Source organism: Diceros bicornis, chromosome 13 (assembly GCF_020826845.1).
Source record: "Diceros bicornis minor isolate mBicDic1 chromosome 13, mDicBic1.mat.cur, whole genome shotgun sequence".
Taxonomy (NCBI): Eukaryota; Metazoa; Chordata; class Mammalia; order Perissodactyla; family Rhinocerotidae; genus Diceros; species Diceros bicornis.
The window spans coordinates 51,961,365-52,032,984 of record NC_080752.1 but is presented as its reverse complement, the minus strand read 5'-3'; the positions used below and the strand labels follow the sequence as shown (position 1 = coordinate 52,032,984).

General features: G+C 53.1%; 1 protein-coding gene across 1 annotated transcript; it reads left to right on the top strand.

The window, feature by feature from the left end:
- Positions 1-55,814: 55,814 nt before the first annotated feature.
- On the top strand, positions 55,815-58,648 carry POU3F1 (POU class 3 homeobox 1). The gene has a single exon (XM_058553740.1). The coding sequence runs from the start codon at positions 55,815-55,817 to the stop codon at positions 57,168-57,170; it is 1,356 nt and encodes a 451-aa protein (XP_058409723.1). The 3' UTR covers positions 57,171-58,648.
- Positions 58,649-71,620: the final 12,972 nt, after the last annotated feature.

The window sequence follows — 71,620 nt, the reverse complement described above, 5'->3', positions numbered from 1 at the left end:
TAGAGGAGTAAGGTACCAGCTTTATCTCAACACCATTTATAAAATAGCCCATGTTTTCCTAACTCCATAGAAATGCCATTTTATCATATATGAAATTTCCTTAAATACTTGGATCCATTTCTGGACTCTATTTGATCCCAATGATCTTCTATTCTTACATAAAAATTTTAATTATTATCCCTTTATAGAACATTTTAATATCTGCTAGAGTAAATGTTCATCATTTTTCTTTTTCAGAATTTTCCTGACTACTCTTATTTTTTATTCTTCCAGATTAGCTTTATAATTATTTTGTTAAATTCAAAAGAAAAAAAAAAGAATCCTGTTGGAGTCTTGATTGGATTATCTTAATTTTGTACATTCCCTTAAGGAGAATTGACATCCTTATAGTATTAAATCTTTCCACCCAAGAACTAGGTATGTGTCATATTTATTCAAATCCTTTCATATCCCTCAGAAGAGTTTTCTGTTTTCTTCATGTAAACTCTACATATTTCTTATGAAATTTATTTCCAGTCATTTTGTGTTATTGTTTTTGTCTTGACAATGTGAATGAGGCCTTTTATTTTACCTTCTAGATAGTCATTTTATATATAGAAAAGTTATTCCTTTTTTTAATTGTTTTGTTACTGGTCGTGTTACTAAACTCTTTATTTCTTCCAATTGTTTTCAGGAAATTGTCCTGAATTTTCCAGATAAATAATCATCTTATCTGCAAACTACAATAATTTGCTCTCCTCCCCCAATCTTTACACTTTCTATTTCCTCTTCTTGTCTAATTGCAATGTCTAGCACTTTAGGAAAAGTATTTTTTAAAATATTGATAACAACAGCTACCCTGGTCTAGTCTCTGACTCTAATAAGAATATATTTAGGGTTTCACCAGCCTAATGTCTCTTGTTCCATCCTTTCCAGCCCTGTGACCACTATCCCAGTCTGGCCCGTATTAATTTGTCACCTGTGTTGTCACAAACATGAGGAATAAGGGTACAGGGTTTGAAGTCAGATGAGCTGTGTTCAAGTCATGACTGCCATTTACTAACTATATAATCTGGTTAAGATCTTTGAAATGCAATTTTAAAAAAAGGGAGGGGGGGAGAAAAGGAGTTGTTGTAAGGATTAAGTGAGATAATACATACACTATGTGCATTATCAGTAAATGATAATATATTTTTAAGTCTCAGCCCCCAACTTCTCCTTCCAATTCAACCTGTACCCCACTCTCAGGTTGATCTTCCCCAAATACCACTGTGTTCACATCGCTCTAACACTCCTCTCCACTGCTCACAAATCTTCAATTATTCCCCATTCCCAACAGAATCAAGTCCAAATTCTTAAACTTGCATCTGAGTCCTTCCACTATTCAACCCCAAACTTCCTTCCAGCCTTATTTCCTATAGCACCCTGCCACCCCCACTCATCACACACCATCACCAACCCTTTACTCCAGCCTAGATGTTCTCCTCATTAATGGCTGCCTAATACCAAGCAGGTTCTCACTCCCCACTCAGATCCCTCCATCAGCCCCTGTATCAGCTTATAGTGAAAAGGAATACAAAAATAAAATCCAAACTGGTTTAATAAAGTGGATTTATTAGCTCACTTAACTGAATAGTCCAGATGCAACAGCCTTCAAGTACAGTTCGATCAAGGCTGGATGCCATTTTTCTGAGATTTTCCAGGCTCTTCCCCGCTCTATATATTGACCATAGTCTCAGGTTGTATTCCCAGTCACCAGATGACTGCCAGGAATTAGGGGCACAAGCTTCTTCGTTCAAATTCAGATAGAGAGAGATTGGACATATTTCCCCAAGTATCTAACAAAACTTCTGAGATTCTTTCTGATTGGGCCAACCTAAACCAATCCGTGTGACCGGGAATGTGTGTACTGATTAGTTTAGAACCAACCAATGTGCCAAGGTATGTATATGAGGGGATTATCTTGATTGGCTACACCAATCAGGACTCATCTCTAGAGCTAAGTGCACTGTTGGAGATGGATGGGGTGCTGACAACCTCAACTGCACTACAATCTCTTCCACTTCACTTTTCTGGGACTCAGGCTTCCTTTAAGGCCCAGACCTTTGATAATGGGCCCCCTCCCGTTTAGCTCCCAGAACTCTTACTCTCAGCTCAGCACATGGTAAGCACAGCCATATATAATTTATTTATATAGCCATTTGTCCATTCTTCCCAATTAGTAATCACAAAACTGATTAAAACCTACAAAACACTTTATACAAGCTAGCCCTTTTGACCTTCACAACAATCCTCTGAGGCTCAGAGAGATTAAGTGACTTGCACTATGTCATACAGCCAGAGATGACATTGCCCAGAGGCCTCTGCAGCAAGTTCTCTCTCTCTCTTCTCCCTCTGTCTCTTTCTCATACACACACACTCACACACACACACATACATACACACCACACTCCCTCCTTCAACTCAGACCTGACCTGAAGGTGCAGAAACCCCCCTGGCACCACCTCCTTTTTCTCACTTCACCTCGATTTCTAGAGCTCTTAGACTTCTTCCAAAAAGTACAGAGAAAGTTTCTTGCCAGACAGCAGTTTCTAAGATTTGTGTGACAAGGCTGGGTAAAATTCAAATGACTCTGGGTGATTTAATCTGCTTGGGGCTGGGTGGTAAATCAGTGCAGCCCGGGCTGCCACAGCCGCCCCAGAAACCCACGAGCGGAGCTGATGGAGGAGTTTATCTGCAGATCCGCAGGTGAGGGCCTGGAAGCGTGAACCGCGGCCCGGGGAGTTCCCCTCCGCTGCACTCAGAATGCATTGGGAGGGTCCTACAGCCCACAGCCTCTCCCGGCCTACATGTTCCACCAGAACATCGTTCCCGAGGATGCAGCCCCAGTTCCTCCTTCCCCGGCTCCCCCACCGACGGAGCTGTCTCCCAAGTTCACACGGGACTCTTCAGGGCAAGGAGACCATCATCGGTCAAGCTTTCACTGAAACTGCAGCCTCCACACCAGGCCCTTGCACACCCACACACCCATTACCTCACTTCATCTTCACAACAACTTAATGAGGGAGGCATGTCCACCCTCGGTTTACAGGTGACTTAATTGAGGCTCGGAGCGATTAAATAACTTGCCCAGGGTTATTACATAGCTAGCACGAGGCAGAGCCAAGATTCAAACCTAGATTCACAAGACTCCAAAATCCTCATCCTTTTGACTCCACCCCTCTGTGGAGGCCCAGGGAAGAAAGAAGATGGCAGCTTTCATTGGAACCACGTTGTCTGAGAAAAGAGAGGGAACAGTCCCCGGCAGAAGGGGAGTCGTTATTCTGAGCAAATGAAACAACAGTTTTTTCCCATCCAAGGGAAATGTCGAAGGAGAAGGCGGTCACACTTATTATACACCTACCGTGTGCCACACACGTGTGCACCTGTGGGTGCCATGTGCCCGGGCTCCACATCCATCATCCTAACCATAACTCTGTAAGCAGCGGTATGCTGGTAAATGTTTACCAACCAGAAATCTGGAAGAAAAAAAAGAGCCCTTTTTGTAGCATTTGCCAATGTCTGTGGTGTCAATACTCCCACCATGGTCAACTTCAAGCTACCCATGGGATGTCACTGAACACGGGGTTGGGAAGAGATGCCCACAGTCAGTTCTATGAGCCAGGAGGAACCCACTCCAACACACCAGTGCCAGTCAGAGAGGTTTATTAAACCCACTTCACAGATGAGACAGTACAAAAAGGTGCACAGGTTGAAATCCATTGTTTTTACAATTTTCTGAAGTCCACGTTCTCTTCACAGCTCCTTATTCCCTAAGCCAGAGGTGATGCAGGAAGCCATATCACTGCTCTCTAATCTCTGAAAGCAAGTGGACTCCTGTGAGGCCCTGGAGGGCAGAGGACCAGAGGGTAGACATTCAGCAGCTCGAGGTTCAGCATAAGGAAAAACTTTCTGAAGGCCCTTCTAGACTGACGCTCCAGGAAGGCAGCATCCTGCTGTGCCTAGCACACGGTGAGTGGTCAATAATGAATGAATGCATGAATTAATGAATGAATGAATGCGTGAATGAATGAATGAAAGAAAAAGCCAATACATACATGTTCCATTGATACCTCAAACTCACCAAATCCAAAACTGAATTCACCACCTTTCCCCAAAAACCTATCACTCCCCTTGTGCTTCTTGTCTCAGTGAAAGTCACCAAGCCAGGAACCTGGGAGTCCTTGACGCTCCCTCTTCCTCAGTCCCCACATCCAGTCAATCACCCAGTCCAATCCATTCCACTCCCTAGATGCTCTGGAATGGACGTGTCCTCAGAATACCCACTCTGCCCGCCTGGCTCCCCCATTGCCGTCTCCCCCTGAGCTGACACCAGGCTTCCTAACCCATCTTTTGGCGCTTGCCCCTGGCCTGTGCCCATTCCCAGCCCCTGCCAAATCCATCATCGACAAAGCTGCCAAGTGATCTTTCAAAATCACCCCTCTGAGCGTGTCCCTCCCATCCCTTCAAAGGCTCCTCATCACCCAAAGGATGAACTCGAAGCCCCTTGATCCTCCAAGGTCTGGCCCAGTCTCCCTCTCCTGTTTGATCCTTTCCTCTTCCTCCATCCCATGTTAGTCTTTATTCGTCACTCACACCAAATGTCTCCGTGTCCCCTACACACCTACCTCTTGCCTCCATCCATGCCTTTGTTCACACTACACCCGCTGCCTGGAATGCCCTTTTCCCTCCTCCATCTCCCTTCCCTTTACCTCAAAAACTCCTACTCATCCTTTAAGACGTGAAGTAAGATTGTTTAGTAGATGATTCTTGGGGGCCCTTTTAGCACTAACATTTCATGACTTCAATGCCAAGTCTTGATATTCAAAGCCCTCTGGATTCTGTAGTCACCTTCTCTCTCCATGAGGGTCCTTAGGGATCCTCTAGTCCAATTCCACTGTTTATGGACAGAAAATCTAAGGCCCAGAGAGTGAAAGAGATTTGCCCACGATCACACAGCAAGTCAATGGCAGAGCCAGGACAAGAACCAGGCACCTGCCTCCCAGCCCAGGGCTCCTACTTTGCATTATACTCTCCAACCTGACCCCCTACTCCAACACAACCATCACTGCCCCACCCTGACTCCCTGACTCACCTCCTCACACCCACACCAGACTCGCACCTCTCCTGTCTTTGCTCACACGGCGGCAAGGCCATTCCCTCACCTCCATTCAACTTCCAGGGCCCTCCACCTCCAGGAAGCCCATCCTGATTATCAAGCCAAACCCATCCACACCCCACACCCTTCCCCAAACCTCCCATAGTTGTCAGAACCCAGCAACTAGGTCTTGGTTCACTCACAGTCATCAGTGTCATGTTTCGGCTCCCCAGGTAGGACGCCCACTCCTCAGAGCTGACCAAGGTCTCCTCATCTTCTTTCTTCTTGTCCTTCTCCTCCTCCTTCTACACCCCCAGCTCGAGATGTAACAGCTCAGGGTAACAAAGTATAGTGAAAAGAGCGTGGCATCTAAGGTCAGACAGACGGAGGTTCAAATCCCAGCTCTGTGTATCCCTAACTGGTTGGCCTTCGTCCATCTGAGCCTCAACTTTCCTCATCTATAAAATGGGTCCTGCCCCCCAACATTGTTATGAGGACTGAATGAGCTCACCCATGTTACAGGCCCGGCACTCAGCAGGGTCTTGATAAATAACAGCCCCTTTCCCCATGGCCTTTCTCAGTGAATCCCCAAGAGACTTGGAGAGAAAAGCTCCCCTGGGCTGGGAGGGGGGCAGACTCTGAACACTTGCTCTCACTCCATCCTCACCAGGCTATGAGCAGCCTGTGCGCAGAAACGGGGGGCGTATCCAACCCCCTCCCCACCCCCAACAATCTGCTTTAACCTTCCTATCACAAATGCCTTGTTTATTTCAATATCATCCGTTTTACTTTTCCGTTCATGCACAAAAAAAAAATTGTAAAAACAGATTTAAGAGGAAAAGAAGTATTTAATGAGTAAAACTGTCTGCAGCCCTGTTTCTTTCTCAGGAAAAAGTGGCTGTGAATCTGGCATGAGAGAGGGAAGTTCAACAGCTTCACTCACCGCGCTGCCAGAAGCAGTGCATTTCAGAGTGGAACAGAACCTCCAAGTTCAACAGTGTGGCTCCCAGCCAGGCGCTGCCTGTGCCCAATTCAGCCTGGCAGGTGACGCCCGGCTCTAGCAGTGACCCAGCCCCGATGTGAGCAACTGCAGGGCTCTCTGGTCTTGCCCGCCTCCAGCATGGAGAACCAGCCCGCCAGACCCTGCAAACCACTGACCGCCGTCTGGGATAAGGGCTCTGAGCGGGGAGGGAGACAGCTGGGAACAGGGTGGACACACCAGACCAGTGGCCAAGGGACCAGGACCGCTCCCTGTTCCAGAGCATTCGGGGACCAGCACTTTCCTCTCCCTCAAGTGATGGCAGTGTGGCATAAAGATCAGATCCAGGACTTGCTGCTCAACCAAAAGTTCAGAAAATTTGCGGCTTCTTTCCAGCCTTCAAAGGCGTCATTTTGGAGGCCTCTCTGGATGGCACCCAAGGGGCAATCTTCAGAAGGGCTCTGCCCCCTGAAGAGCCCCCCGAAAAAGGAAGAAGAGCTGAAAAAGCAGAAAACAGCACATGACCTTCAAATATGTACAATAGAGACTGCTCCAGGGGAGAGAGCAGGCTGGGCTGGTCCCCCTCCCTTGACTCAAACCCCATACCTCTACTAATGTAGCCCACTGGCTCATATTGAACTTACTGGCCCTTGGACTCCTAAATCCCTTTCTCATGAGCTGCTGCTCCTCTCTACAATTTTCCTGGAGTCAAGATGGGACCCAGCATTTATCCTTCTGACATTTCTTCATGCCACCTTGTCACTCCAGCCTGTTGAGATCCTTCTGGATTCTTTTTTTTTTTTTTTTTTTTTAAAGATTTTTTTTATTTATTTATTTTTTCCCCCAAAGCCCCAGTAGATAGTTGTATGTCATAGCTGCACATCCTTCTAGTTGCTGTATGTGGGACGCGGCCCCAGCACGGCCCGAGGAGCGATGCATCGGTGCACACCCAGGATCCGAACCCGGGCCGCCAGCAGCGGAGTGCGTGCACTTAACCGCTAAGCCACGGGGCCGGCCCTCCTTCTGGATCCTGATTCTGCTATCTGAGCTTTTCTCTGTCCTTTTTCTCTGTTCTATCATCTCCTACTGTTATAGGCCTGCACCCTCTGTGTCTTCTTCTGAGTCCTTGACATACATTGGCCAAAACAAGGTGGAGGGCAGAGCTCCAGCGCAGCCTCTGAAGACCTTCGCAGACTGCCCTGGTTCCACGTACATGAACATTTCATGGAATGTGTGGCTGTCGTTCATCCAGATGGGAGCCCCCTCTGTGCCCTCACAGCCACCTATCGCGTCCTCAAGAGTCATGAGGGACCCTCTCCAGCATCTTGGAAGGCAGCGTGATGTGGCAGAAAGGCTCAGACAGAACGAGGCTTGAATCTCAGCTCCATGGATCTTGGGCAAGTCACTTAACTTCCTGGAGACTCAGTTTCTGGTCTGCAGAATCAAGACTGTCACATCTGGTGCCCAAGCTTGTGAAGATTAAGACCTTGTAGATGAAGTATCCAGCATCCAGTGGGTGCTCCACAAATAGATCCTGTTCCACTCCACATTAGCTCATCTTCTTCACCCACCAGTCATTAAGTTACCAAGAATCTACGAGATTTGCCTGGTCTCGGTGAATCCACACTTGCTCCAGGAATCACTGCCTTCTTTTCTAATTGTGGCAGATTTCACCATCCATACTAGGCCCTCCTACTAATTGGAGATGGGCCAAAGCTCTGGATCTTTTTTATGGGAATTCCTGTCAAGGCAGCCTTCCTGGATCTGTGCAGTTTTTTTAATAACATAATAACAGTAGTAATAACAGCTTAATCCTTCCAATCCCGCTATGAAATAAAAAGTAACTCCATTTTGCCTATGAGGAAACTGAGGTTCAGAGAGGTTAAATAACCTTTCCAAGGTCACACAGCTGGAAAGTGTGAAAGCTAAGCCAAGCTCTGTCTGACCCTGAACACCCCACTCCCAACATTAGGCAATAATCCCTAAATGCTGGCCTAACGGGGGGACTTTGGCCCTGCTGCACTTGTCTTTTGGGCCTCGACCCAACGTTCACTTGGTTGAGCGCCTTTTGGGTCCTGATACTGCCATCCACAGGGGCAGCCACTCCTCACCACACCTCCCAGGCGCTCTGTGCCCACCACCTTCCCATACAAAGGGACTGGACTGAGGCATAGACCCCGCTGCTCCCTGAAGACTGGGATCAGGGGGTTCCTTGTCTTGGCCTCAGAGGCTGATCTTCACATGCATACCCTGAGCTCCTCGAGGCTTGGGGCCCTGACTCAGCGTAAGCACAAGACCAGCCTGGACCCCAGCCCTTCCCCAGCCCTTCATGAGGGCCCAGCCACCTGCTGCCAAACCCTGATGCCTCTGAATTGATCGCTGCCTCCCAAACCCCCAATGGCCAGGATCCCCACCTGCTCAAGGGGCATCCCAAGGCCCCTCCTCCCAGCCACATGCCCAAACTCTCTGGATGTTGAGTCCAGCCACCCAGCAAGGCTGTCCTCCAGCACTAACCACCAGTCTTCACCCTTCTCCTGACTCCTCTCAGCCCGGAGGTCAGCCTGGGCTACAGGTTGAGGGAATTCCCTAAGCCTGGGGCCCAGGTCTACACACGGGAAACGGAGAGAGGGGGCCTGGGAAGCTGCCAGGGCTGGGGCTCAGGCCCGTGGCCACCAAAGGGGCGGCCGGTCAAGGGGATTCCTGAGATTCCGGGGGAAGCCATCTGTGGGTCTGTTCACAGACCCTTGACAATGTCCAGGCAGGATGCCCAGAACTTGAAGCCTGTATCAGAGAACAGGACCCCGGGGCCTCAGAGGACAGACCTGTGGAGCAAGCCCACCCTCCTCCCAAACACAGTCACCCCCACAATCAAAAACAGTCGCTTGACAATAACAGCCCCATAAGCCCTGGCCCTACAAGCACACTCACACGAAAGTCTACCCTCCCCTCACTGCACAGACAGAAGCCTGTCCCTTCCCTCAATAAATATTGACTACACACCTGCCACACACCAGGCACTCTTCCAGGCACGTGGGATACGTCAGTGGCCAAACCAGACAAAGGCCCCACCCCCTGTGAGGGCTTTCATTCTAACAGGGACGCCAACAGCGAAAAATAAACTTAAATTAGTAAATCATTTAGTGTATTGGAAGGCAAGAAGCGGAAAAGAAAAATGAGAACAAGACAAGGAGAACCGGAGTGCTTGGGAGGGGCAATCTTAAGTAGGGTGGTCGGGGCCTCAATTAGAAAATGACACTGAAGTGCTCAGTGGCCACAGGTATACGGCCAGCGGCTCCTGTGTCGGACAGCACAGTTCAGACATGTTTCCATTAACACTAATTCCCATGTGAAATTAGATACTCCCTGTCAGCAACAGCTGAAGACCTGCTTCAGCTACCCCATACCACAAACCTGGAACACTCCTCAGGGGAGGCTGATAAATGTCACCAGGTCGGTGGGGTTGATCCTGGGGCCCCACTGCCTCTTCCAGCTAATATGTCTTTTCCTTCTTCCTCCAAATACTGTCTAAACCTACCATCTTTCCCTCGCCTTGCCCACCTCCCTTCCTGAGACCCTGCAATCTGTTCTCCCATCCTCAGGACCCCATCAGCACTGCTCCTGGGGAGATAAGCAACACTCCCTTTCTTAAAAAGGAACTTTCCCCTTCACCTTGCTTTGCAGACTTTGTCTGCACATTGGTGACATCAACTTCTAAGGGGCCACAGAGGGTACTTTATGACTAACAGCGTTTTCAGGGGGAAAAAAAAAAAAAAAGAGGGCCGGCCCCGTGGCTTAGCGGTTAAGTGTGCGTGCTCCGCTGCTGGCGGCTGGGGTTCGGATCCCGGGCGTGCACCCACACACCGCTTCTCCGGCCATGCTGAGGCCGCGTCCCACATACAGCAGCTAGAAGGATGTGCAACTATGACATACAACTATCTACTGGGGCTTTGGGGGAAATAAAAAAAAAAAAGGAGGAGGATTGGCAATAGATGTTAGCTCAGGGCCGGTCTTCCTCAGCAAAAAGAGGAGGATTAGCATGGATGTTAGCTCAGGGCTGATCTTCCTCAAAAAAAAAAAAAAAAGAAAGTGACACTTCAGGGAACTCTTGAAGGAGGTGATAAAGTTCTTCATTCACTCATTCGTTCATTCAATAAATGTTTATTGAACATCCACAATGCCACCATGTGCCAGAGATGGTTCTAATAGTGGGGATACAGACGGGAACAAAACAGCTAAAATTCCTGCCCTCGTGGAGTCTACGTTCTGCCAGGGGAGAGAGGAACCACAAACTACGGAAGGAAGGAAACATACAGTGTGTTCCACGCTGATCAATGTCATGGAGAAGAAGAAAGCAGAAGAGGAGTGAGGAGAAGGAGGGGCGCATTTGAAGCAAGGATGGCTCAGGCCCTCACTCTCACGAATTCTTCCACTAAGCTAAACACACCCACAGATCATTTCCCAAACTCACTGTCACACACACGCACTCACACTAGACTAAAACGGACTCACAATACAAACCTAGGCACACGGGCATCCTCTCTGCTGTGAAAAGTACACTCACACCAATATGCCCACACATGTACACACAAACACACATACAACACGCCTATGCACAAACATGCACACAAACATACTCAGTGCAAACACACTCACACACCCACAAGCCCAGCTTACTCAAGCCTCAGAGAAACACACCCTCAAGGTCACACAGAGAGACCAGGAAGTCAGAACTGGCAGGACCCTCTGCGGTCAGAAGGAATTCAAGACCAGAGGGGGCGCCAGCTCGCCAGAGGCCGGCAGTGGGCCAGTGGCTCGGGGGTATGACCCCAGTCATAACCATGCTCTTCCCTGTCCGCAGACCATCAACCTCAGCACTCAACAAAGGCACCCACACCTGCAGACACCCACAGAAAAACACACAGACTTGAGTACAGGGACACACATGTGGACACACACGCTCACACAAAACACAACCCTCATTCCCCTCTTCCTGGCAACAAGGTGGGGTGAGATTGGGAGAGCTTCTTGCAAGTTCAGTGTTGCTTGTCTACTTCATCCTCGCTGACCCACCCCACACGTCTCAGCTGTTCCAGCCACCACCATACCTTCCTCCTGCCCTAACCTGTGGCCGTGAGTTCCCTGGATGGCCTGTGTGTGCACACAGATGCATCACATGTGAATGAATGTGCACACATGTGGCTTGCAAATGGGGTGGGCACATTCGTGTGTAAGTGTTCACGCATGGGGAGTTTGCAATGTGTGAGCACCTTTGTGTGTGTGTGCAGGTGCGTGTCTGTGTATGTGTGTGCACACTCCCAGGAAGACAGAGGAATTTATAATCTAAATCTTGCTTCTCCAGGGGATGAAAGCAGAGTCGAGTTCAGGTTTAAATCACACCAACACAGGCAGGAGGGGTTCCCTTGCCTTACAGGGTTATCTGCAGAACGGGCTGGCAGGCAGGAGGTAGCGAGCAACCCGTCAGCAGGGAGTCATTTGTTGTCTCCAGGCCCCTGGGACCTGCTGTGGCTGCTCCAGGAGCGGCAGACCCAGAGTGCAGCAGCGACAAGCACATGCCCATCCCGGGTGCTGGGGGGTGGGGGAGGCGGGGGCTGGCAGCTGGCTCAGGCTTCCTTGTCTATAGAAAGACAGAGGGAGAGGAGGCAGGAACCTGCAGGCCAGAGAGAAGTCCAGGCACTTCTTGGTCTGGATGGAGAGAGAGGGTCCAGGCAAGAGGTAGCAATGGCCCCAGAACAGACCCTGCCCTGCCAACCTCTTCACTGGCCAGGAAAACATCCTCAGGGCACCAGAAGTCAGAGCCTTAGGCAGCCTGAGTTTGCCTGACTCTTCTCTCCCAGCGACAGTCACCTCGTCCCTTCTCTCCATCCCTATCCCTCTCTCTTTGTCTCTCCCAGTCTCTCTGTCTCTGGGATTCTTTTATCTCTTTGTGTCTGACTCTCTGTCCTTCTCTCTCTATCTGTCTGTCTCCTGCACTCTTCTTTTCAAGTCCCTCTGTCAGCCTTAACCTCAAGGCTTCCCTCTGCTGACGCTGTCACCTGCGGCCTTGCTTGTAACAGATCACACGCCTCCCAGAGCATGTTACCACATTTGAGCCTCCTGTCATTTGGGGGGACAGGCTGGGAGAGTCAGGATTAGAAATCCCATTTTACAGATAAGGAAATTGAGCCCCCAGAGGCTAAGAGGCTTGCCCAAGGTCACGCAGCTGGCATGGAATTAAAAATTCAGGTGTGTTTCCACTGCCCGACCAGCCTCCCATAAGTCTACCTCACCTGGAAGCATAAGGAGTTCTCCCTGGTACCCCAAACCCTAAAGCGAAGAGAATTTAAGAACCCAGTGCCACAAAACAGCTCACCCCCAGCCCAACCACTAAAACTGCCTTCAATTCATTAAAAGTCCTAGAAAACATAAGGACTGAGATGCAAGGCATGGGGACTCTATCCTCCCAAGGATGCCCCATCCTAGCCCCACTCTCCCTCCAAGTCTGAAGTGTTTGTACGGCCCACATTCCCCAGGCCCACCTGGGATGAATGGGCTTCCTGCTTCTTGAGTAGGTACCTCTTGAGGTCTCAGTCTTCCCATCTGTACAATAGGGACGATGAGTCTTGCTCACACTGCTGAGTGAGGCCCCTCCTCCAACAAACACAGGAGCTCCTCTCCCTCTCCAGGACCCTGATCCTGAAAAGACCTCTGACTTCAGCCACCAAGAGCCCTTGGATCCCTCTGGAGGATTGCTGTGGTTCTGTGGGCCCAAACTGGCTTTGACCGAACAGGCAGCTGGGCAGCAACCACGAAGCCATGGGCCCAGAGATGAAGCCCCATCTGCAGCAAGGTCCGACAGCCTCCTGAAGCCTCCACCGCTGCCTCCAGCCCCCACCCGAGAGGCGTCAGCACCAACGACCCGCCAGGGCCTGCCCATTTTCCTTTCTTTTCATTGCTGGCTCCGCACGCAGTTACAGAACCAGGTCTCCACAGAGTAATTTACTGGCAGAATCTCTCCCAGAATCCAGCTTGAAACCAAGCTGTAAAAACAGCTTCGAGTGTAAATAATTCATGCAGACAATATGACTTTTTTATGTAAATTCAGTGCATTAACCCTCTATTATAATGATGGACGACAGATAGGGGCGACGTTGCCTTGGTAAGAGCTAATGGATGGCCGCCATAAATTCACTGCACATTTTATTGTGTTGCTGGAAATTGTGCCTTCAGGCAATGCTGTTTACTTTTATGTAAAACTCTAGGTTCCCTAAATATTACAAATATTTTACATCCAGCTCCTCAGCATTTGGGCTCTGCCCACAAATCAAGCTTTCTCCATGTGAGTTGTAATTAAAGGTTTGTTGTTTTTTTTTTCCTGGGACAATTATCTCCAACTATAAAGAGAAATATTTTTCCCCTTTAGATGTTCCGTCATTGACTTATTAACAAATCCTTTGAAGAAGGAGGTTGTAAGCGACTCGCTGTGGTACTTGGCACGAGTGGGTCTGTGGAGAAGAGGCGCTGTGGGAGCAGGCACTTGGTGGCTGGCTGGCTTTTATGTCTGGCCGCCACTCCGGTTTATTTACACATATGATATTCTGGGCCTTCCTCCTCCCTCTTCCTTTCTATAATTCATGACCACTTTAGCAAGGTAATCCCTCCAGCCACCTTTGCAAGAGATTGGCCCCTTGCAAGCCCCCTGCCCACGCTCCTCTGGGGATGTAGACGGCTGGGCCTAAAGCCTGAGAGGGTCAGAAGCAGAGTCTTTGCAGCTGGCTGCTCATACACAGGCCAATTCGTCCCTTCCTTGCCCCCCACCCACTCACATGGCCCAGAGAACCTGGGATGGAAACTCAGAGTTTCCTGCATTGAGTCTCGTTCAATCCAGTGTTGCAAATGTCCTTTTGGCTCAGTCCCTGCCCAGGCAGAGGTCACGAGGATGCCACCACGTCTTGCATGAGGTCTGGGGAGAGGAAGGCCGAGAACCTCAGAAGCGTCTTAATGAAGGGAGGCAACAGCTGAAGCAGCAGCCCTCTTTAAAAATAATCCTCACACTTGTTTACTATTGTCATTAATATTAATGGCCACACTGTTAATGTTCATATAGCTGCATTAATATCCAGGAGCACCTGGGATCTCTAAGCACCCCTAATGGCACGTGGATTCTGCCTCCAGGGCCCCACCTCTCCGCCCGTCCCTCCCCACGGCATAACCCCCATGCTACACAGGTTCCAAACCACGCTTCTCTCTGATTGGCACCTGTCTTTGGAAACCCAGAGCCACACGGCATTTGGAGTCGTCTCTAAGTCCCGAGGGCTTTGCTGGGAGGATGGAACCTCAGGCTAGGGACCCTGGGCATTTCCTGCCTCTCCAAGGGCCACAGGAAGGTTCTGACAAAGGTGGCTTAAAAAAGAAAGATAGTTCATTTCCCCCCAAGGGCTCAATTTCCTGCAAAGTCGAAAAAGGACACGTTGGTTAAAAACAAAGATGAGATATCATTTTTCACCAATCAGATTGGCAAAGATAATTAGGATACTAATGGCAACAGCGACAACCAGCTCACTTCCTGTACGCGAGCGCTGTGCTTAACCTTCCATGCCTGTTGTTCCTGAATCTTCACGACAACCACACCACGTACCCTTTATGGGATTGTAAATTCGTAACACCTTCATGGGGAGCAATTTACAATATGTGGCGAAACGCAAACTCTGCTTACCCTCCGACCCAGCAATTCCACTTTGAGGAATTTTCTGTATGTTAATAATTGAAAATTCAGCTCACTCTAAGTGAAATCCTCCTGCTGTTCCCCTCCATGCCCACACCCTTTCCCTTTCCATCCCCTGATGCTGTCTCTTGCCCATTCATCTTTCAACCTGAATGTCACCTCCTCAGAGAAGCCCTCCCCAATTCCCAAGTCTAGGTTACCATCTCTCGTCTTACTCTCTCACAGCTTGTACTTTTCCTTCATACTCTGCATACTTTTCCTTTGTACTCCGTATCACCTGCTAATTGGACAGTTATTTGTGTACGGCTTAAGACACAAGCTCATTGCAAAAAAGTGCTGTCTTATCTGCTGTCAGAGGCTGGGTGTCCTGTCTCCCCACATTTTATCCACCATTTTATCCACCATTTCTACCCCCAGCCTGGCACTGGGCTGGTGTGCAGAATGCACTTGATAAACATCTGTGGCATGAATGAATGAATGAATGAAAGGCACAAAGATATATGCACATATATGTTCATTGCAGGGATGGTTATAAGGACAAAACAATTGGAAAAATATATATTGCCGTCAGCTGAGGACTAGGTATGTCAAGCAAGGGGCATCCATACCCATAATACAGACATTAAAGCTATGAGGTGGCTCTGTAGGTATTGACGCAGAGGATGTCCATGACATATTGCTGAATGGGGAGAAAAAAACAGGTGACAGAACAGCATGTGTCGTCTGATCTCACTCAGGGTAGAACTGCATACGTGAAATCTATTTGGGTACATTTATGCACGGAGAGAAGTCTGGAAGGACGTTCACCAAAATGCTATGTGGTTATCTCTGGGTGGTGAAATCTGAGGTGATTTTTACATTTTTCTTTGAACTTTTCCATATTGTCTGAGTTTTTTGCAACGAGCATATGTGTCCTTTTCTGCAAAATGATAAAGCTGCTTTCAAAAGAAAAAAATAGTATAGGTACACTGGGAAAGGATGGGGGGGGGCCTTGTGAGGGGCACAGTCCGAGGCCAGGCGAACCGGACAGAGGCTGGGGCCAAAGGGGCTTCGGGGCTGTCTCCCCTCTGAGTGGCACCCCCCCACCGAGGCTACAGGAGAGGGACATTTAGGACGGAGCCCCTGCCCCATCGTCTCCCCAGGCACATCATGCCTATCCAGAGTGGAGTTTCTAAATAGGGATTTCCGCATTTGATTCTTCTGACATGCTTTACCGCCTCAGAGCTGTTTTGCAAAATTCATAGCGGTTTTCACAGGCTCCAGGCTTCCTGGGACCAATTCCATTTTGAACAATAGTGGAGTGTCTGCTTGCAGGCGGTGTTGGCCCACCCAGAGCAGCCTCCCAGCCTCTGTGAGTTGGGACTGTGGGGCTGAGTGTAGAGGCCACGGCATGAAAATACATGAGCCTGTCCTTGTCCTCGTCCTCACCCTCCTCCTGTCAAGGAGAAGGAAACAGGAAGGCAGCTGCCCCACTCCCAGCCCTCCTGTGCCCGAGGGGACTCTCTCCCCAGGAGGTGAGTGAAAAAAAGCCCTTCCCAACATCACTCCCTTTCCTTCTGGATCACCTCCTGCGGGTCTCCTTACACAAGAACCACCTACAGCCCTGAAAAGCTAACTGGCCTGGCCGAGCTAAGGTCACAGGGCAAGATAACGGTGGGGTGCAGGGTAGAAACCAGGGCTCCTGCCGCTTGCCCTGTGCATGCCTTAATTTAGAAAAGGCTTGGTGCCCCATTCCTTAAGATAAAGTTATGGCAGCACAGTCATTACCCCAAACTAAGCCACAGAAGACCCCATCACTGGGCCCCCTGACCTCAGCCCTGCCCACCCCCCGTCAGGATCCAGTACCCAGTACCCAGGGCGATTTTTCTAAAATTTACAAAACTCACCAGCCATGCCTCTGCTTAAAAGCCTGCTACGGCTCCACATTGCTTATTCGGGGAAAAAAGTTTAAGCTCCTTAGCCTGACACTGAAGGTCTTTTGTGATATGGCCTCTGTCTGGCTCCAACCACACCCATCTCCACTCCCCACCCTGCACACTTGTGCTCCAGCCACAATGAACTACTTAAAATCCCCCCAGCCCTCCGTGCTGTCACACCTCCGCACCTTTGTCCCTGCTGCTCCCTCCCCTCTTCACCTGGCTAATCCCCACTCATCTTCTAGGTCACCTCACCTGGGAAGACTTTCTTAATCCCCCCTCCTCGCAGGTAAGTCAGATGCCTCTTTCAGCTCCCACAGACCCCTGTGCTACTATTCATTTAATTGACACTTTATTGGACAAAGATTTATCGAGTACCTACTGTGTGCTTGCCCCCATCATGGCGTCTACTACCCAGTAGTGTCTGTTTCTGGACGTTCCTTGAGGGCAGGGATATATTACCAGGGCCCAGCATTAATCTACTTCACAACTGCGTGGCAACAGCACAGATCATCAGCCCCATTTTACAGATTGGAAAACCGGGGATCCCGTGGCAGGCTACAGCCATGGGCAAGCTGAGGGAAGAAAAGGTTTCCTGAAATACAAACCCCACAGGGCAATCCCCCACTGTCAGTGCCTCCCCCCACTGCCTTCCCCACAGGTGCCCCACCTCCAGGCCCCTGCACTGTCAGGCCTCAGCTCTCCCCCTTCTCCCACACTCTCCCACCTTCCGTAGCCCTTTATCATTCTTCCCAGGCTCCATCTCTCTTGCCACTGGCCCTTTGCACCTGACTTTACCTCTGCCTACAACAATCTTCTGTCTTGCTCATCCTGGTCTCTCAAATGCCTGATACATGGTGAACGTATGAGCAAATGAATTAAAGAATGACATCTCACAGGTATTGCAACCTCGAGACATCTAAAATTCATCACCCTCCCTCCAGAGAGAACCCTTTCCTTCCTCCTCCTGAGTCTGCTGTCTCAGTGAACATCCTCATCAACCACCCAATCACTGGAGGCACAGGTTGGGTGTCACTGGCTCTTCCCTCTCCCTTCCCTCACTTCATTCTCTAGTTGATTTCCACATAGTATTGATTTTGACTCAGCAACGCCCTCTGACCCCATCCCCTCCCCTTCTTCCTCATTGCCTGGGCTCAGGCTTCGCTGTCTGTGGGTTATCCCTGGGTAGCCAGACACCCATGTCTCCCCTCCGGTCATCGCCTCCCTCTCCAGTCCTTCCTCGCTGCAGAAGCTAGACGGATGTTTCTATGCTGACCCTGACCCCCTCTTCGTAAATGCCCTCACTGGCTCCCCGTCGCCCTCAGCATACGCGGCCCCAGGTGAGCTGCTCCAGCCACCCCCGACTCCTGCCACCTGGCTCCTGGTCTCCAGCCGCTCTGGACGGGCCAGACAGCTCCACGGCCGTGATCCCTCAGGCTGGCTCACTCTTCCCGGCTTTTTCATGTGGCTAACTCCTACGCATCCTCCAAGATTCTGCTCAACCATGGCCTCCTCAGAGAAACTTTCCCTCACCCACCCCACCCCTATCTCCCACTCGGGGCTAAGTGATGGTCCTCACAGCACCCCGTGCCATCACCCTAATAGCCTCCGACCACCGCCTCTTTCTGGGTTCATCTCCCCAACTGCACTATGAGCTCCTCGACAGCAGGGCGTCCAGTGCCTGGTAAATATCTATTATGGTTGTTACAGGCAAGGTAGGTTCCATCAGTCCCAGTTTACTGATGAGGAAACTGAGGCAGAGAGGGGCGGAGTGACCCTCTCAAGGTCGCAGAGCTAGCAAGCGGTGGAGCCAGGGCTTGAACCCAGACGTCACTGTTTCCAGTGGGCTGTTCTTCCCACTGCATTACCACTTCATTTCAGAACCACTCTAGCAAGCATCTCACACACACACACTTGAGCATTATAGGAATGCACATGGGTATATCCACAACATACAGACACACACATAGCCCTGCTAACACAGACATGCACACACACAAAGAGCAGACGCCATAGGCATGCCTAAGGACCCACACATGGGCACTTACACATGAGCGCCCACCGACAAGACACACATAAACATGAACATACATATTTGTGCACATATGTACATGCATGCATAATCCACACAGACACACACAGACACGTACCAGGGCACACACACATAAGCGCATACAGACATGCACAGACACATACATTCGTGCACACATACTCAGTCACAAATACACAGTCCCGCAGACATGTGCATAGGCACACACAGATGTACACACACACAGGTTCAGAGATGCGCACATATAAAACCACATTCGTATGCACTCATGCCCAGACCAACACACAGGCACACACTGACACAGGCATGCCCTCATGTACCACACATGCATACTCATATGAGCACGGGCAGCACATGTGCACACACACAAGGACACATATGCACACCCACAGACCCCCACGAGAAGCAGCATATACACTGGCGGGCGCACACAGAAACGCACACGCAGACACGCTCCCTGAGACATGGGAGTGAACGGCGCGGGTCAAACGGAGCTGTCTGCCAGGGGCGGGGGCCTGTCGAGGTACCTCGGGGCGCTCACATTTTTGCAGCTCAGGAAGGCAGCTGACATACCAGCCCGGCTGTGATGGTATTTTGCATAAATGCTAATGTATTAATTACCATGTACAGTACACAGAGCTGCCATTTAAAAGAAAAAGTTAAGACTTTTTAATTCAAAAGCCCCATGCAGGGTGGGGATGGGGGGCCTGCCCTGCGCGGTGGGTGGAAGCAGGCAGGGCAGCCGTGCCCATGCCCACTGCCCCTGCACTTGGGTCCCGCCTGCGGGCGTCCAGCCCAGCCTGCCCGGGTCAGCCAGCCAGCTCTCTGCCTCAGGGCTCTTGGTGCTCTCCGGGGGCCATGGTGGTCTGGGAGAGGGGGAGGGAGAGTGTGGAGGGCAGGTGATGCCTAAGCTGTCAGCGGGGTGGTCCTCTTGGTGGGAGGGCTGGGGCAGGAGTTGGAGCCGGAGATGGACAGCCCTCACAATTCTTCCCTCATTCAACGCATTCTCTGCACGGCAACCGGAGTAACATTTTAAACCAGTGCATCAGATTATGTCATGCCCCAGCTTTAATCCTTTCAAAGGCTTCCCATCACTCTCAGAGTAAAGTTCACACTCCTTAAAGGGCCTGCCAAGCCCCACGTGAGCCAGCTTCTCTCCTGCCTCTCTATGACTCTGCTACCATACGCCTCCTTCCTCGCTGGCCACCTAAGCTGGCCAGAGTCCCCTCAGCCTCTCCAGGCTGGCTTCTTCTCATCCGCCAGGCCTCAGCTCTCCTGTCGCCATCTTAGGGCATCTCCCCTGACCACCCATCTAAAGCAGCCCCTCTGCCTATCACTCTCTTTTCTGTCACTGGGGGTTTTTGTCTTCGTAGCACATCTTGCTGTTGCAATTCCCTCCATTGGTTTTTCTTACTTCTAAGCATCTGCCGCCCCCGCTGTAAAGTGAGCTTTGGAAAGCCGGGACTTTGCTGCCCTCATGTCATCACTGTATTGCAGCCCCTCCAACAAGGTCTCGTACCTAGTAGATGTTCAGTTAAACGTCTGTTAAATGAGCAAATGAACCAGAATGAATGAGTGATGCCCTTTCTGGCCAGCTCCACAACAGGTGCTAAACTCAGGCAGTAATGCTCCCTCCACCTGCCTCGCAGGACGACCCTGGCTCTTCTACCTCCCACGGGGGGCTCACGTCCCAGAGCAGGAGACCAGGGCCCAGAGGAGAAGGCATGTCCAGCATCACGCGATATCTTAGAGACTAGTGTCTTGAGTCCTCCTCCTGTCACGCGGAAGGGAGCCTCCAGCGATGCTTTTAAACAGCAGCAATGAAGAGCAACTCAGCCCTCTCCCTCTGCAGTCCACGTTCACGTCCGTTGTCTTACACGCGCCCTGCGAGGGAGGCATCATTTCCCCAATTTCAGAAGAAATTAAGGTTCCGAGACATAGGCAATTCACCCACAGTCTCACAACTTGTCAGAGGAGGAGTCAGGATTTAAATCCTTCTTTGATGCCAGTGCAGGCCTTCCTCCACTGTACCACTGACCTTCTGTCCCCCTGAGCCCTCCGGGATGCTCCTGGCAGCTGGAGCATGACAACGACAGGAGGCCCCAAATGTGCCCCACAGGCCACTCCTCCTCCCGGAGGCCAGAGAGCCAAGGTGGTCCTGCCAGGCAGGTGAAGACGGTTCCTGGGACCAAGCTGTCCCCAAACACAGGGTGGAGTCCTCCACGCCACCCTCACCCTCACAACCACTCAGCTGCCAGGAACCGCCCGTCTAGACGCTACATCTCTCCCAAACCCGCCCTCTTCTCCCCATGCCCACTGTCCCACCCTAATCCAGGCTGCATCACCATCATCCCTCACCTATACTCCTGGGACAGCCTCCAGTCTAGACCCTCCACTCAGCAGCCAAAGGGATCTTCCCTAAGCTCAAATCCTATTTCCCTCCCCAATGACCTCCCCACCCCCCACCCCAGCTCCCCCTGTGACTGCCCTTAGAGTAGTTTGTAAATGTGCATCATTGCTACAAATGCACACTACCTGAGTTTAAATCCTGGCTTTGTCACTGACTCGCTGTGTGTGGTCTTGGGGAAGTCACCTAACCTCTCTGTCTCAATCGCCTAGTCTGTAAAATGGGAATAATAATAGTATCCCCCTCATAGTGTTGTTGTAAGGATGAAATGAGTTAAAATATTGTAAAGCACCAAAAACAGTGCCTGGAATCTGACACACCCTATGTAAGAGTTTGTGGTTATCTACAATTGTTTTTTGTGATAATTTGATTTGTGTCTTTCTCCTCCACGAAATTACAAGCCCCATGAGTTGTAGACTGAGTTGGCTGCTCCGAGGCTTCTTTGCCCACCACTCGAGTCCCTTTCTGCCTGCAGCCTTTGCTCTGTTTCCCCTGTCAGGCTGGGTGTTGGCCCGCGAGGGAGGAGAAGGGCATGCCCTCAGCAGGAAATGCTGTCAGCGTCAGAGTTCCAGTCCTGATGAAAATGACAGGCGGCAGCCAGAGAAGACTGCTCCCCGCAGAGGGCTGGGTAGGGGCTGTACCCTCCAGAGCCCCAAGTTCCCTGGGAGCCCCCACAGGGCCAAAGCTCCCTTTGTCCAGAAGGTCAGGAGCAGCTGGCCAGCGGTGGGGGAGTTCCGCTGCCCCGCTCCAGCCAGCATCCCAGATGTGCGTGTTTGCACAGCCGAGTCTGGGCTCTGAAGGAGCCTTGTTGAGCATCATGAAAGGGGGCTTGTGATGAGGCCGACAGCCTCCGCACTCCGGCCTGCCCGCCTCCAAGACAGCAACCAGGAATGCAGCTCACAGGAAGCCCTTCCTACCAGGCCTGCCAAGTGCCCTTGTCCTGCCTGAGAAGTCAAGGCCACTGGCATGAGCAGGTTTAACTTGCCAGCTGCAGACTAGACATGCAGGTTCTGATCCCCCCTCAGTCTCCTCTCTTGTAAGATGGGGAGAGGCCCCAAGCTCTCCTCCACGCAGGGAGGCGAGGTGGAGTGTTGAAGCCCACAGACTCTGGGCAGAACAGCAGCAGGCTTAAGAGCTCTGGAGTCAGAAAGACCAGAAAAGGATTTCCACCTCCAGGAGCCTCGGTTTTTCCATCTGTAAATGGCGATAGTAGCTACTGCCTCCTGGGCTGGCCTGGGGATGAAATGACCTAGTGGGAAGGAAGGACCAGCATGCGCTGACACATCACTGGTGCTCGGTAGTCTGGGTTCTCCTTCTCCTTCTCTTCTATTCACCAGGCTCCACATGGGGAATCTGAGGTTGCCTGCACTGAGGGTGGGGGCTCCCTCCTCCCATGTCCCAGGAGAAAAGCTGTGCCAGCGGCCCTCACACCAGGCATGGGGCCGTGCAGCTGGGCAGCCTGTATGCCAGGCACATGATGCTATTTCCAGGTGGAAGAGTCTCTGCCCCTCAACATAGCCCCCAGCACAGCTGGTCTCCTGGCTCAGCTGGTACCTGGGCACAGCAGGTCTTAGATGTCCAGACACAGCCCATCCTTGGGCCTAGTCCAGCCTGGGCAGGGCCAGTCCCTGGGCTCAGCTGGTCTGCCAGGTATAGGTATCCTTGAACACAGTTGGTGGCTGGGCAGTGCTAGCCTCTGGACACAGCTGGTCCCTGGAAACAGTCTCTGAGCACAGTCAGGTACACACAGTCAGCCCTGGGCATAGACATTCTCCAGCATGAACCATCCCTGGGCACAGTCAGCTCCTGGACATAGATGAGCCCCAGACACAGGGAGTCCTCAAAGGGTCTCTGAGGACAGTCATTCCTGGGCTCAGTCAGTCCTTGGGCACTGCGGGTCCTGGGCGTAGTCATTCCCTAGGCACGGTCAGCACCCAGACATACCTGGTTCCCGGGCACGGTCCATCCACCTGGTCACGGTCAATCTCCAGGCACAGTCACAAGTCAGTCGCTGGCACAGTTGTTTCTGGGCCCAGTTGGTCCCCTGGGCACAGTCAGTCTTTGACCTTAGGACAAAGTGGACCCCTGACACAGTCCTCTGAGGCCCACCCCCCCTTGATTAACACGCATAGACCCATCACCCCCCTCCTTTGTGGCCCCAGTCCCTCCTCAGAGGACCTGGAAAACTGGGACCTACAGAGGGGACAGGAAGTATCCTCTGGGGTCTCAAGAGCCCTGGCAGGGTCTGCTTCATGGCAGGTAGAGGTAGTAGGGTAGGAGAACTGCAGGGAGAGAACTAGGCCTGGCCTGGAGGCAGGAGACCTTCTCTCTTTACCCTGCTCCCTCTCCACATACAGAATGGTCCCACAGGTCTGTGGAAGGAGCAGGGGTTGGCCTGCCACTGAATCTCTGTATGACCATGGGCAAGTGTGTTGGACAAGTTTCTTCTAGTTCTAAGGGCATAAGTTCCCAAGCAGGTGGCCGTCCCTCTTCTCTAACCAACATACTCATAGCCTCAGGCCTGGCACTAACGGGGAAGGGGGAGGTGGCCAGTCCTGGGGATTGTCAGCTCCAGGAGACAGCCGTGCTGGATTTCTGACCCTTCCTGGGTCTGATTGGTCCCGCAGCTCCATCACCACCCAGTCCAGCTAGGAATAGAGCAGCTAGCCCCTGGGTGGGGGCCAGCCTGCCTGGGAGTCCAGCCTGCTTGGGAGCCCTGCTCCCCAGGCCTGTTTGGTACTCATTCCCTTCGGCCCACACTATTCTCTGAAGGGGGCATGCTTTCTGCAGAATGATAATGCAATGTGGCATCCCATTAGCCAGCACCTGCCCTTTCTGCCCACCTTCCTCTCCCAGCCCCCACGCACATCAATGTTTAATTGAATTGCCAGCGTAGTGGTACAAGTCACATCTGTTTCAGGGTCTGGGTATGAAGTGAGCAACACCCACCAGTCACCCATTACAGGGGACACTACCCACACATGAGCCCTGCCATCCCAGACAAGCCCCACTGCTCAGGGATGGCTCTAGATCTGCACATTCGGATGCCCTGGGTTCGCATCATCAAAAAGAAATTGAAGGAAAAGTCTACTCCTAGGACAGGTGAGGGTAAGGGAAGAGCATGCAGCAAGGGGATTCCATGGGGGCAGAGTGGGAAGGGAAATTGAGGGGGGAGGGGCTCTAGCAGAGTTGGCCAAGCCAGGGCTCACCAGCTGAGGGCTTCCAGCTGCAGACCCCCAAGGGCCCAAGGGCTGGCCCCTGTGAGGTTAATAATTTATTTACACTTTCTCTCTCACCAGTGTCCCAACCAAAGCCATCCAACCAGAGAGCCCAAGAGAAGACAGTCCACAGGGAGTCAAAACTCTAAGGCTAGAAGGGAAGTCAACCTGAAGAGACAGACAGACTTAAACCAGGTCAATCCAGTTCAGGCTGGTCCCAACAGGCCACAACTAGATCTAACTGATTCGAGCTGGCTCGAATCAAACCAGACCTGTTGGGGCCAGCTCAAAATGTGTGGAGCTGGCCAAGACTGGATGAAGCTGAATCAAACTGGTTGTGACCTGCTCAAACCACCTGGAGCCATTGGAAGGCCAGCAATTCAACAAGCACTTCTCGTGCGTCAGCTTTTGCCTGGTATAGCCTTATTTATTCCTTCCTCTTAAAACTTCTGGAATCCTCTTGTTTTCAGTATGAATTTTGTAAACAATTTTTTAATCCAAGCATCACATCACCGTCAAAAGATATACAACATATATATCTTCCCTGCTCTTACAGTGATTACCTGGTTAAGTGTAAGGGCTGTCAACAACCCAGGTTCAGCATGCGGTTTCCTGGCTGTGAGATCTTGAGGAAGTTACCTGCTCTCACTCACTCTCAGTCTCATGTGTTAAAAAAACTCAGCTCATTACAGGACTTGCCTCATAGAGGATAGTTTTGAAAATTGAGATTTTACATATTTTTATATATATTAGCACTGTGCCTGGCATGTAATAACCACACAATACATGTAAGTTATTCCTATATTATTTTTTTTTTTTTGGCCCTCCTCTCATACAGCACAGCCTAGATGCCCAGGATTCAGGCTCCTATACTGCCGCTTCCTCAGCGTCTGAATTTGGATAACTCACTTCACTTCTCTTAAGCCTCAATTTCCCCAGCTGAAAATGAGGGTACTAACACCTACCCCAAGGGTCATTTTGAGGGTTAAATAAAATGACCCACATAAAGCACTGAGCACCATGCCTAGGACATAATAAACAGCGCTCCATACATGTTAGCTATTGTCATATTAATCACTAACACTTAAATAATGCTAACTCTGTGCTAAGTGTTCTAGGTGTACTAACTCAGTTCATCCTGACAGCAACCCTAAGAGGTAGGTGCCATTATTACCCCCATTTTCAGGCAAGGAAACTGAGGCTCAGAGCATATCACAGTGCCTGGTGATTCTGAAGTATTTTAGGGAGGACAGGAAATTGCACACCTGTCAAGGTGGAAGGCAGTGAAGGATTGAGCAGAGGACAAGTCTTGGGAGGCAGGTGGTGATTAAAAAGGGGGCAGGCTTTGAAGTGAAGCAAATCTGGACTCAAGTTCCCAGCTCAAACACTTTCCAGACATCAGTTTCCTCATCTCTCAAAAATAATAACCCTTTCCTCATGGAATCGTGAGGATTAAATTAGATATTACTTATAGCTTGCACACAGTAGGGACTCAAAAAATGTAAGCTCCCTCTCTTCTCTTCTTCCCCAGGGACATTAGGTATTCAAAATGGTGTGCATTTGTGCAGTGACATTTATCTGGGATGACCCGTGTATGGCGCACCAACATCATCTTTAGATGACGCCTGCCCATGTGTTCTGTCCATCTCTAATGTGGCATCTGTCCCGAGGCCACCCTCCCTCCCCTGCGCACTCAACACCTGCCAACAGAGTGACATGGCTCCTCGCTATCCTGTCACCTCGCCCGGGTTTCCGCTGGAACCAAGCAGAATTGTACCGGAGGAACCACCCAGGTAGATGTCACAAGCTGCACCTCAGACCAAATCTCTGTTGGGTTAAAGTCCAGGGAGGAAGGGGAGGGAGGCCTGGGGGTGTGAGCATCCTCGGAGGGACACTGCTGCAGTGGCTCGGCCCAGGATGTTCAGCTCTGAACCCACGAGGGTCTCCTTGAACTTGCATCTGCTAAATCCTCCACCTGTGACCACCTTGGGGCCGAGACCGTTCCTGGATAACCCTCCTCTGTGTTTCCCACCTGCCTGGATGGGGCAACAATGTTCTGTGATCCTGCTGCTGCTGCTGCTGCTGGTGGCGGTGGTAAAGGCATTTATTTACATTTTTTACTACATTTATTTACCTGGCATTTATTTACAACACGATGTGCCAGGCACTTTTTATAAAATACATTATTACATTCTCAAATTCCGAGAGATTGGGACTACTGTCTCTATTTGATAGAACTCACAGAGAATAAGTAACTAGCCACGGGGTACACAGTTGGTCAGTGATGGGGCTAGAGATTTGAGTCCCCTTTGCCTTATTCCAAAGGAGACATTTTCTGCTTCCATCCTGATGGACCCAGAAGTTCCTTTTCTTACTCCCTTCCTTCTGCAAAGATTAACACCCTCTATGTGGCCAGATTAGGCCCTAGGGAAAATACAAAGAATAAAACATGCTCACTAACCTTAAGGAGCTCAAAGTCGATAAGTAAGAATCACTGCAAGGTCTAGTTGAGGAGGGACGGGCTTCACATGAGGTGTCACATGGGTGACGAGACAGACTTAAAGTCCAATGTGTGTGAGTAGCTCGATGGGCCTGTTAGTCAGGTCTGGCCAGGCTGTGCTACAGCAACAGCAACCACTACAGCAAAAATGTCAGCGACCTAACACGTGCAAGTTCATTTCTGCTCATACAAAGTCCACTGTGGGTCCAGCAACTCTTCACGTCAGCTCCCTTTCCAGTGGTGAGTCAGAGATCCAGGCTACTTGTGTCTTATAGCAGTACCACCCAGAATACATGGCTTCCAGGTCACCATGGCAAGGGGAAAGAGCTGGAACGTCACTCACTGGTTCTTAAATGTTTCATTCCAGAGTATCCCACATAACTTCAGCTCACAGACCACTGGCCAGTTTGGTCACATGGCCCCACATAGTCACAAGGAAGCCGGGAAATTTGGGAAGCATGTGAATTCAATGTCTCTGCTATAGAATGAAGCTATTCATCCCAGTCAGACTGCATCATTAAAGGTCTAATATCCAACCTGAAGGAGGTGATGGTTCTATTCAGCAATACCACTCTCAAGCTATATCTAGATAGCTATATCCAGTTCTAGGTGTTGTATTTTCAGAGACTCCCAGACACTTTGGATTCCCAACAAAAGAGGAGACCACGTTGACAAGGGGACCTGAAATCTAGTCTTGTGAGGAAGAGCTGAAAGGATGTCTGGCCTGGAAGAGAAGAGGTCTCAGATATCCAATTTCAGATTCTTGAAGGGCTGCCACGGGACAAAAAGAATAAAACCACTCTGTGGGGCTCCATGGGGCAGAGCCCAGACCAGTGGAAGTTACATGGACAATTCCAAAGAGAACAGTCAGAGCTGAGCACTTTTGAAAAGATTGCCTCAGGAAAGAGTGAATTCCCTGCCCCAAGAATATGCACACAGAGTCCAGAAAGCCATTTGGTTTGGATGTGGTGGAAGGATCAGGTATCTGAAGGAGCTGAAATAGACATCCAGTAAGTGTCCTTACAGACACAGTTCAGATGGCAGGGGTAGGGAATACAGCTCATTAGACTTGCAAGCTTGGTATCATGAGGCATCAGGAAGGACCTAGACCCTCAGAGCCCCTGTTAGTCAGGTTAGGCTTGGCTTTGGTACAGTAACAGCAGCAAAAACAAAAAAACAAAGCTCCATGGCTTAACAAATACAGGTTTACTTCTCAGGGGCAGGATGGACTGGCCAGATCTGTCCTGTCTGGACTCAGCCTTCCCCCCTCTGCTCCTCTGGCAAGAAGCTCTGCCGTCTGGGTGCCTCCTACTCTCAGGGACACTTATGAAGGACACCCAACGTGAAAACAAATAAAAGGAAATCACCCCATCAGAGCTATAAGTAATAATCAATAATTCAAAGCCTTGATAAAGTCTTGCTGGAGAGTGCTTCAGAGAGAAGGCACGGGCTGAGTTTCATGGTTAATTCAATGTCAATTAGCTGATTGCTAACTTCCCTCCAGCGAAATCGCATGCAGTGCAGGGGAGAGAAATCAAACGTGCTCTCGCTTTAACAAGCCTGGTGTTTCAATCATTCATCTCTGGCCGCAGGCTCAGAACCAATGCCAGCAGACGTTCCTCCACAGTTTTATCAACAATTTCTGCATGTCGCTGTTTTCTCAGCTGCCCTTAATTGTCCCAGGACCATCTCTGGGAACCAGGACTATCTGAAATCCAAAGTCAGGAGAGCAGCTTTCTGCTTGCTGCAAAATGTAGGACCCACAGCTCCTGAAACTCAGTTTCCCCATGATGATCTCTTCCTTCAAAGGACAAGGTCATCAGCCAACGTGACAATGTATGTGAAGTGAAGAGCAGAGAGACTGGTACATAGTAGGTGCTCAATTAGGGTAGTTTTCCTATGCCCTCACAAATCCTGAGATGGATACATTGCTCATCTCCAAACCTCCAAGCTGCTGGAGAGGCCATGGCCACCTTCAGCACCATGGCCAGAGTCTCTGTCCAGAGGTTGGAGACGGTAGGGGAGGAGTGGGATGAGGAGACGCTGTAGAGAGCCAGCGGGAAAATCAGTGTGAAGGAATCCCAGGGATCACTGAGGCCCACTGCTTCCCTTTGCATAGGAAGAAACAGGCCTAAAGAGGGCAAGGGACCTGCCCAGAATCACAACAATGCCAGGTCTCCGGGCTCAGCGTCTCCACATCTCATGCTGTCCTACAGATGGAAAGGTCAGGATTCTGAGTCCCCTTCTCCTTCCTGGGAACCCCTAGGGCATGGGACACAAGAGGAGAGTTATTGATGTACAGGGAGACCCAGAAAGGGGCTGCCTGGGGGAAGACATCGCTGTAGGAGACCTGGGCTCTCCCTGGGCGCTCAGATTTCCTGGAAAGTGACCTTTGCCCATCTCTTCTCCCCAACATTCTGTGCTGGGGCTTTAATCCATCCTCCACATGCCCAGCACTGTGCACAGCACTGGGAGGGAGGGCGAGGCTCCCTGCACACATCCAGCATCTTCTCTTGGCAGGCAGACATATATCTCTCACAAGTATGTAGCATGCTATGATGGTTAATTTGTGGTTAATGTGTGTCAACTTGACTAGACTAAGGGATGCCCAGATAGCTGGCAAAATATTATTTCTGGGTGTGTCTCTGAGGGCGTTTCCAGAAGAGATTAACATTTGAAACAGTAGACAGAGTAAAGAAGATCACCCTCACCAATATGGGTGGGCATCACGCAACCTGTTGAGGGCCTGAATAGAACAAAAAGGTGGAGGAAGGGTGGATTTGCTCTCTCTGCTTAAGGTGAGACATCCATCTTCTTCTGCCCTCGGACAGCGGTGCTCCTGGTTCTCGGACCTTCAGACTTACACTGGGACTTACACCATCAGCTCCCCTGGTTCTCAGCCCTTTGAGTTTGGACTGGAACTACACCACTGGCCTTCCTGGGCTGCCAACTTGCCGTCGACAGATTGTAGAAATTCTCAGCCTCCATAATCACACGAGCCAATTCCTCATAATAAATCTCTATTTATCTACCTATATATATATATCCTACTGTTCTGTTTCTCTGGAGAACCCTGACTAATACACATGCCCATATCTTGTGGACTGTGCCCATGTGTGCAAGGGGTACAGATATTTTGTCCTGTGCAAGACTGAGAATGTTCCTTCCATGGCCTACCAGGTCCTCCAGATCCCCTGTCCTTCCCCTGGGGGTTGAGGAAGACCACTCTCTCCAGTCTTCTCTATGACAGGCCACTCCTCGGGCTAGGACTTGCCAGGTTTGGCCCAGGCCACGACTGAAGACCTGGGAGGTGTGCCCACTAAGCTGACCTGTGGCCCCTCCTAGTGAGAGATACATAGGGCGTTTGTTTTCAAGAGAAGAGGGAAGAACTACAATTTCTGGTCTCTGTTATACAGTGTAGCATAATAGTGAAAACCTACAGAGTCAGAGCCCTGGGTTTGAATCCTAGGTCCGCCACGTCCTAGCTGTGGGATAGTGAAAAAGCTATTTACCCTCTCAGAGCCCAGTATCTTCACTTAAAAAAATCAGGATCATGATAGTACCAAACTCACAAATTGTTGAGGGGATTAAATGAGGTAACTCATGCAAAGTGCCTAGCATGGCGCCCAGCACAGAATAAGTATTTCATAAATAGTAGTGATCTCCCTTTAGTAAAAGTTTCTTTTGGAAAAATTCCAAGCCTCAAGGGTATCCCAAGAGTCTGTCCACAACAGAAATCATATGATAGTACTCATGGGAATCCCGGGCCCCTCCCACCTCCTGGCCCAGACAGGGTGAGGCTCAGTCTGAAGCCCTGTTCAGGGCCAGTCTGTGCCTGGGTTGGGGTTCAGTGTGAGCGGTCAGAGTTTAGGCTCAGTCTGGGTCTCATCAAAGCTCTACCACTGACTCATAACACGGCCTTGGGAAAATGCCTTCCCTATGAGCCTCAGTCTCCTCACCTGTAAAATGGATCAGCAATCTCCACCCAGCTTGCCTCACAGAGGTGTTGGGAGGGCGCCATCGAATCATGCACCTGAAGGCCTGTGTAAACCTCAGGGATCAGCCTCCCTCTTCTGTGCGACCTGCTCTCCCCCGGACCTCAGACCTTCTGGGGGAGAGACCTCTCTCCTGGTTTCCATATGCCCATGGTGGTTAGGCCAAACCCAGGATCAGAGCAGTCAGGCAGAGGACCAGAGCGGACTGGGGGCGGGGGGCGGGGCGGGGGGAGGGGAGCCACCCAAGGCTCTGCTGCTCTTCCCAGGAGCTGGGAACAGAAGGCTTGGAATTCACCACGCACATATTTGCCGACTTCTCTGCACTCTGCCAGCTTCGGGCATTCACCTCCCAAGAGCTGATCTGAGGAGACGCATGTGGGCCGGGTTTGGGCTCCGCAGAGCCGCCCCGATGAACAGGCTGAGCCCCTTCTCACTCCCTCTGCCACACTCTCCCCCTCACTCGGCTCCTCTTTGTCTGTCTCTCCTTGACCACCTGCTCCTCAGTCTCTCTCCTTGTGCTATTTATTCTCCATTTGATCCCCTGCCCCAGATTCAGTCCCTGCCCTTCTCAGCCATGCTCTGTGCCCCGGGAGGCCGACCCCAGAGGGCTGCACGGCCCGGGTGCGCCTGCTTGGGTTCAGCTGGCGGGAGGCACCAGCAGAGATCACGGGGTGGGAGGAGAGGGAGGCCAGGGACCCCTTCCCCACTTGCTCTCTCCTGGGCAACATTTCGAGCAGTGGCTGTGCTTCTCCATGACTACAGCTTGCACCAGGCATCCTCCTCCGCAGCACCAGGCCTCACTGGGCTGCAGCAGCACCATCTCCTCCCCTGGCCCAATCAGCCCTGAGGAGTAAGGGCTTCTGACTACTGCCAGCCTCCGGGGCCTCCCCATCCCTTGTTGCTTCCTAAACTCCACCCGTGCCTTGTAAGTAGTCCATCCATTACAGTCTCGAGGTGTAAACCATTTGAGGTGAATTCTGTTTCCTGCCAGGACCCTAACCGAACACCCCTCAACCCCACACACGCTCTCTCTGGCATCCTCAATATCTCTCGCCTTCTCTCCCTTACAAGTTCTCCTGAACTCGGGCGGGAAACATGAGATTGCTCCTGTCACATCCCTTAGTGGAGACTACCCCAGGGTGCTGGGGAGGGGAGAGGGGGTACCTGCTGTTACACACATGTACACGCACACACACACACACACACACACACACACACACACAGAACCAAGAGCCCCTCTTGTCTTCCTCACAGGTCGGAGAGAACTAGGAACAGCTTGGAACTCAGACTCAGAAGAGCTAGGTTATAGCACCCCCTTTGCCACAAACCAGCTAAAGCATTTAATAACCTCCATTTCCTTCTGTATAACATAAAAATGCACACTTCTTCCCAAGCTGTTAGAGGATCTGGTGGGCTGATGGATGTGGATGTGGTTTGGAAACTGCAACCACGACAGAGGTATGAGAAATTATTACTGAGTCCCCACAAGGAGTCAAAGGGCTCCTGCCCTCTCCAAGCTGGAAGACAGGTGGGGAAAGGATGGCAGGCCTACAGGACAGCCAGCACTGGTGACCGTGGCTGCTCCCTGCCCCACGGGTGAGGAGGAGCCACTGCTTTCCCAAAGACCAGCTAGTGATATCGAGGTTGAGGTTGCAGCTGGAGCTGGGCTGAAATTGGAAATGAGGTTGTGGTTGAATTTGGGCTGGGATTAGATTTAGGATGGGGCTGAGGCTGGGGTTGGTGGTAAGGTTGGGATTGAGGTCTGGTACTGAGGCTGAGGTTGGGGTTGGATCTGTGCTCACCTTGGGGCTGAGATTGAAGCTGATTCTGAGAGGGAAGTAGGGCTGGGGCTAAGATTGAGGTTGAGGCTACGATGGGTTGGAGCTGAGGTTGGGTCGGGGCGGAGTTTGGAGTTGAGGCTGATGTTAGAGCTGGGGAAGGGTTTGAGGTCGGTGCTGAGATCAGAGTTGGAGATGGGTTAGGAGTTGAGGCTAGGGTTGGAGTTTGAGTTGGGTCTGGGGCTAAAGGCTGAAGTTGGGGTGGACGCTGAGATTGGCCTGAGTTGCGGTCTGGGCATGAGGCTCCAGAATCCTCCCTGCACACGCAGACCTCCACTGGACTTTGGTAATCTAACTGATCTGCACAGTGGGGGTATTGACATATTGACATCTCCTCCTTCCTCCCTCTGGGATGACTACTTCATTCTTTCATTTGTTATTTCATTCATTCATTCAACAAACAATTTATTGATCACCTATTATGTGCTGAACACTGTAGCAGATGCTGGAGATGCGCTGGTAAGCCAAGCAGATGTGGCTGCTACCTCCATGGAGCTTACGTTTTAAAAGGGAAGAACGACAATAATCCAAAAGTCACAGAACTGGATACGTAATTACAAGTGTGCAAAGGGCTATGAATGAAAGACCCAGGGAGCCAGGTGCTGGAGAGCACAGCAGATGAAGAGTCATGGAAGGCTACCGGATGTGATGAAAGTTCCCAAAATGGTTCAAAGTTCACACGGGGGAACAGATGACAGAGGGAGTGACTCCAGCTAGTAACCAAGGAATGCTTCATGGAAGGGGTGGCATCGTGCAAGGTTCTCCATGGTCTCCTCCATGTATGAAGCTGGGAGGAATGGATGCAGTGGACTTGGAGTCAGATAAATGTGGGCTCAAAGCTGGACTATCCGGGTACAAACCAGCTGAGCTGAGTAGCCTTGGGCAAGTAACTTCCCCTCTCTGAGCTCAGTCCCATTCTTTAAGATGGAGATAGTAATTCCTACTCTGTGGGGCTTGTGTGAGGATTCAAGATGCTGTGTGTAAAGTTCCTGGCACACGTGAGGTGCTCCTTAGTGTTAGGTCCTTTCCCTTTTCCAGGGCAAGAGGAACAGCAGGAGCCCCGCGCAAGCAGCCACCCCCTCAGGCAACCACTCGGGGTCTAGAGCTTCAGGCTCGAGCTGTCACCCCCGCGGGCCCAGGCATGATTTCTCCCTGGAGTTCATGCTCCCCAGAGCGCAGGCATGATTTACACAGCCATCGGGACAACTCCAGATTGGACTCAAACCTAATGACTGGAAACGAGACGAGTAATGCAATTCCACGCAGAAAATTTACGGGGGAGATTTATTAGGTGAGTTTTATTTACAATGCGGAGCACTTAGGGCTCTGGGGTGGGGTGTGGCATCGGACAAATAAATCCAGGCCATACACTCCCAGCCCAGACGTCACCTGTCCTGGCACCACCTCCACTCGGCCGTCCTACACTCCTGATAGGGAGGAGACCCCCGCAGCGTCCCCTGTGCCCACTGCCTCCACCAGGCTCTTCCCTCCTTTGTCACCTCGTCCCTGCACTGCCAGCCTCTCCAGACCCTGGATCTCTCACTGTCTTTAGGAAGACAGCTGTATCACCCTTGGGCAGGCTGTGCCTGGAAGCGGGACCTCAGGAACACAGAGGGGAGCGGCTGGAAAGCAGGAGCTTCTGGAGCGGCCAGCCCAGTGGTTAACACCTAATGAACCTGACCAGGGAATCAGAGAGGGCAGAGAGAGCAGCAGAAACCCAAGGAGAAGGATGGTGCCATCCCAGAACAGCAGTGCCTTAGGGCAACACCTTCTCATGGTCGGGACAGGGGAGCAGCTGATAGGAGTCTAGAGGGGAAACTGAGGCAATTCTGTGCTGCACCAGCATCTACAAGGGGCCAAGGACCCAGGCATGGCTGCAAGACTGCTTTTAGCTACAGAAAGCAGAGCCCTCTCCTGCTTTCTTCCCTCACAGCTGTCCCTCTCCTAGACAGGGTAAAAGTGCGGCCCCCATAACCCTCTCCGCCCTCCTTCCCCACCACCACATAGTCCCTCTCCCCTCCCCCTGCTTCTCTTGGCCCCAATAACTCTTTGACCTATTTTCCCCTCCCTTTGCCTCATTCCAAGCACACTGGTCTCCTTGTTGTTGCTCAAACATGCCCAGCAAGTTCCTGCCTCAGGACCTTGGCACTGCCTAGAATGCTCTTGCTGCCATGAACAGCATAGCTTGCTCCCTCCCTTCCTTAAATGTCACCTTCTCAGAGAAGTCTGACAGGTTCCTGACCCATCAAGATTTCCACCTCCCCCTGCACACTTCCTATCCCCTTTCCCTACTTTATTTTTTTCTCCTTAGCATGTATCACCAAATGCTTTCTATTTTATTTATCTTATTTATTGTATGTCTCCTGCACTAGAACATAAGTTCCAAGAGGACAAAGACTTTTGTCTGTTTCGCTTGCACCATAATCTGCGGCTCCTAGCACAGAGCCTGGCGAATAGAAGGCACTAGTATGAACTTTGCTGGGTGAGTGAGACAAGTCTCTGATCACCACACTGCCCCTTACGGAGCAGTGTACATATGAGTATGCACGATGTGCCAGGCCCTGTACCACAGGCTGCCCGTGATGACCTCCGTGAGTGGCTCATTCAGCAATTGCCCTCAGAGTTTGCTCTTATGCCAGGCACTGGGGGCACTGGATGAATCTGACCCAGGCAGTGCACTCAAGGAGCTCCCAGGCTGGGGGGCAGGAGAGACCCAGACTCAGGAAGGGCAGTTTCATGTGCTCAATGCACAGCTCCTGGGACACGAGAGAGGAAGTCAGCCAGGAAGGCTTGGATGCCAGGACAGCCAGCAAGACTGCAGGAGGCACTCCGCAGCCAGGCAGGGGCAATATAGGACCTGGCAGCACAGGTCACGGAGCCAGGTGTGAGTCCCAGCTTTGCCATTTACCAGCTGTGTGACCTTAGATGCTCCTCAACATCTTCGTGCCTCAGTTACCTCATCTGTAAAATGAAAATAATATAGTGTCTAATCATCAGATGGTGGCTATGAAGATGAAATGAATTGAATTTGTAAAGCTCTCCAAAAGGACCCAGAACATAATTAATAAGCATACAGTAAATGTTAGCCAATATTATTACTGCTTTTATTATTGTTATTGAAAATTAACAGGCAAAGGAGAAGAGAAAAGAATTCCAGGGAGCAGCCTGGGCAGAGGTTAAAGGCAGAAGAAGTACAGGCATGTTCAAGGTTAGAGCAGAGCCTTCCATACTAGTAAAAGTCTATCAATGGGCTCCGGGGGTGGGGGGACCCTGATTTGTAGCATTTGCCAATTTCTGGAGGGTAAACACTCCCACCAAGGTCAATTTCAAATTCACAATGTGACATCACTGAACAAGAAGTTGGGAAGACATGCACAACTAGCCCTTGCAGGCCCATACAAGTGACCTTCAGCCTACAGCTTGGCTCAAAGGGAATGGCCTCTACCCACTCCCTCCCCTCCAATCCTTGACAGGGCGGGCTCCATCTGCACCCTGCCCTGGGCCCTCAGGTGGGGCTCTAGAAGAGAAAAAGATGAGGCATAGGGTGGGGGACAGGGAGAAACCAGCTCCGATGTGGCCTGAGGTCCATGTGTGGCCGGATCCCTACCCCAGGGAATCTTGGGAGCTGGTGTCACTCACTCACACACACACACACACACACACACACACACACACTCCTGAATCCTCAGCCCTGAGCCCTGTGGCCACCTGGATATGGGCACATCTGCCTCAGGGGAAGCCAAAGTGACCTGAGCCCTTGGTATCCTAGATGGAGTAAGGGATGAGCTCTTCCTTGAGTCACGCATTCCAACCTCCCACATGAATCCCCCTCGGAGGGCCCCGGTCCCCTCCTGTGGGTTCAGATGGGGAAGCTCTAGAAACCAACTTCAGAGACTTGGGGCTGGGCCAGCCCCGCAGAGCTGCTCTGCTGAGGGGGGAGGGCCCTTCAGAGCTCCAGGGTTTTGCCCCCTTGCGCCCTCCCTCCCACCCGCCCTCCCCAGCAGGTTATCAGCGTGAAAACAGGAAGGCTGGCAGTGCTATTAATAATACATGAAGCCAGCTCAGCCCGGAGCAGGCGGGCAGGCAGAGGCGGAGAGGCAGCTCCAGCCCCGAGGGAGGGAGAGGGCCAGGCTGCTGGGGGCCTGCCCCGCTGGGCGGTGGGGCACGGGTGGGGGCAGCCTCTCCCTTCCTTCTCCCATTTGCTTTGTCCACGTCCAGCACTCAAGGCCATGTGCTGGTGCTCCCTCCACTTTGCTGTCATTTCCCTCCTCAGAAGAACTGCCTGGGTCCTACAGAAGCTGCAGCCAGGATAGAAAACCTTCTGGCCTGGGACACAGGAGACCTGGGTTCCAGGATTTGGGAGGCCGCGGAGGGCAGAGGAACAAACCAAGCTTTGGTGTCAAACAGATCTGGGTCTGAATCCTAGCCCAGGCTCATCTACCGCGTGACTTCAGACAAATGACTTTACCTTTCTGAACCTCAGATTCTTCATCTGCAAAATCAGAGACAACTAAGGAGATGGTGGGAATAAATAAAAGAATACGTGTGAAAGCCCTGGCATACGGTAGGTGTTCAATAAATGGTAGCTGGGAATTAGTATTCCTATGACTATGAACTTGGGCAAGTGCCTTCCTTCCCTGGACCTCAATCTTCCCATCTATAAAATGCAGAGGTTGAACCAGGTGATCTCTAAGAGCCCCCCAAGTGCCAGGGGGATTTCCATGACTGTGGAGTGAGAAACTCCAGGCCAGAGATGGGGTCTCAGAAGCCCCCTTGATACCCCATCCCGCTGGTAGCCCCTCTCTGGAAATGTTGTCCCTGCCCCGAACGCACCTGCACTAAGACCCAGGGTGCCTGTGTGGCTCTGGTCCTCTCTGGCCTCAGTTCCCCTAGTTATGATGTAGGGACAGTAATCCGGTCTTAGCTCCCTGAGGGTGGGGTGAGCAGAAAGCAGGTCCAGGAGAGAGGAAAGAGCCAGAGCGTCCTGGAGAGACAGAAGGAGCCTTGACTCTGAGTCATCCGTGGAGAATCATGTTGGGCCCAGAAGTGAGGGGATCACCAATCCTTTCCACCTCATTCATTCATTCATTCCACAAAGACTCATGGAGCTCCCTCGAGGTTTTGGTAGCAGCCCTCTGTCTGGTTCTCCTTCTGTCTTCTGTTCATCCCTCTGAGGGTCCTTCACCAGCTCCTTTTCATCAACTAGCCCTTTAAATAAGGGATCCCAAGAGTTCTGTTCTTGACACTTTCCTCTTCTCACACCACACACTCCCCTGGGCCTTCCCCCACTCCCACAGATTGATCTGTTTCTATGCCAACAATGCCAAATCTCCTTCCCCAGAGCGGATTCCCCTCAGACTCCAGACTCATGGATCCAACTGGCCACAGGGCACCTCCACGCTGATCCTCGCAGGTGCCTCAAACTCAACGAGGCGCAAGCCACACTCGCTGTCTGCCCCAGGCCCTCCCTGATCCGCTCCCTCTGGCTGGTCCACCTCCACCTCTTCTGAGCCCTATACAGACCCTGCACTTCAGCCACAGGAACCATTGGGCTCCCTCCTCCGCCACCCAGCTCCCCCGGGCTGCCTGCAGACTCACCTGAAGAATTGCCCACAGAGAAGAAGGTCCCACACCCCTTGGTCAAATAAAGCAAAAGAAACATGGGCCTTAGAGTCGGAAGCTAAGGATGCAAGCCCTGGCTCTACACTTACTGACAGTGCCTCCCTGAGAACCTCACCAAGCCTCTGTTTCCTCCAAGGGGGACAATAAAACACCTGCCTTGTTGTGTAGGGTCATTGTGAGGATTAAATGATCCGCTTCACGGGAAGCATTTTACACATGCCGGGAACACATCAGTAAATGTCAAGTCCGATGATGATGATGATGATGGTGATGATGGTGATGATGGTGGTGGTGGTGATGATGGTGATGATGATGGTGGTGGTGATGATGGTGGCGATGGTGGTGGTGACGATGATGGTGGTGGTGGTGATGGTGATTGTGGTGGTGATGATGATGGTGGTGGTGACAATGATGGTGGTGGTGATGGTAGTGGTGGTGAGGATGATGGCGGTGGTGGTGATGGTGATGGTGGTGGTGGTAAAAGTCTATTCACTACCAAGCCTCAGGCTAGAAACACAGAAATGAACAAGACAGACCCTCCCTCAAGGGGCTCGCAGTCTATAGGAGAAGCTGTTATACAGAAAAGAACTACAAAGCAAGCACTGAATGCTTACACACTTGTTGGAACAGTGAGCCATGTGGGTGCTCCGAGGAGGGTGGGATGACCTCCACCTGAGAGTCAGGGGACTCTGGACAAGGGAGAGGACACTTGAGCTGGGACTTGAAAGATGTGTAGGAGTTCACCAAGCAGAGAAAAGACAGACCAGCATCCCAGGCTCCAAAGTCCTGCTCATTCTGAACAGGGTGCCCCTTCTAAGGAATACAGCTGGTAGGGAACCTGGTCAGAGCCCAGAGAGCACTCTTGCCCCATAGTGGTGGGTGGCCAGCTGGGGCAAAGGCAAACTCCACAAGGTCTGAGCTGCCCCAAGTGCCCAAGCAGCAGAGACCCTCAGAGGGTAGCTTGCTGGGCAGAGGGCTCTGCAATTTGCTCCAGCCCCCATGTCGGGTTTCCAGGGCTCCTCTCTCCCTTGTGCTGTCTTCTCAAACCTAAGTTCTGTGAGGTTTTGTCTCCTCACTCATGGCCGTGACCTCCTCCCTGTGCCCCACACTCGGTATCACGCACAATGCTGAGCAGTGTCACAGCCTAATAGCATAGTGTCTTTGCCTGAGCCCTGGGCAGACCACACCCCTAGACCCTCGAGTTACCCTGTGCCCCGCACCCCTACCCCAGGGTCTTCCTTGCACCAGTGAGTCTGAGTGCACAGAGGAGGGAAGGGCCAAGTGGCGGCTGGGTCCCTATGCACAGAAGTCTCCAGCAGAAATCAGAGATGCCAGAAAGACAGAGTCTGCTGCCTCTCAGAGCCAGGTCCCCTCTCTTCAAGGTGACACCTGTGTTTCCTGTGTGATGGCACCAAGAGAAAGGAAAGAGGCTGCAGACAGTACCTGTAGTGGGCCTGTAGGCTCTGGCCTCAGACAGTCCTGAGCTATTCCCAACTCTGTCCCTGCCTGGCTGTGTGACCCTGGGCACAATTTCATCTTTCTAGATCTCAGTTTTGTCATCTATAAATAGTCACTTGACCAATATTTATTTACCATCTGTTCTATTCCAGGCCTAGCTCTAGGTACAGGGACTATTTTGGCAAATAAGACAGACCAAGTCCTGGCTTCACGAAGCTTAGATTCTACTTGGGGAAACAATCAAAATGTAAACAATTGAATAGGTAATGTCATGTTACATGAGGATAAATGCTCTGCCCAAGAGGTTAGAGAGGAACTTGGAGGCGTCTGTTTCAGCCAGGGTAGACAAAAAAGGCCACCCTGAGGAGGGGACATTTGAGAAGAAAACTGAATCAAATGAGGGAGTAAGCATGTAAAGAGGTGAGGAAATCACTCCTGGCAGAGGGAACAACAGGTGCAAAGGCCCTGGGGTAGGAATGAGCTTAGCAATTTTAAGGAGTTTCAGGGTGGCCAGTGTGGCTGGAACAAGGGAACAAGGGACAGGATAGTAGGAGGAAAAATCTGCAAGGAAGCAAGAGGGTGAATCACACAGGGCCTTGAAAGCCAAGTAAGGACTTGGCTTTTAGCCTACGTAAGATGGGAGCATCGAAAGTGTTGTGAGCAGAGGAGGGACATGATCCAACAAGATTTTAAAGGACCCTTCTGGCTGCTGTGGAATAACAGACTCTGGAGCAGCACTGTCTGATAGAAATATGAGGCAAGCCACATATATAATTTAAAATTTTCTAATGGCCACATCAAGAAAAGTAAAGAAATGGGTGACACTAATTTTAATAATATATTTTATTTCATCCAACATATTATCATCTCAATGTGTCATCTATATAAAAAAATTATTAGAGATATTTTACATTCTTCTTTTCATAGCAAGTCTTCGCAATCCAGTGTGTATTTTATCCTTACAGCACATCACAATTTGGACTAATCACATCTCAAGCACCCACAGGCTACATGTGGTGACTGTATTGGACAGCTCAGCTCTAGAGGGGCAGGAGTGAAAACAGGAAGATCCATAAGAGGCAATTGCCAGGTACAGAAAGGCGGGTCTTAGAGTTGGGTGGGGATGAGGATTAGGATGAAAACAAGGATGCAGGGGAAAAGAGCCAAGCTGAGCCCAGGCTGGGACCCCATGGTTGGAGTCAGTGTCATAGGTCAGACTCCCTGGAAAGCTCTGCGACTAGGAGATGTGCATGAAGGAGGTTTATTGGCAAGTACTTGCAGGAACAACAGCAAGCGAGGGGAGCAGCATTGGGCAAAGGGAGAAACTGACGTGCAGTCAGTCACAGCAAAGGTCCTCACCAGTCTCACAGTCTCACAAGGAGCTCTGGAGCTGGCACGGCCCTTCAGAAGTGTCCCAAGTTACAGCAAGGGGACCTGGCCTTTGCACACCCTCCATCAACAGACCAGCCACCGGATGCAGGCTGCCCCCAGGGAGGGGGCATAACTTTGGGCAAGATGCCCCCCTTTCCACCAAAGGCAATTCCAGGAGATAGATTCAGCTGTGAGCTGTCAACAGAAGATGGGGAGTGAGCGCCTCGGACCTGAAGGGGAATCTGGACAGAACCTGCTACAGTCAGGCAGCTGGGGACAGCAGAAAGGGGACAAGAGAGAAGCCTCCTGACTCCGACAACTTCTTCCTCCCAGAAAGAGGAGCAATGATGTCCTGGCAGCAAGCGTCAAGCACAGGCCAGCCACATCCACCAATCGCCTCTGAGCGCGGCTGGGGAAGTCTGTCACTGGGGGGCCTCGGGCCCAGGTGGGGGCTCTGTCTCTAACCCACTCACCGCCCCCACCCTGTGGGACCCCCCGGCCAGTCCTCAGGTTCCAGTTCCAGCTTTGCAGCTCCCCCTGCCCCTGCTGCTCCCCCCACGGGGCCATCCCTGCCCCCATCCTCCAGAGGACTCCAGGCCCATCTCAGCCGGGCTATTGTGAGGTTTGAATGAGCTTAAGCAAGTGGAAAAGTTTTATTCCCTGTGGGGTGCTATCCACTTAGGAGGGGGCTGTTATTAAGCCCCACAATTCCTGCCTTTGGAAGAGCTGCTCCCCTGGGCCCACTGTCTTCTTCCCTGCCCTGGACTTCCCTCCTCCAGCCCTTCTCCTCTCAGCCCTTCCAGTCTCCCATCTCTCACCTGATGCTGTCTCTCTCTGTCTTTCTGAGTCTCTCTCTCTCACCCTCTCTCTCTGAGCCTCCGTCTCTATATCCCTCTGCCTCTCCATGTCTCTCTCTCTGTCTCAATTTGGGTCTTTGTCTACGGCCCCTCCTTCTGCCCTGTCATCTCCAAGCAGGGCAGCTTAGAGCCGCCCCACAGGTCTAGCCTGGCCAGGGAGGAGGACGGGTGGGAGGGCAGGGAGAGGGGCCTGAATTCTCGAGCCCCCAGCAGCAGCTCGGCTCAAAGCTCACCCACCCACCCCTCTGAGCCCCTACGAGGCTCCTGCTCTTCCCAACACGGCAGCCCCCCCCACCCCGGTCCCCAGGCTGTTTACTACAGCAGTGTGGAGAGGCTCCACAGCGACACAACTTTCCCGCTCCAGAAGCTTGGTGCTGGCAAGGGGCCAGTAGCCCCCGCAGCAGCGCAGGCAGGCTGCCAGGCAGCCAGTCCCTGCCCCTGGAGCAGCACGGCATCCTCCAGGCTGGGTCACAGTGAGGGTCACAGGCCTGGGCCAGCAGGGGTGAGAGCAGCATGCAAGATTCCCCACGACCCTGGCCCCCAGGATGCCCAAGCCAGGCAGCTGCTGACAACCCCACAGCCAAGACAGAGCCCTTCCTCTGGCTCTATAGGGCTGGGGCCCCACTTCTCAAGGAGCTTCTCCAAGAACCAGGTAGGGACAGGTAATACATAAACAGATAGGTCACAAAGGTACAAGTTCTCCAACTTGGACCAGTTCTCCAACATACACACTCAATAAGCGTAACTGAACTGGTGGCTGCATTAGGCATTCAGTCAGCAGATGGATGGACAGATGGATGAATGAACAGAGGGATGGGTGGGTGGATGGAGAGATGGATCGAAGGATGGGTTGGTGAGTGGATGGGTGGATGGATGGGTGGTTGGATGGATGAGTTGGTGGGTGGATGGGTGGGTAGGTGGGTGGGTGGATGGATGGATGGATGGGTGGATGGATGGTTGGATGGTTGGATGGATGGATGGATGGATGGATGGATGGATGGATGGGTGGATGGGTGGGTGGATGGGTGGATGGGTGGGTGGTTAGATGGATGAGTTGGTGGGTGGATGGGTGGGTAGGTGGATGGATGGATGGATGGTTGGATCGATGGGTGGATGGATGGATGGATGGATGGATGGATGGATGGATGGGTGGGTGGATGGATGGGTGGGTGGATGGGTGGGTGGGTGGATGGGTGGATGGGAAAACAGATAGAGTCATGGTTTCCAGGTTAGCAAGCCCATCAGTACAAGACCTTCCTTTTCCTTCGTCCCATCCAGAAAACCCCCTTTGCCAGGTTTCTTTATTCACCAAAGACTAAGTGAAGTACCAGATTCCTTCCTTGGCCTCTGAATTTTGAGCAACTTTTCTATTTCCTCTTACCTGTCCCTTCTCCTGCAGGAGACAGTGAGGAGCCCAGGTCATGGGCATGAGTGGGTGGCAGGAACCAAGAGGCCTACCTTGGCTGAGGCCTGTGGGCTGACCATCTTAAGGAAAGGACAGAGGGAGCCGGGCCGGGTGAGCACTGCCCCTGCTGCCTCCAGCAGGTTAGTGAGCACAGGGAGTGTTTCAGGTCAGTCCCATCAGACAGCAGGTATGGAACCTTGTTTTCTCCCTGCCAGGAGCCTCTGCTCCCGAGCTGAGATGAGGCTCCCTGAGCAGAGCCCAGAAGACAAGGCTTGAGCTATGCAAGGGTTTGGAGGGGGGCCAGGAGCTAAGCAGTGGAGGGAGGACAGGGAAGACATGACTGGGAGCCCCCAGGGGGAGGAAGTTCTGAGGCAGGCTTGGCTAGATGGGATTAATGTGGGCACCACACCCTCTCCAGCTTCAGTCTACTGGGTGGCTTCCAGGAGGCTCAGAGCCTGAGCCTGGGCAGGGCCCAACCAGGACATGAAAGACTCTGGAGCCGTGATGTTCTCAGGACCACCCCACCTCACCCATTGTGAGGATCCTGGTCCTTCTGGGTGGCAGACACTGGGTGCCCAAGGTAGCTGGGAGATGAGAAGGGACTGGAGGAATCAGAGGGAAACAAACGGTCTCCCCAGACTTCTCCAACTCCTTGTGATGTTGTAAAGATTATATGCAGTAATATATGTAAAATGCTTAGAAACCTAGTAAACGCTCAATAGATGGCCATTGAACAGTGGCCTGGCACAAAGTGGGCACTAAATGTTTGTTGAATTAATGTATGAATGAATGAATGAATCCTGCTCCCACTTTGCTCCTCTACTTTAAACAATGAAAGAGACGAGTCAATACTGTCTCTATAGCTATGGAAGAAGATGTACACGTTAAGCTCATTCCAACCCCAGGGCCTTTGCACCTGCTGTTCCCTCTGCCAGGAGTGATTTCCCACATATCTTCATATGGTTCACTGCCTCAATTGATTCAGATCTCCATGGCTAGAAATGAGAAAGGGCCCTGACCGCTGCCTGCTGACAGAGTCTCCCACCCTGGCTCTCTCCAAAGTTATCTCTCCTTCCCCAGTCAAGGATGCCCACCAAGTACATACACACACACATACATACACGTAATCCTAACTAGACAACATCAGTGTCCTCAACCTACCCAGGGTTAGGACCTGAGTTGACAGGGGCTCTGGCCTGGCAGGTGGTCCCTCCCCTATGCTGACGGCCATCAGTGTCCATGCATTACAGGGGCTAACCCAACCCACAGAGGAGGTCATGTTCTGTCCCAACCACCCCCCCGACCAGCCTTGGCAAGAACCATGGTACCATGCAGACATCAGAGTCCACTGGATGAGGATTTAAGAATCCTAGCTCTACCACTTAAGAAAAAAAAAAACCTTCTATTGAGCACTTACTGTGTACCAGCCACTGTGCTAAGCTCCCTACACACTTGAGCTCATTAAACCCTCATAACAACTAAGCAAGGTAGGTGCTATCCTTATTTTATACCTGGCTGAGGCAGAATAAACTGGCTAAATGCTCACACTCTGGAATGAGACAGACTGGGTTCAAATCTAGGCTCCTCCACTCACTTGCTGTGTGACCTTGGGCGAGTCACTGCAGCTCTCTGAGTCTCTGCTTCCTCCTCTGTAATGAGGAGATAAGACAGCTACCACCTTTGATCCTTGTGAGGATCAAAGGAGATAATGGATGAAAGTGTTGAGCAGTGCCAGGCACACAGCCTTCAGTCAAGGTCGGGGCCTGCCCTTCCCGCCTTATCTCACCGGCTCCCCTGCCAAGGTTTGCAGGCTGGGACTGGTCTTCCCCAGGGTGCCAGGCACAGGGCTGGGTACAGCCAGCACACACAGAATAGTCTTGCTGATTGGCAGATTTTCCCAAGGCCTTGATTGCAGAAAGCACTCCTTCCCCCAGAGCATCCAAGCAGGGGATTCCTGTCCTGGGCAGCACCAGCGGAGGGGCTCTGGAGGGAGGGCTCTTCCTGCCTCTGGGCTTCTCCCCTGTTTAGAAGGCCTCACCGCCACCATGAGTCCCACCCTGCATCCCAGATCCCGTCCTAGTTCCTTAGGTCTGAGTTCCTACCTAGAAAGCTCGACTAGCACTTCAGTTTCTCCAAGACCATGGCGACCTAGAGGTCCACCAGTCACTCACCCCAGTGCCTAGCTCTGACTCTGCCATATGCTGACAGACAGCCCCCACTCACACCAGCTGCCCCAAGCACCCACTCCAGAACCCCAGGCCCCAGTGCTTCACCCTCCCACCACCGTCCACCTACCCACAGCTGTCACTTTCACCCCACCCAACAGCCCCTGACATGTGCACACTCAGAGCCTGTGGCCAGTTCACACCAGCCATGCCCTCTGCAGGGCCCTGAAGCCCGGCAGAAAAATCACAGAGGCACTGAGACATTAATCAAAGACACTCATAAATAAATACGTGTAACTCACATGCAAACCAAGGTAGGAATTTACATCTTTCACTGCTGAGTCAGCATCTCCAGGCACGGGGAGGCTGCCTGCAGCTCAGGAGGTTTGGGACAAGAGCCCTCTCACCTACGGACCCATCGAGTGATCCCAGATTCATCATCTGAGATTCTCGAACTTCTAAGCTGGGAGCACCAACCACCATTTATTGCTTGCCTACTCCATGCCAGCTAGTCTCTTACACACCAGCTCCTAGAGGCATTAAAGGAAGTAACAGGTAAAGTGCTTAGAATGGTACCTGGCACGTAGTAAGCAACCCATCTATATGGGCTATTATTATTCATATCACCTCTGAGCCTCAGTTTCTTCATTTGTAAATGGGAAGAATGTTCGCACCTAACTCAACGGTGTTTTTGTGAGGATGCAACGTGCAAACCCTGGTAGAAGCACTGACCGTAATTCCTGCAGAGAGTAGGCACTCAATAAATCTTAGCTGTTATTATCAAATAGTGTGTGTCCATGCAAACAAGTTCTGGAAAGGTATAGCAACAGGAGCAGTTATGAGGGGCGAGGCAGAGAGGTCAAAAAGAGACTTCCACTTTCTGTTTCATATATTTCTGAAGTAAAGAATTTTGACAAATGAGCCTGTATTGATTTTATCATCAGTAGAAACAATAAAGACATTCCTATTTGGTGGAATAAAAGCCACCAAGGCAGAGACCCTGTCCGGGGAGCACTCACTTCTCAGCTCCCTCCTCCTGGTCCCACACTCTTCCCTACTTGGCCTCTCTCCTCGGATGCTCTCCTGGGGATCTGCATCCCTCTGAACCTGGCCAGGGGCCAGCTAGGCCGGACTGGGGAGAGTAGCTCGCTCTGGACACTAGGTTTACATTAATAACACCTGACATGACCTTCCCTCTCTGGCAGGACAAGCAGACCTAGGAACCCTGGAACTTTTCCACACAAGTGAAGCCAGGCCTCGAGTCTCCCACCTGCCCTCAGGATTGGGCCTGGACCCAGGAAAAGGTCCTCTTTCTTAGCTTTAGGGCCAGGCCCACAGCCCACAGAGAGGCTGTTAAGTCTGGATTTGTGGCGGCCCCTGATCTTCACCACTCCCGCCTGCTCCTGTCAGCAGCAAACATATTGAATCTTTGGAGCCTATACGTCTTCTTCTTGGTCGTGGACAAAGAATGCGGGGCAGGACCTGGCTCCCAAAGTTCCTGTCCAGGGCACTCTGGGCCCATTCCCAGCACCCTTTAGCTTCAGTCAACCAACCAGGTACAAATAAGAAGATCACCCTCTTCTCTGGATCCCATTTCTTCTGAGATTGAAAGCCAGTGTCCCCACACCCCACCCCATTTTAAAAAAGAAGGAAATGAGATCACAGTGCACAACCACGTGATCATTCAGCAGGCATCCTTTATTGGTACCACTAGAGACCAGGAGTTGCATTGGGTGCTGGGGAGGCAGAGATGAAACAGAGCCAGCTGCCCCCAGGAGCTCACAGCCCCGTGGGAGAGACAGACACACAGACGGCCATGACTGTGCAGGCCCATAAAGCTAACACAGAGGTTGTCTGCACGACACAGCATGGGAGCAGGGCAGAGGTCGGGGCTTAGTCTGGAGAGGGAGAGGAAAGACTTCCCAGAACAGGTGACCCTCGAACTAAGACTTGAAGAATGTGATGGGGAGGGAGGCATTCCAAGGAGAAGGAACTGTGTGTACAAAGGCAGGGAGTCGCGAGGGCCTGGTGTGTTTGTGGGAACAGAAGCCACATGCTGTTGGATTCAGAGTGTATGCAGGGGCAGGACCACCGGGGGCTTGGGACCTGATGACGTCCACAATAGGAAGCAATGGAAGGCTTCTCAGGAGGCAAGTGACACATCCAAGTGGTGTCTTGGGGGAGCACTCTGACTTGACTCAACAAAGGGACCGGAAGAAGGGACAACTGTCTTAACCAGTCACTAGATTTATGAACTGTTCACTCCCCTTACACTTTCTTCTAACTTTGGTTTCCTGAAGCCACTGGGTTGTAGGCTTTAGCTGTCCCTCGACGTCCCCAGAGCAAGCAGGCCAATGAGCCTACAAATGGAGGTAAACTGAGGCACTCTACCTAAGAACCCTTCCCTGGTGGAAAGGAGAGCAGGGACGAGAGTCTGGCACATACTCTGTTCTCAGCTACAAACTAAAGTTGAAACTCAACGGTGATTTTATCTGCAATGACAAGTCCACCCCCAGGCTCAGACAGGTATTGTTCCAGGCTCAGCAGACGTCCCCAAGTCAGACAGATGTCCAGGGCTCAAACAGACATTGCCCCCAGGCCAGGAAGATGTTGCACAAGGCCCAGACAGATGCTGTGCCAGGTTCAGACACATGTCCTCAGTCCAGACAGAAGCTGTCCCGGGGCCAAATAATGTGCTGGGCTCCGCCAGGTGTCCCAGCCTCAAACAGATGTTGACTCCAGCCCAGGCAGATGTTACCCTAAGCTCAGACAGATGTCTGCCACCAGAGATACATAAAGATGCTAAGAGGTCCCTGGGAAAATATAATTCCTAAATTCTCCTTTACCACCCCCACCCTCCACCTGCTACCCCCGAGAAAGCTGAGGAAGGCCAGCACTGAGCCTAGCCAACTCTCTCCAGACCCTCCCAACTTGTAACAGCTAAGGAGCTATAGCTTTTTGTCCCTCCCTCTGACTCCAGGCTAGACTACTGCATGGAGGGGAGGAAGGTACATCAGTGGGGCGATGAATGAGGCACACGGACAGGAGTACAGGGCATCTGTGCCATCTGTGGCGTGGGAGAGTGATGCCCAGGCTACCCCAGCTGACTCCGTATGGGGACAAGAGGCTGGGGGTGATCAGAGGAAGGAGTGGGTTTATATAAGGACCAGTTCCACTAGGTGTTACCTCAAACCCCACACTCTAGGACTGGAGAGGAGGAGAAGTCCTGTGACTTCATCCCCACGCACAGGTACTCCAACCAACACCCTAGGAATGTCACTACTGGGTCATTTGAAGGTAATTACTGCTCCACAGCTGGGCTGCATTAAGCTAGGGAGAAAGAGAGGAATAAGGAGGCTGGCCCAGCGTAGGCGTAAAGTGGGAGACAGTCCCATTCATCAGCTTGGTCTTGGCTGGAAGAATGTCTCTTCCTTCCCCAAGAGCCCTCATAGGCACATCCCAGACCTGGAAAGAAAAAGAGCTTCCTCACTCACAGCCACACAGCTCCTATCAGGAGCAAGAGTCGTGTGTACTGCAGCTATGCAGAAGTTGGGGTTCAGGAACCACAGGCCGTTGGATGTTCTTGGTCCATGGGTGGAGGAGGCAGCCTCTAGACCTGGGATGAGGGAGTGAGACAGTGAGAGACTGACCTCCCCATCTGCCCTAAGGGGCCTCCAGATGGACTCAGTCTCTTCCAGAGGGGAGCTGCAGAAGCTCATGAATATGTAAATCAACCTTGAGCCACGCCCCCCAGCAGGTGCCAGTTGAGATTTCCCCCAGCTCTACCTACTTCCCCTCAAGAGCTACCCGGAGGCTGAGGAAGGTGAGGCATGGTTTTTAAAACCACTCTCAGACGGAGGCACTGTCTGACACAACTACAAACACTAATGCACACACATCAATACAAACCAAGCACAAGCACCCTGACACAAGCACACAAACACTTATGAGCACCTATAAAGCACAAACACACAAATTTATGCAAGCATGCTAACATATGGTCACCATATATACAAGCACACCAAGCCCCCAACACACTATTGTAAACACTGTAAGGCACACAAATGCAAGAGGACTCCCCACTCTCCCTTCCACCTACCCAAGCTGCCCACCTCCCACCCTCAGTCAGGCCACAAAGCCAACACCAGGCCCAGGAAGGCATCTCGCTCTTCTAATGATGGTGACAAGGACTTAAATCATCATTTGCTGCTCCCACCCCACCCTGTGGTGGTGAATTTTGCAGCCATCCAGATAAAAAGTGTGTTAAAAAAAAAAAAAGAGAGAGAGAGACTCAAACCCAGCCCCAGCCTTTCAGAGTGATTAATCCCTGCTAATGATTTACCGATTTGCAGAGAGCGTGTTCTGCATAACCAGATTGTGGGCATTAACACCAGCTCCAAGGCTGCCATTCTGCTAAAAATGAAAGCAAATTTCAAGAGCAATTGACCACCCCTGATTTGAATATTCTACTGATGCAGTGGGAGGACCCCCACCCCCACCCATAGGCCTATGGGCTGAGGCAGGAAAAGAAAATGCAAAGAAAAGTTCATCCCTAAGAGAGATTTCCCCTTCCGTCTCTCCTTCCCTTCACCAAGACTGAGAGACGGGGAACATTAGATTCAGTAAGCGAGACCGCTTCTTTCTCCCTTACCAGAGGCAGCAGCGCACCTCCCAGCCCTCCACTCCTCTATGCTAGGCTCCTGCCAGCACAGGAAGGACAGAAGAGGTAGGACACCTGGAGGACACCTTATAGGGGAGGAGGTAGGGTCTCAAGACCTCAGAACAGTGATCCCAGCTCCTGTGGGAGAGCTTTCTGGACGGTGGTGAGCACTCTGAATCTGCCTAGCTGCCACAACTTGCACGAGGCAGTGAATGGACAAGATGCCCCTGGCCCTCCCCAGGTTGGGACTGTGTGACAGCCAGAACCCTGACAGACTCTTCAGGCAAACACACATTCCAGCCCAGAATGAGCAGGGTCTGGGCGTGGTCACTCCTGACACCACTTAGCAAGAACTGGTTGGGGGAGCAGGCAGGTTCTGTTCCTGCCCACACAGCCTCTTCCTCACCCCAGGCAGCCAGGGAGAAGAAACAAGCCACACTTTCCCTCTCCAGGTTTCCATCTGGGCAGTGATCTCATCTCGCCTTCACAAGAACCCAACAGAGACCATCCTGCCCGGCTTACACATGAGGATACTGAGGTTCCCAGAAATTAGGAGGCTGAGACTGGTCCAATGTCATCCAGTGGGCCTGAGTCTGAGCCAAAGTGGAACCCAGGTCCTGACACTCTGATAACACAGGATCTAGGGCGTGAGGAGACAGGCAGAAGGGAAAGGCGATGGGCTGAGTGCTGCCTGCATGCTGGCCCCCCAAAGACTCAGAGCCTGTGCACAGAAGAGGGCGTCCTAAGACACCAGCTCCTCCAGCAGCCCACCCCATGAGCCCCGATCCCACCTCCCTTTAGCTCTTCTCAGCACTCCTGACTTTAACAAATCCAGGTGGAATGTCCTAGAGTCTGTCTTCCCCCAGCACTGACAAGGCTGTAGGTCTGCAGCTGCAGCTGCTCTCAGTGCTTACTGGACTCTGAGTACCCACGGACCGACGGACAAGACACGGCGCAGAGGCTCAGAGCCCAAAGGAGAAAAGCAGCCAGACCCAGCTTCCCCCTCTTCCTCCCTCCCAAATCTTGCTCGGTGTGCCATTGTGTAGGTTCACCCGTCTGGGACGTGTGTCTGGAATACTACAGTGCATATGTGGCCACGAGGGTGCTGATGGCGAGTGTGGTTGTGTTCTCGAGGCCATGTCTGAATCTTTCAGGAGGGAGTGTGAATGTAGATTGCAGAGGCTTGTGTCTGTGACTTGGGGCTCTGCAGAGAGGGTATATGGGGCTGGAGTTTGTGTAGCTGCTATTCATCTCCCCCTGCAGAGCCTCCCCCTGCAGCCCCTCTGGCTCGGAGACCCCCCACAGCGAGGGCCCCATCTGCTGGAGGCTCGGTGACCTGTGTCAAATGAGCAGGCGCTCGGTCACACTCCAGAGCCTGGAGGAGGCTGCGCCACTCTGGGAAAGCCCGGGCAGCTCCTGGCCTGGGGGCGGGCTGGGCAGGGGCCCCACTGGGGAGGGAGGCCCGGGAGCCTCTGAGACTGGCGGCAGCCTGGCTGGGAGCTGCCCTCCACAGACAAGGAGAGTGAAAAAAAATATGAAAAGAAAGGGCTTTTCTGCTTCCTTGGGACTAGCGCTGCTGCCGAACAGCGTGGACCAAACTCTGGGCTGGGCACGGCCCCCTCCTCTGCTTTCTGATCCCTTGTGCAGACATATTAGTTCCTACACTGTATAAGTGTATATGTGTGTGTGTATGTGATGTGTGGGGCAGGCCTCTTTGTATCTGTGCATTGGGTGGCAGAGTGTGCATGGCTAGCTCTGTGTGCTCATGTGTGTGAACATGAGGGTGTGCCTATTCATGTGAATTGATACGCCAGCCGAGAGCCTCCACACGTGTGACTCCAAGGGCCACTGTAGGTCTCGTGTATTTCTATGTCGCTGGAGGAATGCCTACTTGAGCCTATTTCAGCCTACGTGTGGGCTCTGCGTATGTTCCCACTTAGACACATGCCTGTTTTTAACATTGTGTGTTGATTTCTATGACTGTGAATATCCGACCTAATGGTGCGAGTGCATGCATTCCTATTGTGAATCTGTGTTTGTCCCTGGGTAAATTGCACATATGTATCTGAGTGTTGCGTGTGAGCGTGAATGCCTAAACTATTCGGTGTCTGCGTGGGTCAGGTGGGTGTCTGATGTCCGTATTCCAAGTTCTCCCCAGGGTCTGTGAAGATAGGGCTCCTGGAGAGAGGGGCTGTTCTGCAGCAGGTGTCTCTGCCAATAGCCATGTCACCGCCCTCAGCATCCCACACAGAATCTCTGGGAACAAGAGCAAAGAAGATGTCAAGACTTCCTGGGGAAAACTTAACTCTCAAATACAAGAAAATTTTGACTCAAGACCAAACCCATATCACTGTAGAGGGTCTAAAACTTCCAAAGCAGAGAGAGGAATGTTATCCTTTCCTAGTTCACACTGCTGCTCACCCCGGGGCAGCGTCTAACATTAAGAGGAACGAAACATTACATGTTTCATTTCCTCCTTGGAGCTTCAGAGTACTCCTGAGAAGCAGGCATTCCTGTCTCCATTTTAAGATGCAGAAACGGAGGCTCCGACAGGCAAAGCAACTAGCACCAAGTCACGGGGCTGCTAACAGGGATGATGGGACTGGGACTGAGGTTTGCTGGCTGACAAACTAGCAACCGAGGAGCCTGGCTTTGCTGCAGACACCTCTCCATTCAGCACAGACCTGGGAACTCAGCTTCAGGAGCACCAGCTGGCCCTGGCCTACCCTCAGAGAGCTATCAGAGATAGGGCAGTGGGCTCTCTCTGCTGTGACAGCCAAAGCCGCTGCCTCCACAGACATCCTTCCCCATCCCACAGCAACGGGGAGAACAACAAGGAGTGGGACCTTCACAGGTTCTGCACCCTCAGACAAGCCTCAGCTCCTTCATCTATGCACCAGGGGTAACAATCTCATTGCTCTTTCACAGGGCCAAGAGGTGCAGGTAAAATGATGAATGAAAAGCACTTGAGAAAGCACCCATGTGTCTTCGTTCTTCAAGTCTCAGTGACAATTCCAAAGACTGGATATCACACCTGTCCACTGTCCAGGTATTTCCCTTCCTCCAACAGAAACTGAGATAGATTCATAGAATCACAGGCCACCAGAGCTGGAAGGGCCTGAGAGGTCACCTGGTCCAAACCTCTACAACCCCACTCGACGGATGAGGAAACTGAGATTTAGTTAGAGAGGGGGAGTAACTTGCCCATTCACTGGGCGCTAACAATAGAGACAACCAGAGTAAAAGCCCTTTCTGAGAGCTTTTCACCTCCATTATCTCGTATCACCCTCTGACTTACCTTAGTGAGACAGGTGGGCTGCCTATGGTACTGTTATTTCCAGTTTACAGGTAAGAAAACCAAGAGCTAGAGAGACGGGACCAGAGTTATTCTTGCCCAGGATGATAGTGGCAGGTCAGGCATGACAGCCCAAGCTTCAATTTCATGCAGGCCTTGTTAGGGCTGGCATGAGAGGAGACTTCACTACAGGATTCCCAGCCTTGGTCCTACCTCCTGGGCCTGGGGGAGGGGCCAGGAAGGCAAGTGGACCAGGAGGTCCTGGGCTGCCTCAAAGTGACCACTTCCTGGGCCAGAGTCCAGGAAAGCCCAGCATCCCTAGCTAGGCTCAGACACAAGGCTCCGTCACAGCTCCTGCAGCAAGGGTGGTACTAAGGAGCCTGCTCAAGACAGTGGCCAACGGACAGACAAGGACTCTGCCCTGTCCTACTCCATCCCCTGGGGGCTAGCCAGAGGCTGGTCCTAGTGTGTTCAGGGCCTGGGTGAGCACAGTCTGTGTCCAGGGTGACCCTTGTCACTGCCGATTCTGCCCCAGCCACCCTTGGGACCATCCCACTGCAGCTGCCACCTGAGTCCCCATCACTGTTCTTCACACACTGAGGCTGTCTTCCACAGTCTTGACTTGCCCAGGAGGGCCCAGCTGCTCAGTCCTGTGATCTGGGACCCCAGGGCCCTGGAATCTATGAATCTATCAGAGGCAAGATCAGGGGGAGAAAAGAAGCGGGCTGGCAGCTGGAGGACTCCCTGGGAGCCAAGCCTCAGTGTGGGGAAGAGTGGAAGCTACCACTCGCTCTGCTCAGCTTCAGCCCAATGTGGGCTAGAGGCACAGAAGAGCTGCTGCTGGGGTCTCAGTCCACTCAGAACCCTTCAGGGAGTCCTCAAAGAGAGGGGGGTGAGGAGGTATCCGAATTGCACGCCTCATTTTTCCAACAAGGCCTCCTCAATCTCAATTCCCTTTTCAGTAGCCCCAGGCAAGTCGGGTTAAACTCCAGCCCAGGACGCCATGCGAGGCTGGACAGCTCCCGGCCTGCAAGCTGGATTTCTAAAGTGCCAGCCGCCCTTCCCCAAGTCCATGCCACTCCTCACCTAGAACAACTTTCTCCGGGGCATGACCCCGGCCAATGAGCCCTTCAGGCTGAGAGGTGAAGGAGCGAGAAGGCGGCAGTGGCCTGGGACAGATACCTGTGGGCCCAGCATGTCCACCACCCCTGTCGGTGGCGTCTTCCCCAGAGCCTCCTCCACCTCAAGGTTCTCTCACTCTGGAACCTCCGGAACGCGGCCTGGCTACAGGAGCTCCCGACTCCCCGCAGCATCACTGCCGCCGGCCGTGCCGGCCTCGAGCCGCCCGCCCGGTACTCACCTGGGTCGCGGTGCCCGGGAGAAGGGCAGCCTGCGCCAGACTTGAAGCCGGATCTGACTCTGCCCGCGCCCGACGCGACCTCAGGGCCGCGGAGGTCGGCGGAGTTGCTGCGCTGGGTCTAGCGGGAGAAGAAGGAAAACAAGACGGGCCGGGGAGGCGCGCAGAGGAGAGCTCTCTGCCCGCTGGAAGGCGCGGGAGGCGAGGCGGCCGGGGTGAGCAGCCGCGCTGGAACCGAGCTGGGGACCCGCGCCGCCCCTCGCTCGCAGCCGCCCGAGACCCGCGGGAATCCCGGCCCGCCGGCAGCAGCACTGCGGAGAGAGGAGCGCGGGGCGGAGCTGCTTCTCGGAGCCCGAGCGCCTCCCGGAGCCCGCCATCCTCGCCGCCGCCTCCGGCCGCCCCTGCAGAAGACGGGCGGGAATTCAGCTCGCGTGGAGTGTGGGACCCGCCGGGCTCGGAGTCTCCAGCGCGGGGGAAAAGCGGGGCCCACGCAGCCAGGACGAGCGGGGGAGTCGTCCCTGTGCCACCCCCCGCGCCACTCCCCACGTGGCGGCCGCGCCCCCGGGGCGTGAGTGTGTACGCGGACGGTAGGGGGGCAGTGAATGAAGCCCCAGCAGCCAATCAGCACGGCCGGCGCGCGGGACCCCGGGAGCGAGGCCCAATGGCGTGCTCTGGGCGGCCCAGGCGGGCGGCAGGCGGACGCGGGGGGCGGGGGCAGGGGCCGGGGGGCGGGAGGCGGCTCCGCTGGCAGCCAATGGGCGGCGGGCGGGGTGGGGCTCCGGAGCGCCGAGCGGGTCCCGGCTTTAAGCCGGCGGAGCGCGGCGGCCGGGCCCGCAGACGGAGCGGAGCGGCGGCGGCGGCGCGGCGCAGGGCGCGGGGCGGCATGGCCACCACCGCGCAGTACCTGCCGCGGGGCCCCGGCGGTGGAGCTGGGGGCACGGGACCGCTTATGCACCCGGACGCCGCGGCGGCAGCAGCGGCGGCGGCGGCCGCCGAGCGGTTGCACGCGGGGGCCGCGTACCGCGAAGTGCAGAAGCTGATGCACCACGAGTGGCTGGGCGCGGGCGCGGGCCACCCCGTGGGCCTAGCGCACCCCCAGTGGCTACCCACGGGAGCAGGCGGAGGCGGCGACTGGGCCGGCGGCCCGCACCTGGAACACGGCAAGGCGGGCGGCGGCGGCACTGGCCGAGCTGACGACGGCGGCGGCGGCGGCGGTTTCCACGCGCGCCTGGTGCACCAGGGGGCGGCCCACGCGGGCGCGGCATGGGCGCAGGGTGGCACGGGGCACCACTTGGGCCCGGCCATGTCGCCGTCGCCGGGAGCCGGCGGGGGCCACCAGCCCCAACCGCTGGGGCTGTATGCGCAGGCGGCCTACCCAGGGGGTGGCGGCGGCGGCCTGGCCGGGATGCTGGCGGCGGGCGGCGGCGGTGCGGGGCCGGGCCTGCACCACGCGCTGCACGAGGACGGCCACGAGGCGCAGCTGGAGCCGTCGCCTCCGCCGCACCTGGGTGCCCACGGACACGCACACGGACATGCACACGCGGGCGGCCTGCACGCGGCGGCGGCGCACCTGCACCCGGGCGCGGGCGGCGGTGGCTCGTCGGTGGGCGAGCACTCGGATGAGGACGCGCCCAGCTCGGACGACCTGGAGCAGTTCGCCAAGCAGTTCAAGCAGCGGCGCATCAAGCTGGGCTTCACGCAGGCCGACGTGGGGCTGGCGCTGGGCACGCTGTATGGTAATGTGTTCTCGCAGACCACCATCTGCCGCTTCGAGGCCCTGCAGCTCAGCTTCAAAAACATGTGCAAGCTCAAGCCGCTGCTCAACAAGTGGCTGGAGGAGACCGACTCGTCCAGCGGCAGCCCCACCAACCTGGACAAGATCGCAGCACAGGGCCGCAAGCGCAAGAAGCGAACGTCCATCGAGGTGGGAGTCAAAGGCGCGCTCGAGAGCCACTTTCTCAAGTGCCCCAAGCCCTCGGCGCACGAGATCACGGGCCTGGCCGACAGCTTGCAGCTGGAGAAGGAGGTGGTGCGCGTCTGGTTCTGCAACCGGCGGCAGAAGGAGAAGCGCATGACCCCGGCGGCCGGAGCCGGCCACCCGCCCATGGACGACGTTTACGCACCCGGCGAGCTGGGGCCGGGCGGGGGCGGTGCGTCGCCGCCCTCGGCGCCCCCGCCACCCCCACCGGCCGCGCTGCACCACCACCACCACCACACACTGCCCGGCTCGGTGCAGTGACCCCCGCGGGCCGGGCCCCCGCCGGCGCGCGGCGAGGCGCCGCGCGGCCTGAACTCTTTTTGTTCGGTTGCTTTGGATTTTACAAACAGCCCAGAAACTTTCGAACAAAACCAAACACCCGGACGACCCTCTCCGGCGAGCGGCGAAGACGGCCGATAAGGCTGCGTCGCCCGAGCCCCAGGAGAGAGGAGCGAAGATCCGGACCGCGCCAACTCACCCCGGGCATCTTGCCCGCCGCCTGCTCCCTGCCCTCATCCCCTCGACGACCCCCGCCCTTGCCCCCCGGGCTGTTCGGGGCCGGATCCCGGCAGCGGCCTCCCCACAGCGACAGGTAACGCGGTACGGGGTTAGGGATTCCCCGGGAGAGAGGACGAAGAGAGGAGAGTTCCCCATCCCTCTCCCCGGCGCGGACGCCCAAGCCTGGGGGTCGAGGGTGGGGGACTGTCACTTTATTCGCTCCACGCCTCTTCTCTCCCATAAGGATGCGCCCCATCCCCCTTACCCTTTCTCTGGGCTTGGTTTTTTACGGTTTTTATTTATTCATGGAGCCTCTCGGTTCCTGGGGTCCTTCTAACTCCGCCCGCGCCCTTAATTTAAATCGCTGTATACTGTATTTATCGGGGGCCCCGGCGGGGAGGCCGCGAGAGCCGCGTCTGTGTATAAAGCAGGAAATAGCCAAAGCTTTAATCTAGCCTAATTTATTTTTTCCCTTTACCTTCCCCTACCCTACCCCAAAAAAGCAAAACAAAAAAACAAAAAAAAAATTCGAGTGTTCATTTTTCGTTTCGTTTTATCCGAGCTCCAGCTCGGTTCCTGGCCGCACGGGAGGGGTCTGCGCTCCCACTCTCACCCCGATGGTAAGGGGCCTCTGCCCCGCTGCAGACTGACCACCGCACAGCAGGGACCCCGCTCCCCGCGGGGCCCTGCCTCCCTGGCCACAAACAAACGAAACTTGGAAAAGTTGGAGATATTTTTTAACCAGCTGTAGAAATAAGCCGTTCCCTGAGAACCTTCTGCCTAAGTCCCCGCAGCTTCCGTCTGCTCCTTTCCAGCCCCCTGGGATGCAGGATGCTCGGGGAGGCCTGGAGAGCAATTCCCCAAGTTTGGGGTGAGGTGGGAACCATGTAAATATGTGAGATATGTACACACTGGTGGGGAGAAGAAACATTTTGTGCTTGGCTTTTATTTTTGGTTTTGCGGGTTGCCCTCCCTCCCCATCCTAAAGGATTTTGTACTCCGACTAATCTGAAAAAGATATTTTAATATGATTTCCAGATTTCTGACCCATCTCTATTTATTTTCTGGATGTGTTTGGAGCTTCCCCCTTCTCCATTTCTTGTTCTGTTTGAATTTAAATTTTGTTATTTTATTTTCATTTTTTGGAACAATGTTTTGATGCATTCTCTTTGTATCTTTATTGCAAAAAAATGTAGACTGGGAAGTTCCCTTTATATTTATGTTATAGTAAATATTTTATTACTCACATAAACATGTACCCCAGGGCCGTGTCCTGTGCTCTTTACTACCAGGGCTGGGTTGGTTTGCGGGTGCAGTGATGGGATACCCTGGCTTATCTCCCCTCAAGTTCTGGCCTCACTATCTTGGAGGAAGGTGACCACACAGACCTTCTTCCAGGCCAGTATCAGGACCGCCTGTTACTTGGGCAACAGTTGGGCCCCAGCCTCAGGTGAGTGAGGTTAGGGAAGATGCAGCTGCCTCGTGTCCCCTTCCATAAACAGACTATCCTGAGACCTGACCAGGGCGTAGGACACCCTCACCGAATTGGGTCTGCCATTCCTCAGGCACAACTCGACTGCTCTTCTCGGCCAAGGAAGAAGCCTGCTTCCACCTGGACCACCAGCCTGGCGTCTCTGTACGCTCCACCCGGCACCCCAACTCCTGATTTTGGTTTCACTTTGTACTCTGTGTGTCGGGTCCAGGCCAACTTCATCGTTCCAGGTTCTGGGGCAGCTGGAAGCCAAATCAGACCCCACCAGCCCACCCTAGCTGGCTCTCCACCGGCAAACAAATGGTACCCAAACCTATGTGGATCCACTGGTAGTTCTAACAGCATAGACAGCGGCCCTGTGGGAGTTGAGTCGGCCTGGGGAGGGAGCCCTGCCTGTCTGCTTGGGCAAAGCCAGTCCTACTTCTCTGCAAACAAACCACTGCCCCAACTTGTTTTGGGGAGGAGGGGGCACAACTGTAAAAGCCTTGCCATCTCCTCTCCAGGGATGGGTACCCAGAGGACCCTCCCCACTCCCCAGCCAGGAGTGATGCATATGCCTATGGGAGGACTCCAGGGCTGTGCAGTCGTGACCTGGGGAGGACACAGACATTCTCAGACATCCCCTTCTCATGCCTTCAGCAGCAACATCCCCCGACTCCAGAGTCAGGATGGTGGAGGCAGGTCTGGGTTCTAGGGCCAAAGCCCAAGACTACCTGTGTCCCAGTCGAGAACTTCCTTTTCCTTTAAAACAGCTGTTTCCTCCGTAGATGCAGCTCTTGTCCCTTCTCAGGAGAAATCCTCAGGTTTCTCTTACTCTTCGTGCAGACAAAGCTTGAAGTCACATCGCTTGACTGGGGAGAAAGTGTGTCCCTTGTGAAGGGTGTATGTGTGGCCTTCTCCCACCAGGGAAGCTGCCCAAGTCCAGGCTGGTGAGAGGCCTCGGCTCCAGCCAACAGCATCCCGGGCACCCAGAGGGGTGTTCCCAGGCCCCCAAGTTGGCTGTCACTGGCCAGGCTGCGTCCTCAGAATGACTGTACTGAGCTGAGAGTTCCCGGTGACTTTCTGGGCTCTGCCCCTCAACCTCGGGGGAATTACTTCTACAAGTACAAAAGCCGCCATGGTTTTCAAAGGCTCGCTCACTGCTCCTTTTTTTTCCCCTTCAGTCCAGCCTAGTGAGCGATTAGCCCTATAATTGGCACCTGTGTCCCAGCCATTCCCTATAATGGCAGGCCAGTGAGCCCCCTTAAAGAGGAGGCCAGGAACTTACCAGGTGGCCAGGTGACAGCGTGGCCGGGAGCCGCCAGCCACCCTACCTTGGCCTCCCATTTCCTGCTCCACTAATTTCAGAACTTTGAAGCAGTCCCACACTCTCTGCCACACTCCCTCCTTATTTCTCCATTCCTGGATGTGTCCCAGCCTCAGGGCCCTGAAATGGAAGCGAATGAAGCTCAGAGCTCCCCGCCGCCAGCGCTGCCCTGAACTTCAGCAGGTTTGGAGGTTGGAAAGGGCTGCCGGGAAGACCCGGCCTTTCGCTGGCCTCTGCCTGCAGCTGACATCAATTGATTGATTGATTTCCTAATTGTCTGCTTAATCCTATACAAGAGGGTGGATTTATTTAAGCGAGTCAACTCAAAAACAGCAAAACAATGTGGCCTCCCAAGAACCAGCAGCAGATGAGTAGAACAAAAACATGAAAGAAAGTGGAAGAGGGACAGAAGAAAATAATATTCCACTTTGTGAGGATTTTGCTTAATGAGACGCCAGCCTGGGACAGCTACTCAGTGACCAACCCCTTGGTCACAGAAGACCCCAGGGCTCCTTCCCCCAGTTTCCAGCCTGGGGTGATGGTAGGAACCGCAGCATATTTGACTGTATAAGGAGCAGCCATAGGGAGAGAAATATTTTGCCCTGGAGTCTTACTCCCTGGATAGAATACAATTTAGGAAAGACAGTCAGCTGTGAACTTGACTGCGGTTTCTCCATCCCGTGTGTATGTGGATACACAGGCTCACACCTGAGAGCCTTAGACTTCCTTTCATTCAAGAGAGACAGATGTCCCTGGCATCGACCTCCAAGGAAGCCCCAGCTTTCCCTAACAGATTTGGAATTTTCTGATTCCATCTCCCTCCCCTTCTCATTTGAACAAAATTATTTTTTATGATCATGCAGCCACAGATTCTGTTAGAGCTTCACTTTCCCCATGTGAACCTCTGTGAATTGGTGTATGAATTTGTGTACGTATCACTGTGCCTGCAAATCCGTAGCTGTTCCCAGGGATAGGAGGGGGGAAAGGAAGTCCATGCTACACTGCTCAGGCTTTGATTTGCAGGGCCGGCGGGGGCGGGGAGCGGGGTTGGACAACACAAGAAGAAGGAAGGTAGCCATGGTGGTCACCTGTGATCATCAAAGCAAACCCCTGCCCTAAAGCTCAAGAACACTAGTGTGCTCCCCCACCTCCTTCCCCAGGAAGTTGCACTAGCTTATATGTTGTGTGGCTTAGGTCCTGTGCAATCATCCCTTGACCCAGGACTCATTTGGGCATCCACGGGACTAGCTGACCCCCACCCACAGCTGCCCACTTAGAGCTGTTGGGAATCAAGTCTACTCTGGAGAGGCTCTGGGCCTGCATGTAAGACGGTCAAGCCCCTAGTGACGCACCCAGGGCCCAGGCTTCCCCAGCAAGGCTTGAGCTCCAGAAAGGAGACCCACCTGAGCAGGGGGCAGAGAAAGAGGAGGTCGGTTATCTGGCCCAGCTGCTCCCCCTAAGCTCAGGGAAGAGGATTCATCGGGAACCTCCTGCTTAGTGACCAAAGCCAGAGGAGCCGTCAATCTTGTCCCTGCTGGGCATTTTTGAAGGCCCTGGAATTAGTGTTTGGCCTGCCGTTCAGGGCTCCCCTTGTCGCCTTTGAGACCTCCATGTGGGAGGACTGCCCTCTATTGGTTCCTGAGCTGAGACATGGCAGCAGCCACTAGGGCCACCTCGCAGCTGAGCATCCCCCCAAAAAATCAGCTTCAAGTTGGCTGCTCTGTGGGGGCTGCCAGGTAGAGCAGAGGCAACTGTCACCTCCAAGGAAGCAATCCTGCTTCACACACACACACACAGGCTTGCCCATGATCCTTCCTTCTCCATCTACCGCCACACCCATTCCCACAGCCATTCTCGGAAATTCGCCAGCACAGCTATCTCCTCTGTCTCTCTCCCACTCACACTCATTCCCATCACTCTTCCTCTCAACCAGCTAAAACCCCAGTGCATGCTCTCGCCATCTTGCTCACTCACACACATGCTAACTCACTCGTGGTCACACCCATACCACTGTTTGGCTGTCCAATACCTGCTTTGTGGTCTTTGGCACTGAGCTCTCCACAGTCACTGGGCACCTGGCACCTGTAGTATATGACTTAACACGCACAACCATCCTTTGCAGCATTTGACAGTGTCCCTTTCTTTCAGGCTTTCCAATCACTTACCCCACAAACCGCTTTCCAAACACATCCCTGCCCATCATTGTTCTCAGCTCCTCCCAGATCTCTCCTGCTCCCTTCAGATAATTAAAGTTAGGCTGTGTGTTTGTATGTATGTGTGATCTTATTTTTTAAACACACACCCCCACACGTACATATGCGTGTATATATACAAACACACACAGCAATTAGATCTACCCCTGTCTTGTGCAGTAAAACCTCAGCTATGCACATGTCCCCACATCGTCACCCGATGAACCCAGCATCACCTAGTCACGGGCTCCTGATGTCTCACACACACACACACACACACTGGCACTTTCATACAATTACACCCACCCCCAGCTCCCTGGTGTTTCTCCGGGGGCACAATCCACCTCCCACCCACCTCCAGGGCATCTGAACGGGTTCCCCTCAGATGAGCTAACTACCAGAAGGGCCCTTCTTCAGCCCCCCCAAACACACACACAGTGGACATGTCTCTGGCTGAGCCTGACCAGGGTGGGTCTGGGTATTATTAGGCTGCAGAGACAGCACGGAGGCATATGGTCTCGTACACAAGAAATAATGTTCATGTTAAATCAGACCTCATGCATAATGCATGGTGCCTGATCTCACATTATTTTGGGTGTTCGTCAAAATCAGTGTTCTTTCTTGTGAGGGCTTCTGAAAAGAAGGGGAAAAGGCATTTGCTAATTGCACCTGCAGCCTGGACTCAGGGAGCCGGGAGGGCCTGGGGAGGCTCCCTGTGGCCCCACTTCACCCACCAGCGGGTCTCATCCCTCTGTCCCCTCTGTCTTTCCACATGGAAGGAGGGGCTTACTCGGGTTTGTAGCAGGCATTAAGGCCCCGTGTTATTTTTATTTCTTTTCTCTCGGATCTCTGTCCCCGGAGGGTTCTGGGGAATAGCAGTGGCTCTGTCGTTCTCACACCCGATTCATTTGCCGTTTTATGAACTCCCCGTTGATTCATCGCCTCCCTAAGTCAATGATTCACTCCTGATGGCTTTTCAGAAATCCTTCTTCAAAGGCTCCAGATTATTCAGCTCTGAACAGGAGCAGACCTGGACCCGGCACTGCTACTGTTCTGTTTGCTTAGGGTGGGAAATTGTCGTGGTCCTTGGCCTTTCCCTGGGGCTGGCCGGCCTGGGGAAGAGGGAGTGCTCCCCTCACGCAGAAGCTGCTAGAGCTGACCTGATCAGCTCACGGACAGATCTGGCCCTCCAGCAAGGCCCCCTCCGACCACTGAGGGTCACCTGCCTTCTCCCATCGTCATCAAAGTCTCTGGGGAAGCTCTCCATGTCTCCAGGGAGGCAGAGAGCAAAATGGTAAAGCGCAGAGGCTGTGAGACCAGACGGACCTGGGTACAAATCCTGGCTCCACTTCTTATCAGCTACATGACTTTAGGCCAGCTACTTACCCTTTCTGTGCTTCAGTTTCCTGATACAGAGACAATGGCAGTTCCTACATCATAGAGCTATTTCGAGAATTAAGTGGGATGATGTACTTAGAGCACTTAGCATAAGTAGGTGATGAATGAATGAAAGCTGTTTTATTGTGGGGCCTGGGCAGGACATTGCATGAAAACAAGTGAATGGGGAAGAAAACCAAAATGTAATGAACTTCTACTACAGACCCCACTTTGTCCAAGGCACTCCGACATAATACTTATCCAGCACTTACTTTGTGCTCTATTTTCATGATCTCACATTAATTATTCCTATTTTGCAGATGAGGAAACTGGTGCCCAGAGAGTTTTAGTGACCTGTCCAAGGCAGCAAGACTAGTTAATGATAGAACCTGGGATAAAACTCATTTTTCCTAACACCCGAGTCCGTGTTATTTTTACATTCCCTGCTGGGGTGAACAGCAGTGTCCAGTGCTTGGGGTATGTGCCCAAAGCAGAGGGGGTTCCAGAACTCAGGACTGGGCTGGAGAGAGAAGTGGGGACCAAGGGTATTGGAGCTAATTGGCTAGGATCTGCATCCCTCTCCACCACCCAGCAATCAGGTAAATCCCGTGAGGCTCAAGGAAGTTGGAGGAGTTGCCTGGGATCAACAAAGTCAGGAAACCCTCCTGATGCGTCCATTCAGAGCACTGTGTACCGAGCAGCCACACACAGTGATTAAGATGTGGGCCCGGGTGTCTGCCCAGGCTTTCCTCCTGGCTGCACCACCTACTACCCATGCACCCTTAGGCGAGATGCTTACGACCTCCATACCTCAGTTTCCTCATCTGTCAAAAGAAGATAATGATAGTACCAGCCTGGTAGGATTGCTGTGAGGATTAGGTGAGAGATGACATACATAAACACTTAGAAGAAAGCCTGGCATATTCTAAGTGCATGTTAAATGTTAGCTATAAAATTAATTTCATATATACAATATATATTATTATATTATTGCTGGCCTGAAGCAGTGCAGAAAAATAATGTGTAGTGCTTTTTTTCCCCCCAGAATTATTTCTCTTCATTTTCAAAGCCATTCTGGAAAGAAAAGTTCAAGCTCTCCATCCCCAGTCCACAGATGAGGAAATGGAGGCCCAAGGATGTTGAGGGACTCAACACAACCCAGAAAATTAGTGGCAAGTGCAGTCTTCCAACCTATTCCCCCCTTCTGCCTCTTTTTGGCAACCCCATGCCCCCAACAATGTGCACTGAGCCCCTTCTAAGTGCTAAGGCTCTGCGCTGGGTTCTGGGGAGACAGCACCCAGAGGATCAGGGAAGGCCCCATAGAGGGTAGTAGCATTAAGTTGGGTCATGAAGAATGAGTGGAGGTTTGCCTCGGGGGCTCATGGCTCAGGGCCTGATCCCAAACAGGCAAAGCCACTCAGCACCAGCACCCTCAGACCCCACTCATTCCCCCTTCCTGAACCTTCCTGCCTCTTCCTGCCCTGCTCAGGACCCTTTCACCAGTGGTCTCCCACCTCTCCACTTTGACTCTAGCCAGAAGATTCAACTCGGAGTCAAGGCCCCTAGACCACACGGAGCTACCTACTATGAGATTCATTTGACTATAGATTCCTTCAGGTCCCAGGTTCTGCTGGCTCCTGGTTCTACTGCAACCCTGCCCAGAGGGTGACCAGAGGTTAACCACCAAACCCAGGGCATCCCAGCCTCAAAGGTGGGGCCCAGGTACCTGGCTCTAGGCCTCACTCCACTGTTGATCCTTAGTATGACCCAAGTTGTGTCATTTGTCATCCCTGAACCTCAATATATGAAATGGACATTCCCTCATTTATCCATCCATCATTCCTACATCCATGGACCCATCCATTCATCAACCCACCCACCCATCCATGCAAACATTCATTCATCCATCAACCCACCCATCCACTCATCCATTCATACATGCAACCCTCAACCACTTTTTTTTTTTTTGTGAGGAAGACTGGCCCTGAGCTAACATCTGCCAATCCTCCTCTTTTTGATGAGGAAGACCGGCCCTGTGCTAACATCCATGCCCATCTTCCTCCACCTTATATGGGACGCCACCACAGCATGGCTTGCCAAGCGGTGCGTCGGTGCACGTCGGGGATCCAAACCAGTGAACCCTGGGCCGCTGCAGCGGAGCGCGCGCACTTAACCGCTTGCGCCACTGGGCCGGCCCCCTCAACCACTCTTAAACCACCCATCCATCCATCCATCCATCTACCCAACCACCCACCATCCATCCACTCATCCATCATCCAACTTAACAGTCAGGCCCTATGTTGAGCAGTGGGAACACAGAGATAAATAAGACCAGTCCCCCGTCCTTAAAACACTCCTGGACTAGCCTCTTCTCTTCCTACCTCTCAGTCATCTAGGGCAGGCATGTGAGAGCCCAAATGAGGTCACCATTTGGGAGGAAACAATGAATTCTATTGTTGCATCTATGAATCTTGTGTGTTAGAGCACTGGGAACCTCCATGCCCCACTCATTTCTTCAGGGCCTACAGAAGATGTAGTCCGTGTGGCCTCTGCATGGCCCTAGGACTCCTTTTAGCTCTAATTTCTCATTCCAGGGATACCAGGTGCTGACCTAAACTAGAGGGATTTCAAAGGAAGTGGGGGAGAGGAAGGAGCTCATGAACGACCTCTGCCAAGGCTGAAAATCACCGCTGGAACTCAGTTTTTCTACCAGAAATGGCAGGAGCATCTGAGCACCAGGGAGATTTGGGGAATGCTCTGGACCCAGGCTTGTCGTCCCCTAGCTATGTGGCCTTGAGCAAGTCCCTGCATTCTCTGGACCTCAATGTCCCCACTAGTGCAGTGTGAGGGGTGGTCTATGGGTCCTCCCAGCTCTGGGGTGGCCCTTCTCAATTCTTGCCTCCCTTCCAGCCTGGGTGGGCCTGCCCCTCTGACAATGGGGCCTCTCTCACCGGCCCACACATGAGGAGGGGTAGGAGATGACGTAGTTAGTGTCCACAGCCCTGAGCCCCCTGGCTATTCCACCCCCCCACCTCCCCTGACACAAACAACCCTCAGTCGCCTCCCCCTCCTGCCCCCCAGAATCTGGGCACAGCTGGGGCTTGCTATGCCCTGGCCACCCCATGAATCACCCCTCTATGGTCCCCGGGGGAGTGGTCCAGGGAGCATCCTACGCCCCACGCGGGGTGAGGGCCAGAATGGAGGCCCTCAAGCAGGCAGTGTCCACAGGAACAATGGGGGGCCTGTGGCTGACAGCCGGAATGCAGCCATTGTCCTGCCCTGGCCCCCAACCCCAAGGCCGCAGGTCCCCAGGCCAGGCAGGCTGGCGTGGGTCGGTGCGTCAGGCGCTCGTGTGCCAGGGCCAGGACACATGGCCTGCCGCTTCCCCTCTCTGGGCAGGCAGGCGGGTGGGCCGATGGGCCAGACCCCACCTCCGCAAAGGATCCCACGCACAGGGAGAGGAGAAGCAAGACAGGACCCGAGGAAGCCAGGCCGGCCTCTGACCCACCCATCCCTGGGGTACTTGGAGCAGACCCAGAGAAGAGGCCTCGCAGCTCTGAGACCCAAGCTATACATCACAGTGGGGAGGGGGACCACATTAGAATAATGCAGGATTAGAGTGGGGTTGCTATAGCGACGTATTAGGGCAATACATCTAGGGAGCCCCGGCCCCTTGGTGATGTATGACTCTGCTCAGCTGAGGGGAACGGGGGAGGGGACCTGTCCTGCCCCTCCAAGGGTAGAGCAGACACCAAACATTCTCTTCATGGGGGAGAACATCTGCCTTGGACTCCAAAAATAGGCTTCTCAGAATCCTGTCAAGGCTGAAAGAGACGCCCTGCCAACTCAACCTCCAACAAACTCACTTTAGTCCATGCTCAACTCAGCTCAACTTCAAATCCCAGGTCCGACCTCAGCCACAGCCCCCTGTGCCCCACGCCAACCTCAGCCTCAGCCTCCTTCCCAGGCTCTGTCCCTCCACCCCATCCCCTCCAGGCTCTGTCCTTTCTGCTTCACTGCTAAGGACCATTCCCGTACTATATGCCCCAGCATTCAATGGGATTAATAGGACTAGATCGGGGGAGAGGGTGCAAAAAAGGGAACAGAGGGAGGGAGGGAGGAGTATCCAGAAAACTGCTGGGCCAAACCACTCAAAGCTGTTAATTTGAGAGACGCCCGGAGAATGAGTGAGGGGCCTGCTGTCCCCTTCTCACCCACGCCCTCCCTATGCCGGCATCTGAGCCCCCACTCCCAACTAATCCCAGGTCTGGGAATTTGACTTCCCTCCACATACTCCCAAGGGCCACCAAGGGGGTGTTGGGGTAGACTAGCCCTAGTGAAAAAATTGGATGGGGCTCCCAACAAAGGAAAACTCATTAAAAAATCTTCACGTAATATTTGTAAAGTTATGTAACAGAGTCAGGACGTGCTGTATCAAGTCATTTGTCCTGGCTTGCCCCACCTCAGAGGCCCTGGCCCCCCACTCTCTGGGGACTTAAGGGAAAGATTCTTTGGAGATAACCCCCTTTGCTACATCCACCTTAGCATCTTGGTGAGAAAGAAGAGGAAGAACAGATAACAGCCTTCCAGAATCATGTGCCCGTGTGTGTATCCCTGTCTCTCTGTATCTCGGCTTTCCCTCTGTGTACACTTGTCTGTGTATAACTCTCACTGTGTGTGTGTGCGCACACGTGCATGCCTTGCCTCCTCACTGAATGGTAATTTTTAGTTAATTCAATTGATTACAATAATTAACACAACTCCCCAAAAGTCCTCCTTTTGCCCTTTGAAAGTGACCCTCTGGCCCTGTGCCAGAGAGGGGTGGTGTGGCTCCAGTCTGAGCTGGAAGATGCTGACCACAGAAGTCACCTCCTCCCACAGGAGGACATAGGTCATAGGACAAGGCAGGGTAGGAGGCATTGCCCTCCACGTGTACACACGTGTCCACTGTGCCCATGAACACACGCATAGACACACACGCATGTACATTTTGGCCTTACCCTCGTGTTGTCCCCACAATGGAAGAAACTCGGTTCATCTTTGATTGGAAAGAACCCATAAGGGGGGTTTCTTCTCTCACTGTCCATCCTCTGAGCGTCTCCTTGCTCACACTCACACAGACATACACTCTCACACACAATATACACACACACACACATATTGGAGCAAAGAGAAAAGCTAAAAGAAGAAGGTAGGGGAAGACAGAGTGTGTGTGCCCAGAGGATGATTCCTGGGGTAGGGGTGGCAGGGTGCCCAGGGCCTTGAGTGGGCAGGGGAGCTTCATGGCTTCCTCTCTTCCCTAGCCAGCGACCAAAGGTCAGCCCAGGCAGCTCAGCCACGTGCGGTCCATCCACCCCCGTCGGGTCATGTGAGACCAGGACCAAAGCCTCATCAACACACCATTGTGCTACAGAGCCCAGCCTTGGGTTGAACTGGACAAGCCCCCTCCAGCCCAAGACTAGTCAATGCCCCCCCAGAACCTGGGGTCCCCTCCTGAGAGGACCCTCTCAGAGGGTCTCTCCGCCCCCACCTTGAGGACAAGCTGGGTGATGCTCAGCCCAATCCTATCCCTCTTTGGGACTTTCCATTCCCTTCTGAGAAATGGGAAGGAGCGGGCTTTCCATCTGCACTGAAAGTGCCTGGGTGGGAATGGCAAGCAGGGAGAGGAGGGGACCTCTTTCTTGTGTTCCCTTTAAGGGGCACATATACCATCCCATGCCACCCCCTCCCTGCCCATTCCCCAAATGCTCTGGAGGGAAAGGGAATGAAGCAGAGACGGCAGAAGAGTTGCCCTGAAGGTCACCTTGCACGTCAGCACTGGGATGGGACCCAGAGCCCCTTGCGCCCTGGCTGCCAGCCTGGACCACAACACAGGCTCCATTGACTCCTGGGCACCCTCTTTCCCAAGATGCACGCAAAGCTGTGGGCTCGTGGTTCCTGCCCACGGGCCCCTGAGCCCACAAGGCTCCACTGGGCCTGGCCCCACAGGACCCACCCAGGGGAAGAGGCCAGCGCTGGCTGGATGAACGGCTGTGGGTGGACGCGGCTCCCAAGGGGCTGGCAGAGGGAGGACGAAGGAAGGGATGGCCACTACTGCACCTACACAAGAATCTCCTGGATCTGGCCTAGAGGACTTCACGACCAACCTCTAGACCCCTGTCCTACGCAGTCTGGAATGGAGCCAAAGATCTTGGGGACACAGATAAGACAGATTCTCTGCCAGCACCACCTCTACCCTCCCCTAATTGCTACTTACTCCTCGCAAAAACAAGGACCCTGCCCACGCCACTGAGACTAAACCTGGGGCAAAACCATTGTGGCCCACCCTCTGTCTCCTACTAGGGAATCAGGTCCGGGAAGATGGTTGTATCTGGGGGAGGGGGACTGGAGGAAAGCCGGGACTCCGATAAGGGGAGGGCTGCCCCAGCGGAATGACAGAGAGATGATTAAACCCACAGAGAAGATTGATAAGGGAACTAAACAGCGGCAGCTCTGCAAGGTGGGCTGCGGGCAGATCTCATCTTGTCCCAGCGGCACTCAGAGCACTGCGGGGCTGGGCCAGCCCGGCTGAGCTCATGACCCACACAAGCTCTGAGCGGGGATGGGGGTCGGGAGGGGAGGACTGCTCCCACCCTCTTCCCCCCAAGGCCTCTGACAGTGGCTTCCAGAGCCCAGCCCCCCATTCCTGCCAGGCTAGACTCCCTCCCTGCTTGACACCCCTCTGCACCTGGGCAGTGTGCCCCTCCTCACTGGTGCCCCCTTCACCCACAGCATCTCTGCCACAGCTCTCACTCTCGTTATTATTAGATGTGATTTACAGCGGAAACGCTGAGTCAGACAAACCGAGACTCCCAGACAGAGGCAATGGGAGAAGAGAAGCGAGTCCAGGGGAGGTAGCCCTCTCTGGGCAGGGTCCTCAGAAGAAAGCGAGGAAATGGGGCTCCAGGATGAGCTGGAGATTCATCTCTCCTTCTCATCTCTCCTCTGTGCTCCAGGCCCCAGATCCTCACCTGGGTCTCCTGGACACTCAGACCCCTTTTCTGACCCCCACCCAGCCTTTCAGCTAATCCTGTCAGCCTCGGATCTTGCTTGGCAAGTTTGAGAGAACAGCCCAGGCGGAAGTCTTGAAATCAAGGTGGTTCTGCGGAGCTGTTACCTCAGACCAGGGCTCGTGGTTCAGAAGGCAGCCCCTGATTCCCAGTGATGGAGAGAAACAGGAAAAGTGCATTGCTAGGGTCCCAGCCCCCGACTCTGCAAGCAGAAAACACGAGCATTGTGTGTTCATGTGGGCGTCCAGAGGTGCAAGATCTCGTGGGGAGCACACCTTCCTGCTTCCACCTTTCGCAGAAGAGCCAGGTGGGCAGGTCCATCCCTGCTCCCTGGGTCTCTGACTCCCTGGCAGGGAGGAACTGGGCATTGTTGCCAAAAATAAACGTTCCCTCTCCCGCTCCCTGGCTCCCGGCTCCCGCTCATTAGGATGCGTGGCGTTTGGCTGCGGTCCCACACCTTGCAGCTCATTATAAATATGCAGTCGCTGCTGGCGCTACCCCAATCATCTCTGCAATCAGAGCTTTTAATTAGGTTAATTAAATTGTATCAAATCTCGCAGGGACGCAGTTCACTGATGCTGATGAGGCAGCCAAAACAGACCCCAGCTCCTCCACTAATGAAGGCCGCTGCCTGCCTGCGCAGTAAGGGAGCCCGAGCACATAATAAACGGGCGCATCCTCTGGGAGGAGCCACTGCCCAGGCCCTGAGCTCCAGGGACCTGGTAGGGGGTCTGCATCAAGGCCACCAGGCTCCAGCTGCCGTGGAGACTCCTACCCCAGGGACCATCCCCTTCACT

Bases quoted from the DNA above. Each gene is read 5' to 3' on its own strand.
- POU3F1 (XM_058553740.1), top strand. From the start codon at position 55,815: ATGGCCACCACCGCGCAGTACCTGCCGCGGGGCCCCGGCGGTGGAGCT.